Genomic DNA, 72,089 nt, shown 5'->3' with positions numbered 1-72,089 from the left:
ACAGTGGCATTTGAATCATCTATTTAAATGTCAGTAGTGAAATTGTTATGGACTTTGTCATTTTAGGTAGTCTATAATTTCCCAGTATAAAATTTCTGATATATATAAAGATATTTCTTCATCAGAGGCATACTTGTCCTTGGAATTATATTAAATGTTTGATTTATTTAAAAATAATACATATTATTAATTTTTATCACATATGAATTTTAGAGATAATGGTAGATGCTTAGTTGAAAGATGCAATTTCAGTTTTAACTTGTTTCTTTGGACACTGACTGTATTTAGATACGCATTATTATTAATGCAATTTTATTGTTTCCAACTTACGACTGATAACCTTTTAACCTTTTAAATTATTTGATGTTGCATTTTCTAAAATATTATAAGTGTAATTAAATTATAGCTATTTAAGAAAACAATAAGAAACTCAGTTTGTAAATGGCAGACATTCTATAAAAACAGATATTCATGCTAATTTAGCTTATTTCTTCTCTTTCAAGAGGAGATGTTTTAACCTTGCGAAAACAGAACACATGTTAGTAATAGGGAATTAAAGATAATGATTTTTGAGATTAAACAAAGTTTCTACTTATTCAAATTAAGTCAACTTTCTATCCTTCTAGGGAACTCAGAGAAAGTCTCAAGTAACTGAATAATAAATGACTGTTAAGTTTAGAAATGTTAACTAATGTTATGCCTTAAGAACCATATTTCAGAAAACTATTGATTAAGTAAAATTATTTTATATTTAAAAATGAATCAAAAGGTATTAGTTTATTTTGAATTTTTTGGAAAATATAAGTTTGTGAAATTTTTTTTTCTAAGGAAATTTCTAAGGTTGAGCATCAGACATGAATGAAATCCCATGAAACCCAGATAGTGCAGAACCTTATGAACTTGAACTCTGGGTTCAAGGGGACCCTGGAGCAGAGATCATTGCCTACTTCCCCCAGTCTCCTGTGACCCAGGGTTCACACCCAGAAACTACTCCCTGCTGGCACCAGATAATCTCCTCATCAGCCACCCTTCAGAACTCACAGTTGCTTCTCCCATAAGAGAGCATAAAATGAAGTTCGTATAGCCATGCCACCGGACTTCAGGCCAGGCTGTTTTAACTCAGGGCACCCCAGAGGTAGGGTGGATGAGAGACCTCTCCACTTCAAGGGACCCAGTTCTGGCAGCCGACCTCCACTACCCAAACACCACCAAGCTCCAGGCTGCTTTCCGGACACATCATAAGACATTCCTACCCATTTTCCATAATTACCACACCACGTTTGATGGGGTTCAGAGTGTAGGTAACAAATCATGGAGAGAAATTTTAGCCATATAATGGTCTAACACCATTCCTACCACCATTATTAGCATCACTTAGTCAATGTGTTAAAACTTCGTCCTATAACCCAGGTCTCCATCTTGGAACTCAGTTTCATAGTTTTATCTGCAGATTTAAGTTTATTGATTATTATTCTCTTCTCTGAAGAGCATGGCAAGCTACTAAGAGTATCCTGCCCACACAACAGAGCCTGGAAAGCTACCTGCAGCATATTCCATATGCAAAAAACAGTAACTATAACAGGTCTCATTCCCCTGACCCTGAAAGAGCCTCCAATTGTTGGGAAAGGTGAGTAAGGAGGAGAGGCTGCTAAAATCTCAGGGCTGGAACAAATAATGATGTTATTGGTGCCCAATAGAGTAAATGGATGAAGAACGGGATGACAGTGATACAGTGATACAGTGAAGGAAAATAAATAAGCCTTTAATGTTCTATTTAAGGTAAACTATAAATCAAAATAATAATCACTGAAAACCATCAAGAAGTTGCCAAGAACCAGCAGAATTTGTTTTTGTTTGGGAAAAATTTGTTCAAATAGAATTCAGAAGATCATTTATATTAAATATTTATATTATATACTATTTTGCCATAAGTATTTTGTATAATATTTATCATACTATTATTTTTTAAGATTGTTCTTAAATTCACTTTTGATTTTGCTTAAATAACACTATTTAAGAGTAATCTGCTGATAAAAGGGTTTGGAAATTATTTGTGCTAAAGGAAGAAAGAAAGCATTTGGGGTCTGCAATGAAAGTACAGGGATAGGATTAAGATGCTTGTCTTGGGCAATGACAACAATGGTTTGACCCCTGGCACTGCATATGCACCCTAACCATTACCAGGAGTATAAACCCTAGAATCCAGAACTTTAGAGGACAGACCCAATAGGAAAACCCTTAACTTTACTTTTTAGAAAAATTGATAGTACACAGTTAACTTGCATTCAGAATGATAGCAGAAATCGCACTTGTGAGTTTAGCAGAGATCACGCCCTCTAAGGGGCACGTTGAATGAATGTTGGAAAAACTAAAATTCAAAAGGAAAACAGAAGATGTCCTTTGAGAGGAATGATGCCCCAGGAAGTAGCTAACTTCCTTAGACAGGATGACTAATGTGAAGTCATTAGAAACGAAAGGCTTGTTAGAGGCACCCTGGGTTTAGGCTCCAGGGCTTTGAGGAGGTAATGACATAAGAGAGGTGCTGAGAGCTCAGAAACATGAAAAGGGGATGTGAGGACTAGCACAAAGCCCTCTATGGCAGAAATATGATCTGGTACAGACCCTTCAAAAAGGACACAATGGGGCAGTTTCTGGAAGTGTGGAAGCTTGCAGTCCCAATGGGAGCCAAGCGCAGCTCAAATCAATAACTACTGTCCTCGGAAAAGTCACTTGCTGGGATGACACAGAACAGGAACAAATGGAAGCAGCTAAGCTCTTGCTCATTTCCTCCTGACTCCTGACTTCCCTCAGATTTTTTTTTAACTGAAAAACCCAAATAGTACATTTGTTCAGCATGCCAGCTGGCAAAGGAGATAGACAATTTTCGGAACCTTAGATTTCAATCTCTCTCTCTCTCCTCTTTTATCTCTCTCTCCCTTCCTCCTCTTTTTCTGTCTCTGCCCTTCTCTCTTCCTCTCTGTCACTGTTTCTCCATCCCTCTCTTCTCTCCCCCCCTCCCACACACACACTATACTCCCACACACCGTGATAAACTCTCATAGATGGCTCTTCTTTCTCTCATAGTTGTCACTTACATAATGTTGATACCCCTTTAAAGTTTTGCTCACACATCCACAAACACATAACCTTCAAGTGCACCATGAAACTCATAAGCGACAGAACTAGATACAAAACAGGGAATTAGGTACGAACTTCAGTCTTTCCTGATTCACCAAGGTGGGAGGAACACGGTGGTGAGAGAGGAGCTAGAGCGCTGAGGAGGGCTCAGACATGTGGCTGTGGGGATGAACTGTGGAGATGTAGCATATTCCTGCAACACTAACATGAGAAGTGTGGTAAGTCACTGTGCCTAGATGTAAAAAGAGGAATACAAATAAAAGTGAGAGAGTGACAAAAGAAAAACTAAGATATCTCCAGATCCTAACTCTGTTTTATATTTCTGGGTTGATTTAGCTTAGTATTCTGTTGAAAACTACTTGTCATACTTTTCTTCTTCCTCTTGTTCCTCTTCTAACTCTTTAAAAATCCACTCTAGTGATTTAATTTCACCATCAAGACTAAACCCGAGAGACCCTAGAACCCCCAACTCTAATATTCTAGCACTGTCTGTCCTCCCATTGTTCATCGATATTTGCTCGAGCAGGCCCAGTAACGTCTCTATTGGATACTTTGTTGTTACTGTGTTTGGCATATCGAATACGTCATGGGGAGCTCGCCAGGCTCTGCTGTGCGGGCGAGATACTCTCGGTAGCTTGCCGGGCTCTCCGAGAGGGGCGGAGGAATCGAACTCGGGTTGGCCATGTTGGCCACTTGCAAGGCAAACGCCCTACCCATTGTGCTCTTGCACCAGCCATAATTCTAATATTCTAATTCTAACAAAAGCAGAACTATGGCACAACCATAAATATTATCTATTTTTCTCTCTCTTCTCCCTCTAAGTATCTGTGCCCCAAGTGTACTGTAAAATTTCTAGGTCTTGGTTCGAGAGTAATAGTAAAGTGGGTAGGGTGTTTGCCTTGCACGTGGCCAACCGGGGTTTGATTCTCAACATCCCAAATAGTCCCCTGAGTTCTGCCAGGAGTAATTCCTGAGTGAGAGCCAGGAGTAACCCCTGTGATTCACCAGGTGTGAATCAAAGAACAACAACAAAAAAAATTCTAGGTCTTTAAGAAATAGTTTCCTAATGAGACTTGCAACCATATTCTTAGCACAAACGTGGATTTTTCTGAGAATTGTACAAAAGATTTACATATAAAAATTCACAATATTGAAGGTTAATTCATTGTTTGGGTAAAGTAGGTAAGTCCAGGTCCCTCTCCAGATGTCCAGGCCTCTCCTTTGCCTCTGAATGACGTCACTGTTTCTGTCCTTGGCACTGCCTGCTCCTGTGAAGGACTTCCCTGTCTGCTGCTAAGCAGTTACTCCTTTGGTCATGGCTATGTGCACAAAGGTGACATTCTTGTGTTCTGTGCCTGTCTCTGGGCCTCCCAACTCTATTCCAGCAGTTCCGGCCATCCTGTCCTGGCTTTCCGAGTCCTCAGTCACGGTTACGTACTCCTGGGTGAGATTCCTGTGCTCAGCACCTTGTCACTACCTGTGCATCCGAGCCCTGCCCGAACCTGAGCTTTTCTGGGCATCTGAGCCTTGCCTTGATTCTGCCCCTGTGTGGGCATAAAAGACCTGCCTGGCATGGACCATGCCATCGGGTGACAGCCCTAACTGAGAGAGGAGAAAGTGAGTCCAGAGAATGCAGTTCAGAGAGTGAGCAATGAATCAGTTCCTGATATTATTTCGTCACTCTGATGATAACCATGAACTCATGCTGTCAGACCCTGATAGCTCTGCTGTTCTCTTTTGTTTCTTTGTTTTTTTTTTTGGGAGGGGGGTCACACCTGGCAACCCTAAGGGTTACTCCAGATTTTGAACTCAGGTTCCTTGGCTAACCACATGGAAACCACATGGAAAGTTGGGGATTAAATTCATGTCTGTTGTGTGTGAGACAAGCTCCTTATCCACTCTATAAGTGATAATCCACTATTATCACTCCAGCCCCTGACCCTGATTTTTTGGTTAGTTTTTTTTGCATTTGTTTTTGGGACACACCCTGGGGTGGCCAGAGATCACTTTTAGAGTGACTTGGGATAACATATGTCATGCCAGGGTTTGGAACCCAGACTGGTTGTGTTTAAGGAAAGCATCCTGCTGATATTCTATTATTTCTCCAGTCCCTGGGTCTGTTTTGGATATATTAAAGTATTGCAATGATCAAATAAAACAATCTAGAGTGCACTCAGCGGTCACCGTAAATGACCTAAGTTTGACTTAGCCAGTTTTAGCAAAAGGGACAGACAATTTAGGGAATTCCAAATTTCCAGTGAAACTTCTTAGCTATAATATATTAAGATGGTGCCTGGGTCAGAGGCTTGAAGCTGGTCAGTCTATTAAAAATGTTTATCCTCACTACCCTGCTCTCCTTCCCTCATATATACCATTTACTCTCTACCTCCCTAATATTAAAAATGTATTTTTCAATTGTTTTCTTGGAATTTTAGTTCTAAGCCTTTTCTTCTTCAAATGTTTCATAGAACATTTGAATGACAACATAATAACAGTTTATGACTTAGAAATGAATTTTTCTGTTACAAAAGCTTTCTTGGAAAAACTATGAAAATTTTACTTTGACTGTGGAAGCACTTAGTTAATACCCATACAATTTTTTATCCTTTTTGAAGCCCTCCTGGTATATTGGTTGACTAGTAACAACTGACCCCTGGACCTTGGTTAAGCATTCTTTTAATATATAAACATTATATTATTTTCTTAAGGATTGCATTTAGCTCAGACTCAAAATACTTCCTACATTAGATCCCCAAAGTATCAATATGGTCTTTAATCAGACAGAACATTGGCACTTTCCTGAAATCCACTAAAAGATAAATACTTTCATAAAAACTTTCATTGACAATATCAATTATTGGTTATGATACAGGTTATCTGGCATTATTATTGACAGCTGTTGGGAATAAATAAATGACCTGGTGTCTTTGGAAAAAAATATGTTTGACACTTTCTTATGAAGTTAAATAGATACTTAACCATATGCCCTAGCAATCTCATGCCTATCTATTTATCTAAGTGAAACTATTTCTTCATGCGAAAAACCTTTAACTGAAAATTTTGTAGCCTTTTTATAATACATAATTGTCCCATGCTTGAAATAAACCAGATATTATTCTCCTACTAAATGTCGAAACAAATTGTACTATTTCCGTGTAATGGAGTATGATCAACAGTAAAATGTATTTAATTACTAATACACAAACCACATAAATGGATCTCAGCTGTTTTTGTTGAATGACAAAGCCCATTCTTAAAGATCACTTATCTTATGATGCTTTTTAAATGACATTATAGAATATGAAAAATTATCATGGCTATCAGCTTGCCAGGAATTGAGTATAAGGGCATTGATTGAGTATAAAGAAATAGCCTGAAAAGTCATTTGGGGAGTTAATCAAATGGTCCTGCATCATCTTTGTGATAGTGGTTACACAACTTAGCATTTGTCAAATTTCACAGGAAAAAACACAAAGAGAGAAGCTTAGTTAATATAAACAAAAATATAAATGTAAAAATCAAAGAAATACATGGACTATAAGAACTGGAATCAAGACATAGTTTATATCCTTTTCAACTCCTCACTACAATCCAATCCTTCCATACAGTCATACTCCATATAGAAATGAATGTCTGACTTTATTATTTTGGCATCTCAATTCAAAACATTGCTTTTCAAGGGCAGATCTCTGTTCAGATGATTTATGCCAATAAAAAATAAACTATTTTGTATTCTGTTTAAGTCAAGGCTTTTCCCCACCTTCCAGGCCATTTGAAATGTCTTCTCCATCAGGTTCCAGCACACTAGAAGCATCTCTCCTGTTCTGTTCACTTTAATGTGAGAGGGGATTGTTTGCTTTTGAGAATATTCAGCAAACTCAGTTCACTGAGAGCCAGTGCTTTACACATTGTCTACATGAGAAAATGCATTTGTGAAAAAGATTCTAAATAAACAACAATGAGTAATTAGCATCATGTTATGATATAGGCATTGACAGAAATTTTTTCTATTTTGATCTCATTTTTCAAAAAAAAATTAGGTAGTATATACACATTTTATATCAGAACACTTTCTAATTCTAGGGCCTTACATTTTGAAACATATTTTCTTATATTTTTTTTCCTTTAAAGGCAGAGATCAGAAGAGTATATTATCTACTCTGAGATAAACAGATTATTTTTGTGGCTTTGGAATGTCTAATTCAGAGATATACTTCTAAATCCAATCTGAACTCTAACTCAATGAAATACTTTTTAGTTTTCTTTTTCTTTTTTGAGTTTTACCACATAATAAGGCTAGCACACAAATAACACTCCTGCAACTTTAAATTACTTTATATGTTATTGAAAAAACTTGGCAGGTTTCATAGATAAATTTTCAATCTTCATTTTTTATATATCTCACAATGTTCCAAACTACAGAATTTCAGCAGAAGATATTGGGTCTCCACATAACTTGGTCAAAAGTCATGTTTCTTAATCTCTCCTGTTTTTAAAAACACTGATGTTGGGTAACTTAAATTTTAACCCATAGTCAACATTAGAAAAATAGTAGAATGCTATTCCTCTCCATATAATATGACTGAAAATTGACTCATCATAGGCAAGGTTGAACTTAATGGTCAACAATTATTACTTCCCTTTGTGCCTATTTAATTGCTTTAGAGAAGCAGAACTGAAAATTACTTTAGTTATTTGTTGTTATCATGATTTTCTGTTTTATCTATTTAAAATGTTATTAAGTAGTAGCTCCTAACACAGGTTGTGTGTCTGTATGCTTATGTGTGTGTGTGTGTGTGTGTGCACATTTGAGTTATACTGAGGAAAGGGAAATGAACATAGCTATAACAATTAAGCTTATTTAACTTCAAAGAACATGAGAAAATAAAAGACCTTAATTTTACTGTCATAAAACACTGAGGATAAGAGAATTAGAATAGTGGGCAGGGCATTTGCCTTGCAAGAGGCTGAGCTGACTTGATCCTCAGTATCTGTTATGGTCCCCTAGTAACTCCTTAGTACAGAGCCAGAAATAACCCATTAGTATTGCCAGGTGTGATCTTAAAACCAAAAATGCAAACTAATAACTGAAAATGTGTTTAGCATGCCAAATATAGTAGAGATCCAATTGGCTTCATTGCAATAATAATTTACTCTTTAGTTTAAAAAGCAGGAATTAGAAACCCTTTTTAATTGAATTTCACTTCCCGTACCTCTAGTTTTATTTTGTCATTGCCCTTTGGTAATATTTTCCTTGATATAATTTCTGTGACTCTAAAGTCTTATTCTCACTATATCAGGTCTGTTCTTCAATAAACATGATACTTGCAATATATGGCCAGGAATAAAACATGTGAAAGACAAATAGTGGGGAAATAAGAGTAGACAAAAGAAGCCTTCAGGCCACAGTGAAGAAGTGTTGTCTTTGAGTATTAAGAAGAAAAGGGAATTTAATATTTCTTATGTAGTTTTAAGAAAGATTAGGCATGTCCATGAGAAGTCTCTAATAAAAATCTGTCTCTTTTGAGGAATCCTGCATCAGGTAAGAGCAGACCATCTCTGGTACCCTGGCTTGAGCTCACTGGAAAGGAGATAACTGAGGTGTCCCCTCTTAGCATAAACTCTGCGGTGATTTAAAGGAGCCACAACTGATAGAATTTGCCAGTCCATTATGTTCTCCTAGAATTTTTTTGAAGAAGAGCAGAATGGCATATTTTCATGGCCACCAAAGTTCAGGCTTTGTTCTATATATATCATTTTCTCCACCCATATGTAGGAACATCTACTTATTATATCATGACTAGGGAAATTTATAATGGATAGTAAGGCTAATGAAGTCACTTTCATTTGTTATTGGAAAAATACTTGCTACTTAGTCTCTAGTTATACTTTAAAATGCTCTCTATATCACAGTTCTTACTCTTAGCTATCACCCTAGTGGGTTAGGATTATGATATTGTAGGTAAACTGTTATTCTTCCTTGACGATGAAGCGCATTCCAGATCAAATGCTATCCTATGTGGATCTTATGCCAGTAGATTATATGTGCTGTATATGGTTGACTGGATGAGTTTGAGTGAAAAAAAAGTAAATCTTGATGTTAACTACTCACTTACATCATGTGAAAAATATTCCATTACCTTGCATCTGACAAAGAACTAATATGATAAGTAAATGGCACAAAAAACAACAATAATGAAGAATCCCAACTAAAAAATGTGAGAGGTGATGAACAGACACTTTCTTAAGGACGACATATAAATGGCCATAGATAAGTGAAAAATGCTCTTCTCATTCAGCACTAGGAAAAGAGAAATCAAAACAAGGAGCTATCACCTCACAAAAGTGAGATTGGAATAGATCAAAAGCATAGAAAGAATTCATGCTGCAGGTGAATGTGGGGAAAAGGAGCTTACACATTTTTGGTGGGAATGTGGTCTGATTCAGCCAGTTTGGAAAACGATATAAAGACTTCTCAAAAAATTACAAATCAAAACTCCATAGGGATAAGCAATTCTACCCTTTGGGATACACCCCCATGAGTCCCAAAATGCTATTTCAAAGATATTTATATTCTATGCTTGTAGTAATCCTGTTCATAGTAACCAAAATTTGAATATAAACTAAAAGCCCAGGAAAAGATGAATAACAGAAGTATAAATATAACGCTACTCAGCTATAAGAAAACATGATGTCATGTAATTTGCTACTCTGTAGATACAATTAGAGGGTATCATGTTGAATAAAGTTAGTCAGAGGAAAATAGGGCAATATAGAACGATGTTTCTTATATGTGGAATATGTAGTATTGTCCTTCTGTTGTTCATCAGTTTGCTTGAGCGGGCCCAGTAACACCTCCATTGTGAGACTTGCTGTTACTGTGTTTGGCATCTTGAATATGTCACGAGTAGCTTGCCAGGCTTTGCCATGTGTGCGAAATACTCTCGGTAGCTTGCCGGGTTGTCCGAGAGGGGTGGAGGAATCAAACATGGGTCGGCCCCGCCGGCCACGTGCAAGGAAGGCAAACACCCTACCACTGTGCTATCGCTCCAGCCCAAATGTTTACATATGTATATGTAAACATGTTAAGGGGATAATCACTGTATCGCTGTCATCCGTTGTTCATCGATTTACTCAAGTGGGTGCCAGTAACACCTCCATTCGTCCCAGTCCTGATATTTTAGCAGTCTATTCTTACTCGTCTTTCCCAATGTTGCCGTATTGGAGGCTCTTTCAGGGTCAGGGGAATGAGACCTGTTATTGCTACTGTTTTTTGCATATGGAATATGCCACAGGTAGTTTGCCAGGCTCTGTTGTGTGGGCAGGATACTCTTGGTAGCTTGTCATGCTCTCTGAGAGGTGTGTGTGTGTGTGTGTGTGTGTGTGTGTGTATGCACATATATATTTCCCTCTTCTTCAGAGAAGAGAGAAGAGAATAATAATGAATAAAAATGAATCTTCAGATAAAACTATGAAACTGAGTTGCCAAAATGGAGACCTGGGTTATAGGAGGAAGTTTTAACACACTGATTAAGTGATGCTAATAATGGTGGTAGGAATGGTGTTGGACCATTGTATGGCTAAAATTCTATTATTAACAGATTATAGATCACAATAACTAAATCAAAAACTAAAAAGAAAGTACTCACTGAGCTATAAGGATGAATTATTGGCTCTTCTAAGATGAGCGGCCAAATTATAATCTATTGTTACCAAAGGAACCTCTTTGAGACATATGTAGTATAAGAAAACTGGACTAATTACTCATAAACCTGATTTCAACATTCTCGTCCAATTCAAGCTAAATTGCTCTGGGGATAGCATGGGTTACATTATGTTCACCTAATATGCTGTTCTAAGCACTCATTACTTGTCAAGTTATCTAATTTTGAAGTACTACCTATGCGGATGTTATGAAGTTAATATGTTATCAGAGTGAGGGCAAATTCAATATGACTGGTGATCTTATAAGGAAAATTATGCAACATTGGATTATCCTCAAGCCTATCATGCAATTTTACCCCAGTTCTAGAATATGTTCTTTGAATAGCTTGCTGAGCAATGTCATTATTATAAGTTCTTTGAGTCATAGAGTGGAGCCAAGGTTGACAGAAAGTCATTTAAAAGTCACTAGGACTATTGATTCATACAAAATCTAAAAGCGAGCCAGAGAGATAATATAGTGGGTAGGACACTTGCTTTGCACATGGCCAAACTGAGTTCAGTCCCTGGCATCCCATATGGTCCCCTTAACCCACCAAATGTGATCCCTGGGCACAGAGCCTGAAGCCCTGAGCTTATTAGATGTAGACTAAGGTCCCTGTCCCCAAATAGCACTGTTCACTGTAGCACTGTCCTCCCATTGTTCATGGATTTGCTCAAGAAGGCACCAGTAACACCTCTATTGTGAGACTTCTTGTTACTGCTTTTGGCATATCCAATATGCCAAGGGGTAATAGCCAGGCTAGGCCTTGCGGGCAGGAGACTCTCGGTAGCTTGCCAGGCTCTCCGAGACAGAAGAATCAAAACTGGGTCAGCCGCATGCAAGACAAATGCCCTACTAGCTGTGCTATTGCTCAGGCCCATTCCCCAAAATAAAGAAATAAAAAATAATATTATATAGGCTAATTGAAAATATTAGTGTCATGAACATTTAACATAGAGGACAAAGAGTGATGGTGTCTACTGATTCCTATTCAGTTGTCTTTCTTTCCTTGCTAAGAAGGCACTTCAACTTAAAATATGGAAATAGTTTATATACATATTTAATATATATATTTTTTCTACTGCTGCGATAGCACAGCGGTAGAGTGTTTGCCTTGCACGCAGCCAACATGGCCGACCCGAGTTCGATTCCTCCGCCCCTCTCGGAGAGCCTGGCAAGCTACCGAGAGTATCTCGCCCGCATGGCAGAGCCTGGCAAGCCACCCGTGATGTATTCGATATGCCAAACACAGCAACAACAAAATCTCCAATGGAGACGTTATTGGGCCCGCTCGAGCAAATCGATGAACAACGGGAGGACCTTTACCTTTACCTTTTTATTCACTAACAAATTTTCCCAAACATTTAAAGAGGAACTATTACCAGTTCTCATCAAGCTTTTTCAGGAAATTGAAGAAACAGAAACTCTACCAGTTTCTAAGAAGCCCATATCTCTCTAATACCAAAAGGAGATAAAAACACCACAAGAAATGAAAACTACAGGTCGATACCCTGTTTCCAGGAATCTTTTGATTTTGTCCTTGATTTCCTTCTTGACCCACTCATTTTTCAACATTAAGTTGCTTAATTTCCAGGTGTTTGATTTGGTTCTCCGTGTCTGTGTGTGATTCACTTCTATTCTCAGTTCATCGTGGTCTGAAAAGATGGTTGATACTATTTCTATCTCCTGATTCTATTGAGCTATGTTTTGTGGCCTAACACGGAACTATTTTGGAAATTGTTCCGTGTGGAACGGAGAAGAATGTTTATCCTTTTTTGGGGTGTAAAGCTCTGTATAGGTCTATATGCCCTCTCTCTTCTATTTCTTCTCTCAATGCCAATGTTTCCTTGCTGAGCTTTGGTCTTTTTGATCTATACAAAGGTGATAAGGCGATGTTGAAGTCTCTACTATTGTGTTTCTACTAATGTCCTCCTGAAAATCTGTTAGCAGTTGTTTTAAATATTTAGCTGTTCGCTCATTGGATTAAAAGTATGATTTCTTCCTGTTGTATGTATACCTTGATGAAGAGAAAATGGCCTTTGCTGTCCTTTCTAATCTTTTTCAACCTGAAATTCATGTTGTCAGATACTAGTTTAGCCACCCCAGCTTTTTTGAGGGAGCTGTTGGCGTGCAGGATTGTTTTCCATCCTTTACCTTTGAGTCTGTTTTTGCTCTGATTGTTCAGATGAGTTTCTTGTAGGCAGTACAATGTTGGGTTCTGTCTCTCAGTCCATTTTGTCACTCTGTGTCTCTTAATTGGTAAAATTGGTAAATTTAGACCATTAACGTTGAGAGAGATTATTATTATGGGGTTTTGTGTCATTTTTCTGTAAGCGTCTGCTTCGCTTGTAGGGTTTGTCTAGTCTTATAGTAGCCCCTTTAGCCCTTCTTTTAGGTTTGGTTTTGAGTCTATGAAATGCCTAAGCTGCTGTTTATCCAGAAAATAGTGTACTTTTTCTTCAAGTTTCAGTGAGAGTTTAGCCAGATAGAGTATTCTTGGTTAAGTCTTCATTTCAGTGAGTTTTTTCCGCTATATCCCCACCATTGCTTTTGGGCTTGGAGGGTTTCCTCTGATAGGTCTCCTGTGAATCTAAGGGGTGCTACTTTTTTATGTGATTTGACCTTGCTGCTTGCAGTATTATTTCTCTATCCGTGGCATCCAACATTCTATCTATGATATGTCTTGGAGTGTTTTTTGTTAGGGTCTCTTTTAACTGGCATCCTTCTGGTTCCTTGAATCTAAATGGCTGCATTGTCCAGCTCTGGGAACTTTTCAGCAGTGATTTGTTTAACCCTGGCTTTTTCATTGGGATTGTTTCCCTGACCTTCTGGTACTCCAATGATTCTAATGTTGATCCTCTTTGAATCATCTCCAAGGACTCTGATTCACGCTAGACCTATTATGAGGTGTCTTGCCATTGTTTGTTGTTGCCTGTAGGCTTGGTACAGCTGATCTTCCAGCTCACTGACTCTGCCTCAGCTGTGACCACTCTACTGAGTTTTTTATTTCATCTACCGAATCTTTTATTCCTGACATTTCTGTGCATATCTTTCCAATTTCTGCTCTCATTTCTGCCTGTATTTTCTCGATTATTTCTCTCATGTCCTCCTTCAATTTACTGGATATCTGTCTCACTGTTTCATCGAGTTTATTGACCATCTTCATTACTTCATATCTGAATTCTTTCTCAGAGAGGTGCCTTAAGTGAGTAGTATGTAATGAGGCTTCTGGATTCTTTCCTCTCCTCCTCATGGGGATTTGCATTGTTTCTTCATGTTGGTGTGGAGGTATGGAGACTGAGGTGTAATAGGGGATTGCTGGGTATGAGTAAATTACCTGCAGCTGCATGAGCATCCGCTGGCCCAAAATTAGGCCACACCCACTTCTACAGCAGATACGCCCGCTTCTGAAGAGGCCACACACCCTACCCCTACCCGCTACCCGTCCCTGATGTGTGTGGGGGTACAACCTGGGGGAGGAAGAAGACTGAGCACAGCATTGGGGATGAACAGGAAGAGGCTCAGGGAGGGTGAGCATCCCAGGGTCCTAGAGGACACCTGGCCCCATACCCAGGGAAAGCCAGGTCCCAGGTTCAAGTAATGACTCTGTTTTAAATTTTCCTTTATTTGGTTATATTTTATTTACTTTAAATATTCTTATGGATTGTCAGTAATAAATATAAAAGAAGTGATAAAATTAAAATATTTGCCTCAAATGTTATCTTAGGATGTTTTAAGTTTCCCACCATTACGGTAGATGTTGGTTCTTTTTATGCATATATATGTAAAGCTTTTTATTTGTGTCTGTGTGTGTCTTTATAAAATTGAGTAAATTTTCCTCCACTTAAAGATTACTGAATTTTTTTAAATCATGAATAGAGATTGAATCTTACCAAATGCTTTTTCTTTCTGAAAATATTGACAGGATCATGTGATGCATCTTTGAGGCTATTAATGTTATAAATTCCATTAAATATTTTTCTAATATTGAATCAAATTACATAGATAAGAAAATGTGTGACTGCTACCTATTTTTATTTCAAATGTACTTATAAAATAAATAGGTTGTCATATTGTAATTTTTATCTGACATGCACATAGTGGTAGTTATTGAATATAATACATGAAATTCAACATTAGATTAATAATTTTAGGATAAATATTGCATGAAATTCACCTAAATTTTAAATTCTTTGTTGATTTGGGGGCACACGCAGCAGTGCTCAGGGTTTACTATTGGTTTTGCAATTAGGGCTTTGGGACCACATGGGGGGATGGCGTTGAACTCGAGCTGACAGTGTGCAATAAAAGCAGTCTTCTTGCTGTGCTATCTCTCCAGCCTCAAATTCATCATTGAGTTTTAGAACAGTAAAAGAGTGGTTTCTCAATATTGCAATATCTTAATTTCCATCCAGCCAAATTTTATTAGCTCCATCGATGCCTCTTACTGAAGCCTCCGATCATCTCTCACTTGTGCTTTTGCAATGACCTTCTGTGCTCTCTGCCTTCACTCTTTATGTCCCTCAGGATAACTTTAATAGGGAAGCTAGAATTCAACCTGTAATAATACATGCCAATGATGTCAGTTTCATACTCAAAATCTCCACTGATAACCTATCTCATTCTTAGCAAATGATCTTTATCTAAATAGTGATTCTGAAAACTGTTGTGATCTATATTTTATGTCTCTGAGTCTTTCTCATATTTCTCATTGTCACTGATATTCTATAGTTTCTTTATGCTCTTGGAAAACATGGGCTGGTTGTGCTCCAAAGTCTTTGATTTTATTGTACCTTGTCCATGTATGTCCTCCTAGATGTAGTAATTGTAGTTTTTTAGATTTCATCAAGCATCATGCTATGTGATATTTGGTGGTGGTCATATTCAAATATGCACCTATCTATGATGAGTCTAATTTTTTCAATGTGTTTTCTCCTTGATTATTTTTTAAATTACTTTTTATTAAGGCACCGTTTTGTATAAAGTTCTCCCAACACCAATCATACTACCGGTGTCAACTTCCCTCCACTAATATCTCTAGGCTCCTTCCCACCCCCTAGCCTTCCTCCTTGACAGGTTCATTTTTTAATTGAGTTGCTGTGGTTTACATCTCATGGTTTCAGTCTTGCTATCTCTGTAATTTAGATGTACACATTTACCACACTTCCAATGTGCCATGAACCCAGGCACCAATCTCTAATATTTTCTTCTGCCTCTTCTTACTTCTCCTCTTGATTTATTTCCTTCCCTGTCCTCATTTCTTTAAGATCACAGTGATCTAAGTATTCCCTTGTTGATAACTTACATCTCCTAATCCCATTATTCTATATACTATAGAAAACTGAGATTATATGATATTTTTCTTTTTTTCTGATTTACTTCATTTAACATGATATCCTCCAGTCCCATACAAGTTACATCAAACTACAGTTTCAACAAACTTTTCAGTGGCATAATATTCCACTGTGCCTATATATCACATCTTATTATCCTGTCATTTGTCATTGGACACCTAAGATGTTTGATTATTTTCAACAACACATTTTCTTGACATTATAGTTAGGTAAGTGGATAAATAGCATGGACAATTTTACAAGTCAACTTAATGCAGTCAAACACTATTCTGTGTTTCTTTGTGGATATTTGCAGATGGAGGTAACCATTTAAATTGTTAACATGAAAAAAAATTAAAAATGTGTCTTCCCTAAAGTGGGTGGCATTCATTCCAAAAGAATCTTTTTATGTCAGAGACAAATTCTCAGCATGATTATTCGAAGTTGGGATATTTGCCATTGTCTGTCTTTGACCTTAAACTTTAATAATATCTCTTTGAATTTGAACCTGTTGGCCTACAGACTATTAGCCACCAGCATTGCTGGGTTTTTAGGTTGCCAACTTGTCTAGCCGATTGTGGGACTTTCCAGATTCCATACACATATATGTCAATTCCCTACAATAGTTAACTATATATTCTATTGAGTCTATTTTTCTGGTTAACTGTGAATAGTACTGATAAATGATAAATAGAGATAATAGCATACATAGGGCAATAAATATATAAGCAGTATATAGTTCAAATGTATGTTTATACATTTTCTGATTCACATTTCTATTAAGTGTAAATTTCATGAGTATGAATTTTTGCCTTCTCTATCCAGATTATTGTATAGTATATATTAATAAATTAATATAGATGGTAGATTGAAAGCAGGAGTAATAGCATCCATATGTTTTTAGTATTACACACAGTGAATATATACACATTGTTGAAACAAATTTTTAAACAGGCTATAATTTTCACTGAGTTCTGCTAAACCAGACCTTATGTGAAGGTAAAGGAATGAAGTTTCATGTGCTATGGAAAATTCTAGATATACTTGCTTCAGTAATGTTTATCATCTTTGACACTAATAAACCAAACAACATGACTTATGTAATTAATTGCCTCAAAATTAGTTAAAAGCAATTATGTAATTGCTAAGGAGAAACTGTCATAAGTAATCCTAATAGATCACATGGTACTGATCAAAGGGAAAGAGTGCAGAAATAGTTGTTTATGCTTGATTATGTAAAGAGTCAATAATTAAGACCTAGATTGTTAATAACATCAACATTTGTCATAATCCATTATGGATCGACCTAATTGGGTAGAACTACTGCAAACCATTATATCAATATTATTCTTCAATATTTCTCTCTTGCCTCAACAATTAGATTAGATATTTCTTAGAGCTTTGGTTTTCAACTTGAAACTTTTATTATTTTACTTATTGTAAACTTTTGTTTGGGCCCTTACAAAAATGTGTTCAGGGCTTATTTCAGACTTTGTGCTCAGACATCATGCCAGATAGTGCTTGAAGGACCACATGCAGTGTAGGATATCTAACTCCAGGTGACTCCATGAAAGGTAACTTAGTGCACTCTGCTCCCTCAATTTTTTGCATCTGTGGATATAGAAACCATTGCCAATTAAGCAGAAATAACTTTTTTTTTCACAGATTGGCAGGAAATCTCTGCGGATTAGCATTGGTCCCCAGACTGACAATTGGAAATACTAATAGAGAAGGAATGGACTGTTTGTATCATTTTACACAAAATAGACATTCAAGAAGTTTAAATTAAAAAAACTAATATGCTTGTATGATGAATCTAAGCCCCATACAAGTAAGCAAGTCACTCCCACAGACTGACAATTTAGCTGAAATATTCCCAGTCTTTCCTACCAAAGAGTATAAAACATTGAACCTACAGACACAATCTCCTTCAGCTCCATTCTATGAATATTTTTTATGACTATCATCAGACAAGGTCAGACAAGGTCAGACCTGAACACCTGAAGTACCTGCCGTCAGTACTCATCAATATACTGGCCCGGCACTTCACTTGCTATCTGTCTGAATGCAAGGTTCCGTCCCAATGGAAAACCAGCAGGACCGTACTACTGTTCAAGAAGGGAGACATCCATTACATTGGCAACTATCGCCCTATCTGCCTATTGTCTGTCATCTACAAGTTGTTCATTAGAGTCATCCTAAATAGAATTGGCAGAACACTAGATGAAGGACAACCATGCGAGCAAGCCGGATTCCGCAAAGGATTCAGCACCATCGACCATATCCACACCATAACCAGGCTCATGGAGTTTTCTCGGGAGTTCAAGATGCCGCTCTGTCTAACGTCCATTGATTTAAAGGCCTTTGATTCTGTTGAGACAGAAGCTGTCATTGAAGCCCTAGCCAATCAGGGCATTCAAGCTCAATACATCAAGATCCTCCATGAACTGTATTGCGGATTCACTACCAGGATCTTACCATTCTACAAAGAAGTAATCATCGATGTCAAGAGAGGGGTTCTGCAGGGTGATACCATTTCACCGAAACTCTTCAGTGCCACCCTCGAGAACATCATGCGACAACTGGAATGGGATGGAATGGGAGTGAAGATAGATGGTCGGCAACTACACCACCTCCACTTTGCTGATGACATTGTTTTAATAACACCAAACATCAGCCAAGCGACACAAATGCTGGCCAACTTTGACCATGAGTGTGGAAAGGTAGGACTACAGCTGAATCTTACGAAGACAATGTTTATGAGAAACAGCCTCGTTCCTGACGCCCCATTTGCTCTCAATGGAACAACCATCTCTGAATGCAACAGCTATGTATACCTAGGTCGAGAAGTCAACATGACAAATGACCTGGCACCCGAGTTGCGCCGGAGGAAGAGAGTGGCTTGGAACGCCTTCAAGAGCATCGAAAAAATAGCTAAGAGGATGAAGAACCTTCGGCTCCAGGCACATCTCTTTGACTCCACTGTTCTTCCTGCATTATCATATGCCTCAGAGACCTGGGCCCTACACATACAGGATGAGAACGCTATTTGGGTCTCCCAAAGAGGAATTGAAAGAGCTATGCTTGGAATATCAGGTTTCACTCAAATGAGAGAAAGAATCCAGAGTTCCGACATCCGTTGACGATCAAGAATCAGGGATGCTGTCTCATTTGCCAAGGTGTCAAAAATCAAATGGGCTGGTCACGTAATGAGATTTAAAGATGACCGCTGGACTAGAGCTGTTACTGACTGGATTCCACAGGATGTCAAAAGACCGTGTGGCCGCCCCCCTACCAGATGGTCATACTTCTTCATCAAGATCATGAACGATTGGTTTGAGGTTCTTCATGTTCCTAGAGCAAACAGATGCCATTGGGCTACACTAACACACGACAGGGACAAATGGAGATGTTACTGGCGCATTCTCGAGCAAATCGACAATTAACGGGAAGTCAAATGATCAAGTGATCGTCACCGTGCCTTTATTTTTTAATGCACCAAACTGATAAATGTTTCTTATTTCCAGACTATAACCACATTTTTATGGGTATGCAGACTAATCTCAACAATCTCTTACTGTACAAAAATAAACAAAAAAAGGGGAAAAAAAACAAAAACCTTTTTTCCCCTGCTACTCTACTGAAACACACTGAAATAATTTTCCAATTATATAAAGTTATATTGAAAGATATGTCCTCAAACTTTCTGAACTTTCCAATAGCAGTATATAACTTTCTCGAAGAATCCAAATAGCTTGGACCATACCTAAAAATAATTTTCTTAGAAATATCAGAAATTGCCACTTAATTAAGATGTCATGTTCTTTAATATTGAATCAACATTTTAATAGTTTAAAATCAAATTAGTGCCCATAGCTATCTGTGGAATTGAAACTGAAATGCCCATAGTTATCAGAAGACATGATTAAAAATTTTCCAAAGAATTTAAATTAAAAAAATCATTTTTCTCAGCTCTACTTAAAGTTTTTGCACTTCTTTATCAGAGATCCACAAAGAAAATATTTATTAGCATGTCAATACTAAATAAGAGTCTAGGCAGAAACTTGATGTTCTAATTTAACCCTTTAAATTTTTCATCCTAACAAGGACTTTTAATACTGTTACAACATATACCATAAACTACTAACATACTCATGCTTCTATGCGTCATACAAGCTAACAGATGCTAAGCAATTTAATTTATTCCTTATTCCATCTCAAACATCTGGCATAGTGCATAGCATATATTTTTACTGAGGTAAAAATCCATGGGGCAAAGGAAAATGACACTTACTTGGAATGAGACCAATATGTCATAAACTTTCTTTCCTAAACTCTCATTTGTATCATTTGGCATGGATATTAATATGATCCCTCATGTTATTGAATTTTAAAAATTATTTCTTAAGGGTTTTTGTTTGTTTGTTTGTTTCTATTTCTAACACATTGATTAAAAATATCATCATAGATAGAATGGTAGCAGTAGAAAGAGCAACCCAGAGAGGTGCAATAAATTAACTTTAATTTTAGTCTAAGGAACAATAGCCCTTAAGTTCTTGCTGAAGGAATATTAACTGCTAGTTTAGGGTATAGGGTGGAACATATTATCTCCTGAGACAAAAATCTACTTTCAACAACTCTCTATAATGGGTCGATTTAAGTTAGTCAATATTAAGCTGGTCATATATTAAGTATGCAAAATTGAAGTATTTAACACAAATATCAGTAGAAAAATCTCTGATTTAAAAATGTCTAGATTGACCGGAGCAATAGCATAGCAGGGAGGGCATTTGCCTTTCACCAGGCTGAGCTGGGTTCAATGGCATTCCATATGGTCCCCCTAGCATTGCCAGGGGTAATTCCTGAGTGCAGAGCCAAGAGTAACCCCTGAGCATTGCTGGATGTGACCCCAAAACAAAAATTAAATAAAAATAAAAATGTCTAGATAATAAAAAAATATTCAATGAATACCATCCTATGAGTTTCTTGAAAAGGTAGCACTGGTTAATGAAAGGGAGAAATCATAAATTTTACCAGAAACATTTTATTTATTTATTTATTTTTTAAATTTTTATTAGTGAGACACCATGAGGTACAGTTGTAGTTGTAGACATCCAAATTTTGTGTTTGAGTTTTAATTATACAATGATCAAATACCCATCCCTCCACCAGTGTCCATTTCCCAACGCCACGGATCCCAGTATCCCTCCCACCCACTATACCCCCCATCGCACCCTACCTCTGTGGCAAAGGCATTCCCTTCTGTTTTCTCTCTCCATTTGGGTCTTGTGGTTTGCAAAAGAGGCATTGAGTGGTAATCATGTTTGGTCTATAGTCTACTTTCAGCATGCTTCTCCCATCCTGGTAGGATCTTCCCAGCACCCTTTATTTGGTGCTCCCTTTTCTATCTGAGCTGTCTTTTCCCCTAGCATGTGTGGCTGGCCTCCAAGCCATGGAGCAAAATTCCTGGTACTAATCGCGGCCATTCTTAGGTTTAGTTTCCTATTTTGTTACTTTATGTTCCCCAGATGAATGCAATCTTTCTATGTCTAACCCTCTCTTTTTGACTCATTTCGCTTAACATGATACTTTCCATGTAGTAACACTTGTATGTAAATTTCATGACTTCATCTTTTCTAACAGCTATATAGTACTCCATTGTGTAAATGTACCAAAGTTTCTTTAACCAATCATCTGTTCTCGGGCACTCAGGTTTTTTCCAGATTCTAGCTATTGTAAACAGTGCTGCAATGAACACACAAGTGCAGATGTCACTTCGACTATACTTTTTTGCCTTTCCGGGGTATATTCCCAGAAGTGGTATTGCTGGGTCAAATGGGAGCTCTACTTCTAATTTTTTGAGAATCGGCCATACTGTTTTCCAAAAGGGCTGGACCAGTCGGCATTCCCACCAGCAGTGAAGGAGGGGCCCCTTTCTCACCACATCCACGCCAACACCAGTTGCTTTTATTCTTGTGGATATTGGCCAGTCTCTGTACCACAAACATTTTAGCTATTTTAATATAATTTTTATTTTAGTTTTGTGTGTGTGGCTCATCATGCTATTGCTACCTTATTAATTTGACAAAATTATTCATCTATTGGTATAAAATATTGAAAAAATTAACACTATGATAACATCCTCAAATCCCTTGAATACTGTGGTTAAGCAAAACACCAAGCATATTCTTAAAATGTTATGCTTTATGAATTCCCATAAGAGAACTGCATTTAATTTAATGGAAATCTTCGTTAAAACTATGCTCTCTACATGAAAGCAGTATTTGACACATTAGTGTATGTATAGTCCATTATCAAACCTAAATACTTCCATTAGATAAAAGACCTAAAATGATTATGAAAAATGTTCTCTTTCTTCCAGAGTATTCTAAATCAAACACTCAGTAGTACAATATGTTTTGGGTTAATTAGTTTAATCCAGTTTTAATTAAGTTCATGTTTCCATGCCAACAAATGGTTTCTAAATTGTTGAAATCTTGATGTTTCCGAATATGACTAAAATTAATTACCTAAGAGCATTTGACTCCATTTTTTGGAAACATGTAGGACAACTTTAGCATCACTAAAGCAATGATTTTAATATTTGCAACAAATCATGATAAAGAATTGCAAGGAAAACTAAATTACTTTCATATTCCAAATTATGTGCTTATACATTATCTAATGTACAACTACTCAGAATGTATGTGTTACAAAAAATTAAGAATACAGTGAAATACTAACATAGGCATATGTGCTCCAACTAGATATCAATCCCAAATGATCCTCAGTTTTGGACAAAATGTCTTTTCTTGATTCAATTATATTATGGCTATACATTCAGATTGAATAGTTAGTTAAACCAACAATCAAATGGTGGCATAACCTTAATCATAAGTTTCAATTATTTCACAGATATTCTTGGAAAAGAGAATGACAAATAGGCTTATACATGTTTAGACATAGCAACATTTAAGAAGTTTATATACATTAAAATTCCTATTTTCATATCTGTAGTTCCTTTCTTGTACTATCAACCATAACCCTGACCATGACCAGGGAAATGAAGGCCATGGCATTAGTAAGGAGGGTTGGCATGTGCCTTTCATGCAGTATATTAAAGTTAGATCTCTGGTGCCTCATATAATCCTTGGAGCACCGCCAGAAGTGATCCCTGAGTTAGAGACAGAAGTAAGCCCTGAGCACTGACAAGAGTAGCCCCCCTCCCCCCCCCCCCCCCCACACACACAAGCACACCACAGGAAGGGAAATCAGTCATGCATAGGGTGAAATTTGTAAAACCAAAAGCTCAGAAACAGGAAACCCAGCCAGCAGAGATTTAGAACTTTGATTCAGGCTTTTATCTGAGTGTTGCTAGTTTACTGAGAGATGGAAATTGACTGGTTCTGAAAGTGCACGGACTGCTGATACTTTAACAAGTGGCTGTTTCTGCCAAGAAAAGCCTAAAACTAAGAGAGGACAGCCCTTACTTCCTGCTGCTTTTCTTTCAGTCTCCTCTATTCCTCTGTTTGGCAGAATCTAGTAAGATGCTATTCAACAAAGTACTGCAATGCGTGTAGTGTCACAGACCCTCACATTGATGGCAGATATTTAAAAAAAAAAAAGGAAGGGTAAATTTGAAAATAGAATAGGTAAATAATTAGTCTGCCATAGCATAGCGGGTAGGGCGTTTGCCTTGCATGCATCTGACCCGGGTTCGATTCCTCCGCCCTTCTCGGAGAGCCCGGCAAGCTAATGAGAGTATGTCACCCACTCAGCAAAGCCTGGCAAGGTATCTGTGACATATTCAATATGCCAAAAACAGTAACAACAAGTCTCACAATGGAGACATTACTGGGCCTGCCCGAGCAAATTCATGAACAACAGGAGGACAGTGACAGTGACCATTATATTTTATCTTTTCAGATTCTCCTGTTCTCTTTGATTTCAAAAAGTTTTTTTTAAATTCTTCCTAGAGTTTTCTCCATTATTTTAAAGCTATAAGTTCCTGTTAAATTTTCACTTTACAGCAAAGTACCAGATCATTGTGAACAAATCATTATTAAGTGAATCACTTCTCAGTGTCATCAGATGATCTTATATATATTTGTGTTTAAGTTTTATTCCATCTTGGGACCACTGGCATTGTAATATTATCAAATACTGCTAGAAGAATACTTTATGCCTTGCTCTTCTAATTAACCGAGTGTAGAGAAAGATGGTTCATAGAGTATACAATAATTAAATATCAACTTTTCAGAAATCTTATATAATAAAACTGTTGAATGATAACTATAGATAAGACTATAGTTTTTCTCACTGATTTAACTGAGCATGTGATGGTGATAAATTGTGTGTATTCATTTTTTTTTTCAGTTGGAATAACTGCTTAATTCATGGACTGCTATTACTTCAGAGCTGTAACTGCATAATTCATGGATTGCTATTCCTGAGAAGAAAGAAAAGATATAACAATTCTGTAACACATTAAGAAGACAGATACACGTAGAGTTCTGTAGTTAGGGAGAGGGACTACATAAAACCTTAATGATCATTCATTGAAGCAACTGACCGAGAGTTACTTAACTGAGGGGAGAGGGAGTGTGCTGGGGAAGATGAAGGTTTCTGGTAAAACTTGGCCAAGCAGGACAGGTGATTCAATTCCCTGGGCACAGTAATCAGATGTTGCTGAGCTCAGTATTGGGGACCCCCAGGATGATTACTGTTGGTACTCTGATCCGTGATGCTGGTGGAGATGAAGGTCACATTGAGAGATTGAACCAAGGTTGTATGCTCTATTCTTTTGTGCTGTCTCCTGACCCTAGCTGAATTTCAATTTAGGACTCTTTTACTGTCTTATTTAGTGTTTAAAATAACTTTGATATGTGGCCTGTTTTATCAGTACAAAGCCATAGACTCGCTGTATCTCTTTCACTCTAGATGGCTGCTGGAGATAGAGCCCAGCAAAATAAATTGTGAACACAATGCAATGCAAGAATCTACCTATCTTGGTTTATTACAAGCAACACATAGGAATAAGCATGTTGATGTAGGAATAACCCTTCAATTTTATTGTAGATGATTCTTTTTTAAAATAGAAATTTGACACTACTGGGTTCTTGAAGAATTAAGTGATATATATATATGTATATATATATCAGAAAGAAAGAAAATAATGAACTTCAAAATAGTGTCTTTCCTGGATATTTCTTTATATACAGTATAAATAAGATGTTCTGAAAGGAAAAAATCTTGACACTGTTTTCTTGTAAGCTTAATAAAGAATATATGAGTTGTTTGGGGAGAAAAATAAACTTTAATATTATATATCTCATGCACATATCTGTAAATCATGTGCTGTAGCAGTGATATTAGCTTGTATAGTATGATGATGAATTTTTAGGAAAAAGGAGGATTTTTCTTTTTTTTTTTTTGTCCCTGGGGGGAGCATATTGCTTCTGCAATGCAACTTTTAAACCCTAGAATGGAGTAAGTCACAGTTTGGCACTTACCTTGGATCACTAATAAAGCGTGTTCATAAGAAAAGCTAAGATTAATGTGCTTACTTAAGAGAAGCTTCTCAGCTGCAGCAAACTTGAATATTAATAAAGCTTCTTCTTTGCTCTCTTCACTAGAATATGTTTCTCGAATACTTTATTCCAATGGAAATGTAAATCACATCCTGATTGGTTGAGACAACTAGAAAGCAAAGGGCCATTGATTTCAATGGAAGTGTTGCCATAAAGTCCACAAAAATAGGACACTGAACTTTGAGAGGAACTTATATGTGACCACCTTAGGAATAAGCTGACACATGCTTACAGTAGCATTCATAGTCAAAAATAGAGTCAGATCAGCATTAAACTAAGCAAAATCACTTCAGTGAAAAAAGAATAAATAACACTGTCTTTAAAGCACGATGACCTTTGGGAATCATGGGTTTAGTGAATTGCTTCAGATCACAGACACTTTGAAATAATGAATTATGAAATTTAATTTAAAAATACCAGTATCTGCAGAATTAGGAAAAAGGAAAAACTCATACATAGTGTACTGCGATTTCCTTTTATGGATTGTGTCAAAATATTTGAATTTAATTGCTGACAAAAGGAAGTTATATTTAAATTTAGCAACTGACTTGTTATTATCATATAAAAAAACTCAACAAACGGTGGCATCTATTTACTGAGAAAAATATTTTAAAGAATTTATTGAACATGACACTTTAATTGAGGAAAAGTTTCTTTCTAGTTCTCCATAAAGTAGGCAAGAGATAACAATTACAAGGATTTTATATATCTGCAAGAGGTAAAGACATTGACTTAATAATAAAAACATAATGGTGAAAATGACCGTAAAATAAATTATCCATCTTTGATTTAAACCAGCTTTTGCCAAAATGTTCTCCAAAGATTACCAGTCCTTAAAACTATGCATAGCATTCACACACATGCTTACACAAGTTTTAAGGTTTGTTTTACAGCTCTCTTCCTTCCATCCTCTTCTTTCCTTACTCCTTTGTATTTTTATTGTCTTCTTTATGTTAAACACTAATATTTTTAGAAGGACTCTGATTTTCACTTTCACATTCACACCAGCATTGAGTTATGTAGTTTCCACAAATGTTGACTTTTTTTTCTAGTTAAAATATTGGTAATTCTATTGTGTGGTGGTACCTAATTGTGTTAACTTTTATTTTACTAATTGCTCTTGATGTTCAGTATATCTTTTAGTGCGTACTTAATTTGTGTATATTAACTTCATGCCATTTATAGATTTTGTTTAGATTTTTTGATGCTTACTGTTAAGATTAGAAGATTCTTTATATTTTCTATATATTTTCTATATATTGTGAAAAACATGGAGTCTAAAAATATTTCCTTTTTACAAAAAAATTCTTTTCAGCATCTGCCAGAGAATATTTTGAAATTTCATAGGAACCAATTTATGAGTATTTTAAATTTTTATGGGTTATACATTAGGTATTAAACCAAACTACCTTAGGACTGACTCTAGATACTAAATAGTATTTCTTATGCTATTTTATGAAGTTTCATAACTTTGTATTTTACATTTAGAAACTTTAACTTTTAGTTGATTCTAATACTAAGTGTGATATTAAAGATAATTCCTTTTTAAATATTCAAGTTTAATTAATCAGATATCACATTATGAAAGAACTATTCCTCCTTTTAATTGATTTTGCATCTCAGTCAAAAATCAGATGTATTGAAAATATCAGATATACTGGATCCAATAAAAATATATATATATTTTTGTAGGTTCGTTGCTCTGTTTCTTTCTGTTAATTAGCACATTGATTTCTTTTTCAATATTGTATTCTGAAAATTATTGTAGCTCTCTTGTAAATCTTAAAATTGATTAGATTCGAACTTTTGACTTATTCTTCACTAGATAGTTTTTTGTATTTTAATATTTTGCATTTCCATGCAAACTTTATATTGTTTTTCCTGTGTCTACAAATAATCTCCCTAGTTACAAACAAAATTATTTTAAAGCACAGATACATTTTTAGAAAATTGACATTTCATCTTTTTTTTTTCCTGACTCTGGACTCAAGAGCTACTCCTGGAGCTGCTTAGGGAACCATATGGGGGCCTAGGGATCAAACATGGGTACACTGCATTGAAAGCAAATGTACTCTCTTAGGCTCTGAAAATTGACATTTGTTATGTTGGATTTTCCCTTTTATGACAATGGTCATGGTCGCAGTCCTCCCATTGTTCATTGATTTGCTCGAGCGGGCCCAGTAACATCTCCATTGTGAGACTTGTTGTTACTGTGTTTGGCATATTTAAATATGTCACGGGTAGCTTGCCAGACTTTGGCGTGCAGGCGAGATACTCTCGGTAGTTTGCTGGGCTCTCCGAGAGGGGCGGAGAAATTGAACCCAGCTTGGCCGGGCCGGCTGCACACAAGGCAAACTCCTTACCGCTGTGCTATTGTTCCAGCCCTATGACAACACTATATCTCTTTATTTACATTTTCTTTGATTTTGTTTTGTGGATTATTTTAATCTTTAAACTACTAATCTCTACCCTTTTTGTCAAGCACATACCTATATATTTCATTTTCTTTAGAATGATTGTAAATGTTTCTGTTTTAATTTTACTTTTTTTATGCCTGAGGTTACTAATTTGAATTTATTTAGTATACTGTAAATTTTCTAAGTTCATTTACTACTTTTTGGTTTTCTGTTTTAGATTAATTTGAATATGTACACATATGTCATCTGTAAACAGAGACAGGTCAGTCATTTCTAATTTGAGTTTCTTGTGCTTCCTTTGCTTGCCTTAATGTAGTGGCTAGAACTTCCAGTACCATATGTCTTAAAAAAAAAAAAAAAAACAAAGAAAGAGAGAGAAGAAAAAAAAGAAAAAGAGAAAAGAAGAAAGAGGTACACAAAAATCCAGCACATATGTAGTATGTTTGCTATTTATGCTATTTTGCTAAATAGCATATTTTCTAAAAACTGTTAGCATTTTTGAGTGATGCAAATAAAAGATAAATGTATTCTGCATTCAATAAATCTGTTACTGTCACTGTCACTGTCCTCCCATTGTTCATCAATTTACTCAAGTGGGCCCAGTAACGTCTCCATTGTGAGACTTGTTGTTACTGTGTTTGGCATACTGAATATGTCAAGGGTAGCTTGCCAGGCTTTGCCATGTGGGCGTGATACTCTCAGTAGCTTGCCGGGCTCTCCAAGAGGGGCAAAGGAATCAAACTTGGATTGGCCATGCTGGCTGCTTGCATGGCAAATGCCCTACCTGCTGCGCTATTGCTCCAGCCCTCAATAAATCTAAGTTCTTTAAACCTGCAAATCAAGCTTAGTAATTATTTAAACATGTTTTTAATTGTGTGTGTATGTGTGTACACACAAAATCCTAAAAGTCGGATAAAACTTTCATATCTAAGCAAAAAATGGAAGGCAGAGAGTTCAGTTGGATATTTCCCTCTGGTTCGACATTTCACCATTCTTTTCTAGTCTTCGTTCCTAAACTGTGATGGGTTTTGCAAGTGTCTATGTAAATACTCCAAACGACATGTCAAGTTCAGTTACAACCCCACATAAACCACTTTTTAGGCACTATTAGTCATCTAGCTACTGGTTGAATCATAGCAGCTTGACAGATAGACTTGGGGATACTGTTCAAGATGCTTGGGCCCACATGACTACTTGGATTAGTATGCGCGATCAGGGATACGCTGGGTAGCCATGCAAGGTCCTGAGTATCTGGGACAAGAAATGGAGACACAAAGATGCTGAGTAGGCATGATCTTTAGATTCTTTGTGTGCTAACTTTGTGGAGTGGGGGTAGATGATTAGAATAGGGCCTAAGTGAGACTACATCTAGTAATATGGAACTTTCTTCTTCCTGTCTATATCAAAGTACCCCTCTACCTTCCTAAGGAATGTATTTCATCAGTGAGTAGACTCTTGATTTTGATATACTAAAGAGTTCTAAATGAAGCCAGAACATAGAGTTTAATTTATTTAAGAAGTTATATTTGTCACTATCTTCTTTGGTGGAATGTGGGCAAGTTTTGTCGCTGTTTCCAGTGGGAATAGTACAGATCCGTTGAGTTCTCTAAACCACCTGGAGTGTAGTGTTACAGTGACATTTACTTTTTTCTAATTTGCTCTTAGTGTGCCACTCAACTTTTTCTGTTCTCAAAGGACATCCCTGCCTTTCAAATTGGCTGTTTTCTTGATCCATTATCAAAGACTAACATTAGACAACACAGAAAATGATATGATGTTGCATTTCAAAGCAACAGCTGTACTGTCTTCAATAGTACATTATTAAAAGTCTTTTGGTTGTGTAGCACATTTTGATTTTTAGGGAATGACACCAATTTTTCCCCAATTCCAATATTTTTAATAAGCAGTTCTGTTCATTCTCTAATGTCTTTGTCAGAGGGGACAGAGATACAGTATTTTTTTTAAGTTTCTGTTTGTTTCAATTAAGGAGGTGATCATTATTTTGGGTAGTCTAACATTTTTAATAAATCGGATTAGGGAAAAACTTGACTCAGAAAGAAGCTTACTTGGTAATCATTTTGAAAGGGATTGATAATTACACCATATTGATAAACCTCATCTGTTGCAACAACAGATGCATTTTTACAAGAAAATCCAGACCATAAATTAACTTCACTTCCCTTTTGTACTTTTTATCCCATCATCTTGTGTATTTCAGAATGTGTAGAGATAAATAATCTTCTTCAAACAAAGGAAAGAACAGTAGATTCTAATCTGATGCTTGTCATCCAACCCACTCAGATTGGACAAGTAACTTGAAACCACACAATTCATTCTTCTGAATCCATCATCACGTCTGTGCTGTTTTCTCAATGGGAAAGATGAGTTGATTTCTATTTCCTGATGCCTTTTAAACTTGATTGTCAGTGCACAAAACAAATTAGTTTTAATGAGGATGTTCATGTGAGCACACAGAAATAGAATGACAGGAGCAGTATATGGAGGTTTTTCAATAAGTGTATTGATAGAGTTTCGCCAAAGGAATATTCAGATAATTAGGGTGATTAAACAATGATGAGCATTCCACTTATTACTTTATTCTATTTCAGCATGTCTAATGAGTGTATTAATGAAAAGCGTAGTGTCTTTAAAATAATGAGGCCCTTTCTTCATCAGTGCTGAATTTTATGCTGATGAAAGTGAAAGCTAGTCACCTTTGAAAAGATGATAAAATGTAGACCTCACATATATTGGAAATATGTTCCTTAGTGGAAATCTCTTAAATGAGTTATACTTCACTGAAATAGGTAACATTTTTAGCAAGCTTATTATTCTAGTATATATTTTGAACCAAATAGCAATGAATGACATTTGTAAAGATAATTATTATATTTTGAGAGTTTTGATGAAATTTTATGAGTACTTCGCTATTTTATTTTGAAAACTAATTTATTTTTTTATTATTGGGCTTTGGCCCACACCTGGGCTAAGGCTTAATCTGTGTTAAGAGATCACTCCTGGGGGTCTGGAGGGGTGCCACGTTCAAACTCTGCTAATTTTATGCAAAGCAAGTATCCTGCCTGCTACTATTTCTTCAAACCCAGACTTTTCAAATTTTATACATATTCTAAGTGAAAGTACAAAATAAATTGCCAAATAAGACTAATTGATTATTAGTTGAATCACAATGAGATATGGTTACAAATTTATTCATGATTGGATTTCAACCATATAATGTTCCAAGACCCATCCCAGTGTACAATTCCCACCACCAAAGTCCCCAATTTCCCTCTTGCCTCCCCTCCCTCTCTCTCTCTCTCTCTCTCTCTCTCTCTCTCTCTCTCTCTCTCTCTCTTTCTCTCTCTCTTTCTCTCCTTTTATTTTTAGGCATTGTGGTTTGCAATACATGTACTGAAAGGTTACAAAGTGTATTTCATTACATACTTTCAACATTCAGTTCCTGTCCAAAGTGATCATTTCCAACTATTATTGTCATTCTTGTCCCTTCTCTTTCCTAACTACCCTTTGCACCTCACACACTGTGACGAGTTTCCAGCCATTAGCCCCTGGTTTCCCTGGTCTTGGATATTAATTCATTCTATTTTTATATCCCACAAATAAATACAGTCATTCGATATCTGTTTTCTTCTTCTGACTCATTTCACTCAGCATGATACTCTCCATGTCCAACCATTTACAAGTAAATTTCATACTTTCATTTTTCCTAACAGATGGGAAGTATTCCATGAGAAGATATGCCATAGTTTCTTTAACCAGTCATCTGTATTCTGACATTTGGTTTGTTTCCAGGTTCTGACTATTGTGAACAACAAAGATAGACACACGGATGGGAGTGGTGCTGTGTGTTTTCGGGCCCCCAGGGTATAATCCCAGAAGAGGTATTGCTGGGTCAAATAGAACCTCAACTTCTAGTTTTTTCGAGAATGTCTTATTGTTTTCCAAAAATGGCTGCATCAGTGAGCATTCCCATCTGTAATGAATGAGAATCCTTTTCTTCCTGCACCCGTGCTAGCATTGGTTGTTCTTGTTCTTTGATGTGTGCCAGTCACTATAGTATGAAATGATATCTCATTTTTTGTTTTGATATGTAACTCCCTGGTGATTAGTAATTTCGAGCAGTTTTCATATGCCTTTTGGCCGTTTTTAGTTTCTTCTTCAAGAAAGTTTCTGTTCTTCTTCTCCCAATTTTTTGATGTCATTGGACTTGTTTTCTTGTAAAGTTCTACCAGTGCCTTGTATACCTTTGATTATAACATGGTATTGGGTAAATAGTTTTTCCCATTCCACACACTGGCTTTGTATCTTGGATACCATTTCTTTTTAGATGCAGAAGCTTAGATTAATTTAGTACCATTTGTTTATCTTTGCTTCTTCTTGCTTGGTCAGTGGTGTTTCATCCTTGAAGATGCTTTTATCTTCAATATCATGGAGAATTTTGCCTATATTTTCTTGCTATAAATGCTATTTTAAAAATAACCTTTATATTGGTTTGTCCCTGAGGCCAGGACAGTAAGCCATTAGGGCATCTGCCTTACACATGTCTTATTCAGGCTCAATTCCCATCACCTCATATTAAATTATTACCTGCCAAAAATAATTGTGCCAAAACATATTGTCTCCCATAAATGGTCATGATGAGATTGCCTGAGATTAAATCAATTATGCATCTAAGCTATAAATATCATTTTCTGGAATCTTTTCATTAGACATTTAATTTATATATTTTGATTATTTGAAAATTGGTTATTGTTAGGCAAAAATACAGAAATGGGGTACAAAATTTGGATATTTTTCCATAAAATGTTACTAAACTGTATTTTAAATATTTTTATTTAGTGTGAAATAAGCATGTGGCTGACCTGGCCGACCCAGGTTAGATTCCTCTGACCCTCTGGGAGAGCCTGGCAAGCTACTGAGAGTATTCCTCCCGCACGGCAAAGCCTGGCAAGCTCCCCGTGATATATTTCATATGCCAAACACAGTAACAACAAGTCTCACAATGGAGATGTTACTGGGACCACTCGAGCACATTGACGAACAATGGGAGGACAGTGCTACAGTGCTACAGTGGAATAAGCATATAAATATATAATATAAAAATAAACTGTAAATTATAATAGAAAGAATTCAGTTAAGTGACAAATGCCCATCAATGAATGTTTTAGATTATTTTTCAGTATAAGTTGGGATAAGAGATATCTTAATTTTCTGAAAAAGAATTTCTAACGCTACTAGCAATAACAAATCTTTTGGTGAAAGTCCTAGAGGGTGACGTGGGGTAAGAGACTTTACTGAATGTGCTATGCCTGTCTAAATTTCAGCAGGCAAAGTAATGCAACAAGTGATTATTTTTGCATCCAGATGGTGCCACCTAGAATGGAGAATATTAAAATGACTCTTGGAAAATGTAGTAGTTGATTGCAGAACTCTAACATGGACAGTAACATGGATATCATCTTCCTATTTCAGTTATTTATGTATTCTCTCTTCTGAGATAAAAAGTGAACTAATACTATTGAGATCCTAGGGGAGTAAATGTTATTTCAAGCTATCACTAAATAAGAGATAAGAAAATGTATTTTGCCTTTTTACCAGAATGATTTAATTTTAGAGAAAAGTAATTTTAACAACTCTGTGTCATTCTAAATGCTGCTTGAGTCTCTTGTAGGTAAAAATCTTCATGTTTCATTCCTTCGATATGATGGCAGAGGGAAGAAAAAGTAAAATAGCATACTGACCTCTACCACTTTACCATTGCCCTGTAATTGCCCTCAGTCTATTTTTCCTCTGGGAAAAATCTTCCAGTAATACACAATCCCTTTGTTCAATTCTAAGTAGTGATTTATTCTTGGAGTCACTGCAACTTGCTCACAATTCTTTATGGTTCTTAGCTAATATACTTAGCAAAACTCAAAATGTTTTACTAAAATGTTTTCAGGTTAATTATTATTTTTGACTCAATCTTTTGTTGATCCAAGTCCAATGTATAGAAGTATGAGGGTCACAATATTAAAATGTAAATGAAACATCAAAAATGATAAAACTGCTTCAATCTTCAATAGGAAAACACACTATTTTGTCTTAGATGAGAACAAAAATTTTTTCATTTAATAAATATTATTTTTCCATATAGTGTTGGCTTAATCTCCCCCATCTATTATTTTAATGAAACAGAATTTACTAACAAGACTTTTTCCTGGTCCTTTGTAAAATATTGTAGATATGGAGCAAATTTAAACTTAAAATACTAGGTTCTATTTGTTTTTCATTTTTCTAAATTTTATTTTATTTTTAAAAAGCTGTTCACAATAGTTCATTACAGATAATATTCAAAGAGCAATCTCACCTTTGTGCACCTCCCACCACCATAAGAGGAAAGTGTGTGAAAATTGTGGTATTTCCTCCTGGAGCCATTTAAACCCTTGTGTAAGAGATTACAGCATGTATGTTAAACCCAAACAAATTTGTGCCTCTTTTGGTACATCAGTGGGCTAGAGTATGCGGCCGCATTTTCAAGCACTCCAGGATGTTCTGTGTCACTCTCCCAGAAGCTTTATTTCAGAGTCTCTGGATCTTGACTGTTTATGAGATGATATGGCGTGGCAGGGGCAGTTTGTGGGCATGACTGCCAAGCTATTGGAAAACTGGGGATCTGGGGGAAGAAGACCCAGTCGAGTTGTGAGCCAGCTTGGGAATCTCGGTCATGGATCTCGCATACCTGAGTTTTTCTGCAAGTTCCCCATAGGTGAGGCTCATTCGAACCTGTGGAGACCAACCCTGAGCATGTCTGCAGTTGGGTTCTGGAGGTTTTTGGCTGTTGGGGTTCTGCTAGGGAGGGGAGGGAGACTCAATCTATCCTCTTCTGAGTTGCTCTAGTGAAGGCAGCCTGGCTCGGGGTCAGGATGTTCTGTCTAGGTTCTATGAAAATGCGGAAATAAATTTATGGCAAATTTAAAGATAAAATAAAAAGGAGAGTTAGGATTAAGAGAGTTATTATCTGGAGTAATGTGGAAAACTTTCCTAAATTAATCCTAACATATATTAGATAGTAGGATAAAGTTGGTTTGCCCTTCCTCCCTGGCCACTGGGAGCTTGTGTTTGTTGATTGCTCCCCAACCTGTCAATTACCTTTGTCTGCTGATCAGACTTTGACTTGTAATTATTGTCTTTCTCTTCACCTTACTGTCCTTTGCATGGTTAGCTATTTCAGAACAATTTATTTTTGTATGGATACTGGAAGACTTTTAAAAAGACATGCCTGTGGTTGGGAGTTGATCGACTCCAGATATTACCTCCTGGACATCTGATCTCTCAGCTTAAGACTTAGTTGCCCTTATTTCTTAGATCTCCAAAGCAGGGTCCTGATGAGGGACTGGATGGACCTAGGGCAAGTGGTGAGCTAGCTACCCTGGCGTCAAAATGGGACTGGCCAAAGTGCCATAATGTTTAACTATAAGTTAAGAGCATGGTCCTAGGCAAATTCTGTCATGATACAAAAAGTAATAACTAGATTTGGACTCTGCTGGGGTTAGGAATGATTAATCCTGACTGAGCACTGTAGTCTATGTCAGTAGCAAGATGTCCTTAGGAGAGTCACCCTACGAGACTAAAAGTGTCTTTAATGTGTCCATAACACTGTAGCACTGTCCTCCCATTGTTCATCGATTTGCTAGAGGGGGCACCAGTAATGTCTCCATTGAGCGACTTGTTACTGTTTTTGGCATGTCAAATATGCCTCAGGGAGCTTTCCAGGCTCTGCTGTGTGGGTAGAATCCTCTTGATAGCTTGCCAGGCTCTCGGAGATGGATGGAGAAATCGAACCCAGGTCAGCCACGTGCAAGGCAAATGCCCTACCCATTGTGCTATCGCTCCAGCCCACTGTGTCCATACAGAATGGTAAATATTAGGAATAAGAATTAAAGATGTTAATCAAGTTGTAGATCTAAGGAGCGGAGAAACACACCTTAAGGACTATTTTGCCCTTGTGGACTGTAGGTGGTTGGGAAGACTGGAAAAATATTTTGATTGCATTTCCTGTTGGAAATTTTGAAAATGATTTGGCCTGATTTGGGGGGGGGAGGGCGTGGTGAGAGAGAAGGGAAGGAGTGCTGCAGGGAGAAAGGGGGGGAGACAGCAGAGACAGAGACAGAGGAGATGGATACTGTGGGAAGAAAGGATTGCAGAGTTACAGAGAGACAGACAGATGGTTACAGAGAGACAGAGATGGAGAGAGAGACACACAGAGAGACAGAAGGAGGAGAAGATTGAGTGAGACAGAGAGTTCGAGGAAGATTGAGGGAGAGACAGAGGCAGAGAGAAGAAGAGGCACAGAGTTACCAAAGAAGGTTGTGAGTAAGAGAGAAGGCTGAGAAGAGAGTAAGAGTTGCTGGGGAAATTGGAGAGGTGTCACAGAGAGCATTGTAGAGCAAGATAGAGAGAGTTGGAGAGAGCTGGGAGAAGCGAGAGAATGAATAAACAACACCTAATCAACAACCAGCTTGGCCCTTGTTCTTCCTTGATCCATCCAAGGCAACAGTCTTCCCAGATGAGAAGCGGCTGGAGAGCACCAAACATACGTGGCAGGAAAGAGCTGCCAGAAGAGCCCAAAAACATCCTTTAATATATAATACCTGCGTGAGAGGGGTTTTCACAGTCCAATAGTAGGGATTTTCCACATTAGATAAAATGTTCCCTGCATTAGAGGGGTAGATTGAGGGGATCATTCTAGTAGAGAGTGTGATATTGGAACAAGGTATACATGAATACCCTTTCACTGTATTCCATTTCACTGTATACCATTTCACCGAAACTCTTCAGTGCCACCCTTGAGAACATCATGCGACAACTAGAATGGGAAGGAATGGGAGTGAGGATAGATGGTCGGCAACTACACCACCTCCGCTTTGCTGATGACATTGTTTTAATAACACCAAACATCAGCCAAGCGGCACAAATGCTGGCCAACTTTGACTGTGAGTGTGGAAAGGCAGGATTACAGCTGAATCTTACAAAGACAATGTTCATGAGAAACAGCCTTGTTTCTGATGCCCCATTCGCTCTCAACAGAACGACCATCTCCGAATGCAACAGCTATGTGTACCTAGGTCGAGAGGTCAACATGACAAATGACCTGGCACCCGAGCTGCGCACGAGGAAGAGAGCGGCTTGGAACGCCTTCAAAAACGTCAAAGAAATAGCTAAGAGGACGAAGAACCTCCAGCTCTGGGCAAATCTCTTTGATTCCACTGTTCTTCCTGCATTAACATATGCCTCAGAGACCTGGGCCCTACACATACAGGATGAGAATGCTATTCAGGTCTCCCAAAGAGGAATTGAAAGAGCTATGCTTGTAATATTATCTTTCACTCAAATGAGAGAAAGAATCCAGAGTTCCGACATCCGTTGACGATCAAGAATCAGGGACGCTGTCTCGTTTGCCAAGGTGTCAAAAATCAGATGGGCTGGTCACGTAATGAGATTTAAAGACGACCACTGGACTAGAGCTGTTACCGACTGGATTCCACGGGATGTCAAAAGACCGCATGGCCGCCCACCTACCAGATGGTAAGACTTCTTCGTGAAGATCATGAACGATCGGTTTGAGGCTCTTCATGTTCCCAGAGCGAACAGATGCCATTGGGCTACACTAGCACGGGACAGGGAAAAATGGAGACGTTACTGGCGCCTGCTCGAGCAAATCGACGACTAACGGGAAGTTAAGTGATTAAGTGATTAAGTATACATGAAACGTAACTTTAATAGTATTGTGATTCCAAGTGATTCAAATAATAAAATTTAAACAAAACAAATTTCTCCATTTTAAAGTTGCTTATAATATAGTTAGAAACATATACTTATATTTATATGTGTATATGTATATATGTGCACATAAATAAATACACATATGGATATTATATGTAGGTATCAACATAAAGCTGACTATATTAATATATTATAGATACACACACTATTCATATAAATGTTGACAATATACTTTATGTCTTGAGGCACATAAAATTTTATTTTGTGCTTAGTAATTACAATCATGTAATTTCTTAAGAAATAAATTCAACTGTTCCCTCATTGAAAAAGCATTTTTGTCACAATTTTCTCAAAGTTAATATGATAGACTTTCAAAATTAAAAAAAGAAGGAAGATATTGGTATCTCACCAACCATGACTCAATCCAACCAAATAAAATCCTTTTTGCAAATACAACAAAAACCAAAATGCAATACTTGAGAGAAAAATCAAAATGCCTAAGTGAAATTAAAATTTAAGCATTTTTCTTTTATAAATCTAAAGACAGCCTACTTTTATAGAAATGAAGTCACGATCACGATCATGACCAACCTGTTATTCGTCGATTGCCTCGAGCAGGCCCCAATAACGTCTCCTTCATCCTAGCCCTGAGATTTTTAACAAAGTGCCATATTCAAGGCTCTTTCAGAGTTAGGAGAATGAGACCCATCATTGTTACTGGTATTTGGCATATTGGGTACACCACGGGGAGTTTGCCAGACTCTGCCGTGTGGGCAGGTTACATTCGGTAGCCTGCCAGTTTGTCCAAAGTAGGAATGAGATAATAAGATGTCACACAGCCGCAAATGAAGTCATTAGAAGAAAATAAGAAACCATATACTTTGTGAAATTAAAAAACTGTAAAACTGAAAATAATTATTAATACTGTATACAGCAGCTGAGGGCTGGAGCGATAGCACAGAGGGTGGAGTGTTTGCCTTGCACGTGGCTGACCTGGCAGACCCGAGTTTGATTCATCCTTCCCTTTTGGAGAGCCCGGCAAGCTACCGAGAGTACCTTGCCCACATGGCAAAGCCTGGCAAGATATCCGTGACATATTCGATTTGCCAAACACAGTATCAAGTCTCACAATGTTACTGGGCCTGCTTGAGCAAATGGATGAACAACAGGAGGACAGTGACAGACAGAGACAGTGACTGCAGCTGAGTCAAATTTTTCTCATCAAATTTGAAAAGTATTAGTAACATTTAGAGAAGCTTAAGATAAACAAATTATCAGCTTATATACCACCAGGCAGAGATAAGATTTGAAAGACATTATGGGGTTCAGAAAAATATTCAAAGACCTCAAAATACATTTTCATGACCAGCAAAGCAATGTTGGGTGATCACTAAGGAGCTGTAGCAGATAATAGTGAAAACAGGAAGAGGGTAGCCAGAGTTGAGTGTTTAAAAAATCAAGAAAAACAGAATCTGAAATTCTGTCATAGATATTTTTAGTGATAGATATTGAGGTTGGGCTGGAGTGATAGCAGAGCGGATAGGGCCTTTGCCTTGCACGCGGCCGACCTGGCCCACCTGGGTTCGATTCCTCCGGCCCTCTCGGAGACCGCGGCAAGCTACTGAGAGTATCACACCCTCATGGTAAACCCTGGCAAGCTATCTGTGATGTATTTGATATGCCAAACACAGTAACAAGTCCACAATGGAGATGTTATTGGGCCCACTTGAGCAAATTGATGAACAATGGGAGGACAGTGCTACAGTGCAGTGCAGATACTGAGGTTGAGGTGGTTGCATTGCAAGTGCCAACCTGCTAGCTTAAAAACTTATATCTTAGATATAACAGTATAATAGTAATCGGTCAGCATAACAGTACAAAGGCTAGTGTCTTTGCCTTCCTTGCCTTCATTGTACTTGTCAAAGCCACTTTGCTCCTGTACCACATATATACTTCCCAGCACTGTCAGAAAAAAGCTGAGCACAGAAGCAGGAGTAAGTCAGATGTGGCCTAAACACCAAAAGAAAATCACCAAAATTTATATGTTAGACTGAATTACCATGAAAACTTCTAATAAGATTTCTTCTAATATTTTCTTCTAATATATTTCTTCTAATAATTTTCTTCTAATATTCTTGGAGAGCCCTGCAAGCTCCCGAGATTATCCCATCTGCATTGCAGAGCCTGGCAAGCTCCCCATGGCATATTTTATATGCCAAAAACAGTAGCAATAATGGGTCTCATTCCCCTGAACCTGAAAGAGCCTCCAATGTGGCACTGTTGGGAAGGACAGTCAAGGAGCGCCTTGACTAATGGAGATGTTACTGGTGCCCACCCAAGCAAATCAATGATCAACGGGATGACAGTGATACAGTGGTTCAGTGAAGATTTAATATTGGGTTTTCTTGGCCAATTTTAAATGTCAACTCATATGTTTGACCTCTGCCCTCATTTTGATGATCATATGATTATCATTTCATATTGCCAGACAACTGTAATGAATATAAAATGATTATACAAGCTAGTTAATGGATGTCAGCATTCTTAGAAGTGACAGAAAGTTGCAGAGTGATTGGAAAATAGGAGTGAGGCATGGCTGGGAAGAAGAAAACTAGTATCGATAATGGAAAAATGAGAACAGATGCTGAAATTGAACAGGATTATCCTAGATACACCCTGTGTCCTCTCAGGACTCAGGTCAAATAGAATTGAAATATAGCTACCAATTTGAATATTTATGCCTTAGAAGCCACAAATGTCAATAAAGAGAAGAAAAACTTTTGTTTCTTGAAATGTTAAAGACTTGGGCTTAAGTAAAAAGTGTCTGATGATACAGGCTTTAAGAGATTTTCCCCAAACTTCCTCTCTTTGAAAGCACAAATGCTCTTGGTTTTAAAGTAGTCCTAAGATCTTTCCTTCTAGCTTGAAAGGAGGGAAGGATCTGAGGGTATTTAGGGCAAGCCAGAACTTTCGCTATGTAATAGCTCCTATTTTTAAACAACTGAACACCATTAATAAGATTTTAAGAGGCCATTTACACTAGCTTCTGTATAGAAACTTTACGTACATTTTTATATTGTCTTAATAAAGAATGTCAGATCTAACTAATCATTTTATTTAGTCCAGTTGGCAACACAGTTATGAGGTGTCCTCATAAATTTAAAGATAAGAGAAATAAAGAGTTCCTGAGAGAACTAAACCAATAAAGCTCATATATAATGTGATCAGACCATTTCTAATAGAAACTTAAGAATTTATCTTCATTTCTCAATGCCAACATAAATATCCTCTCTCCTAAAAGCATTTCTCTGTTTTTCTAATAATACCAGTAACTTTTCTAATCATACTTTCCTGTGTGCTTTACACTTTAAAGTGTCTTTTTTTATGTTTTCCTTTAGGGATTTTGAAAGTAAAGAATCCTTTTCTATATAGAGAGCTAACATACTTCTAGGTAATGCAGTTATGTTCACATAATAAATGATTAATAAATATTTATTGTACAAAAAATGTTAAAAATATGGTCAGCAGTTGCACAGCCAAATAGCTACAAAACAAGATTTTTAACGTCACAGAATTCCAGCCAGAGCAACTCAGAAATAATCTAAGTGTGGAGAAAATAGACAGTATGATAAATGGGTCAGCAATCAGAGGCATCTTATTAGGAGAAAGTTTCTGTAGACAGGAAGCAGCAATCGGGCTGGGAATGTAGGTGGGGTTTACTCCAAATGCCAATGGAGGAAGAGGTTAGCTGACTTATGACACTGTTTGTTGGGAAGCCTCAGTATCTGCTTACCAAAGGGAACTGTTAGCTGTAAGACTACATTAGTCTATTTGGATTCAGAATTTTGACATTTGAAACACAAAACATCTTTTCTGGTCAGGATTCTGAGCATATGAATAAACCCTCTGATAATCTGAAATACCAAATATTTTTTTGCACAAGAAAATAAAATAAATATACTGGGAAAAATTTCCAGTTCATTTAACATTTTAATTCTTTCTCTAACTTTATAAATTATTATTTCTTAGTTTTAAACCTCTGAGTTTTCTTATGATGAGTTATCTCTGAAAGATACATGTCAACAAACCTTGGTTTTTAAACTTACAAAGTTAAGATTTTGAGTAGTAATCACCAGATGGGTTTACCCAGTGTAACTAGAGCAAACACACTGGCAAGAAAGAGCATGACTGACTCTTAAACCTAGTAAAATTATTATGGATAAGTAGGGGAGGTATGGGGAGAGAATGAGGACCTGGCTGCTCTTAGTGTTGGGTTGGGCATCAGACAGACTTTTGGTTGTAGGAGTGATAACAGTCCAGTGCTTACAGAGGTGTGAAACTGCACCCTTGAAATTTCACAATATTGGAAACCAACAAGAAATCAATAAGATTTAAGTTAAAAAAAAGAATCCGAGTTCAGCTTACAAATTGTGCACGTTACATTATCCGTTAGGTCTCCAGCTCCCAGATGCAGAATTATTTTGATTCACAGAAACCCAAATAAGATACTAGACTTTAGAACAAATAAAGCCAAATTAACATTGGGCTATTTAGTTTTGTATATAACCCCTTTTAATCCAAAGGGTAATACGTGAGCGATAGCACAGCGGGTAGGGCGTTCGCCTTACAAAGCGGCCAACATGGCCGACCTGAGTTTGATTCCTCTGACCCTCTCGGAGAGCCCGGCAAGCTACCGAGAGTATTCGATATGCCAAACACAGTAACAACAAAGTCTCCAATGGAGACATTACTGGGCCCGCTCGAGCAAATCGACAATCAACGGGAGGGCCTATAATTTCTGAATTATGTGATAGAGGGTTCTAATCTCTTAATTTATTTTTGTCGGTTGCTTTTTTTAGTGTTTTTATTTGACTTTGCATTGATAATGGTAACTAATTTCTAAAAGAGGATCTGTAAGAATAATACCAATTGCTACCTTTATCATCATTTCTGTTCTTCTACAAATCAAAGGCAAGTTATAATTTATTCTCATTAAAAAGACTTAACCTTGTATATTTTATGGGATGTTTCTATCAGTAAAACTTTATGTCCTGTGTTATCTGTGTAATACTGCTGATTCTTTTTATTTTTCATATTGAATAGCACTTGAAATCTCAGATACTGCTTGCTGTTTGTTAAGCATTGTCATTGCTGAATGTTGACCTTTCAAATAGGGATTATTTACCTAGTACCTGCATGACTGCAAAGCAGATAAAAAAAGAAAAGGCAATAAAATGGAACCAAATTTTAAATGGTGTGTCCTATTTCCAAAGCCATGAGATTTATGGGTCAGTAAACAATAAATGGTAAAGTGGATAATTCAGGAAGCAAATTACATGTTTGGAGTAATAAATGGACTAATATTTCTACCAAAAGAACTGGTTACCCAAAACACATGGTGCTCCATAATTCAAAATTTCACAATTGAGTAATGCTTAGGAGTTTTTGTATCTGGTGTAATGGCACGAGACTAGTAAAATGCATTTTAGTACCCTTGCATGGGAAATTGTCAAAAATCTCTTGTGTTGTATTGTCATGATTTGCTAAGGATGAGCCAAGTCATTGGGTAGCTACTTCCCATCCACAGCGGGCCATATAGTGTCCTCTTATCATGCAACAGTTGCTCATTTATAGTACTAATTAGTAGGATATTATCTAAATTCTTTTAACCTATGGTGATAGTCAGGACAAATATTTTTGCTACAAAACTCCAAGCCATATAGTTTTGGTTTTAATAGTTGTAAAATAAGAAAAGTCATCCATAAAATTTTGGAAAGGACCTACAGTATTAAGTTTTGAAAGGGATAATAAGACAGCAGACATAGCATTCTGAAAAGAGTGTCTTATGCAGTACATTCTTAGTATATACAAGAGCCAAAATAAATTTTAAAAAGTAGAGAGGAAAAAATGACATAGTTTTTATGACCTTTAAATGTTCATGTGACTGATGGTTTTTAATAATCTAAAGCACCACTACCCTATTTCAATGTTAGGATTTATTATTTTAAGCCCTTGCTAATATATATATGTATATATATAGAGAGAGAGCTCATTTTTGTTAATGTTTTCAGCATATCGAATACGCCACAGGTAGCTTGCCAGACTCTGCCATGCGGGTGCTTCACTCTTTGCTGTTTGGCACCATTGCCATGCCCTCGCCATGATGAAGTGGTGAACCATCCAGAGGGACCTCTGGACTAGGGCCGTTACTGACTGGATTCCACAGGACATCAAAAGAGCGCCTGGCCTCCCACCTACAAGATAGCCAGACTTCTTCCTCAAGACCCTGGACAAACAGTTTGAGGCTCTTCATGTTCCTGGAGCGAGCAGACACCACTGAGCTACACTAGCACATGGCAGGGACAAATAGAGACATTACTGGAACTCGCTCAAGCAAATCAATGAGTAACAGGATGACAAGTGATACAAGTGATGTATATGTGTATATATATATATATATATGTATATATATATATATATAGTCTTCAAGTTGGTAGGCAAAAGGAGTCAAATTTACATAGCTCTTCTGACTATTTGGAATGACAATGTAATTGCTGGTTTAGGAAAATTTTTGTGAAGAAAAAATATAGGACAAAAAAATTCCCTGCTGAATAATTAAAATAAACATGGGCACTGATTCACAAAAGAATTTATTCATTAGTCTGACAATTATTTGTTGGGAACAGAGTTGCATTCATGGAAGTTAGTTCTAGTGGTACAATAATGACAAGCCACTAGAAATGCACACATATTACTTATGGAGATAAATGGTGGAGAACAAAGCAGGGCATAAAAGTTAGACAAGAAGATTTGTCCTCTTCTTTTGGATCTTAAGGAACGATTCACTGCAGAAGCTGGATGAGCAGATAATTGGATGAAGTAGGAGATGAGTCACAGAGGTGTCTGGAAGTGCATTCAGATAGAGGCAACATCAAATTCAAAATTTTGGAACATATAAGATGTGAGTACACTTCATGGTGCTTTAAAAATAATGGTAATATACACAGGGAAAGCTCAGAGAACAAGTTTTGAAGCAATGGTAGATGGGGAGCAACTTGCAAAAAATTTGCTGATGGGAAATTGGAAATTGGGTGAAGGGACAAAGTTGTCTACTATTTTTATTTATGTATTCTTGGTTATACTTGGTGCCAGATTATTTATGTATTCTTGGTTATAGTTGGTGCCAGAGGTCAAACACGGGGTTTCCCACCCCTTGAGCCATATACTTCATCCTGACACTAGATTTTTATAGGAGAACTCTGGTTCTGTGTTAAAATTTGGCTGTTAGAGAGAAGAGTAAGACTCAGGTAGGGCATCCCTTTAGATGCTTGTGGAACAAAAGTAAAAGCTGCTTTTTTAATTTAATTTATTTCTGTATTCTGTAGGTAGGGAGGAGTTTTATTTAACTGAATTCTGAAAGTATTTAAAAATCAGTACTAAAATATTGTTTATAAATTAAATATTATAAGGAAATATGTATTAAGTGTTTGGAGGTAAATGAATTTAGGAGCTTGCAAGTGTCTTTGGGGACATTCATTGAAGAGAAAATTTGGCAATGGTGGAAGTTGGGTTTGGAAAAATAATAGTAAAAAATAGTGTGAAAGAGAAAACTTTTATCCATTGCTTCTGGTAATTTCCTCTGGTCTAACCCTTCTGAAAAACAGTATTGACACTTCTCCGAAAAACAAAAATTGAACTTCCATATGACCTAGAAATTCCACTTCTTGGCATCTATGTTAAAATCTCTACTCTGAAAAGACATCTGCTTCAGAATCCTCAAATTATTCCCTCAGGACATTATAATTTTGCCATTTTTGGCAGAAAATTTTTCTTTTTCTCTTTGCTTCTGATAATCACCAATGAACCTAAAGTAACATCAGAGTAGTATCTGAGGTTTAAAAGGCAATTCCAAATAACAGGCCAGAAAGACTCTCATCCATCTGTGACAATCAGACTAATGACCTTCATTCTAAAAACATTTTTCTCAGGCATATGATTTATTGCATTATTTTATTACTTAAGATTATTTTTCTGGTGATGATCATGTTTTTAGGAATTTGCACAATCTCATAGTTCAAAGTGGTATAATATATGCATTGATTCAAAATTCAACATTTTAGAGACCTCATGAGAAATTAATTTTTGTTCAGAAATATTTTAAGTCTGGGCTTAGAAATACTTTTATGTGTCTAATTGAAGTTCATATCATTAAATGGGAGAATAAAGTGTTAACTGTATTGGAACACAAAAATAAATAAATGCACATTTAGAGTTGGAATTTATAGTTAGCAGGGTGGTAAAAAAAAGTGCTATAGAATGAAAATCCAGAAGTCCTGATATTTCAAATTTCATGTGATGTTTGTTTCATTTGATTTTATCTCCTCTATTCCCTCTGTGGGCTGGAGCAATAGCACAACAGGTAGGGTGTTTGCCTTGCACAAGGCCGACCTAGGTTCAATTCTTCTGCCACTCTTGGAGAGCCTGGCAAGCTACCGAGAGTATCTCGCTCACATGGCAAAGCCTGGCAAGCTACCCATGGCATATTCGATTTGCCAAAAACAATAACAACAAGTCTCACAATGGCGATGTTACTGGTGCCCGCTTGAGCAAATCAAACAACGGGAGTACAGTGCTACAGTGCTACAGTGCTATTCACTCTGTAGCACGCACACAACTTAAACTCACTCTTCCTTACACCTGTCTATACTAAAAGCACCATGTAGACTTTGGTGTCTTCTTGGGGCTTGGGGTTTACTTCTGATTGTATCTCATGGTGATTCATTAAAATAAAATAAAAAAATCAGCACCATGGCTAACACACTTCCCCCCTTTAATCAATGAAATTACATTTCATAAAATTATCATGGCATATTATGATTTTATAAATACACCCATTACTTGGAGTTGTTTTGTAAACCTCAATTTTTAAAATGGCATTTCCTTGTGTTTTTTTGGTGACAACTAGGAGCAAAAATAAATCTTATATTAAAAATGGTATATTTTGGGCTGGAGTGATAGCACAGTGGGTAGGGCGTTTGCCTTGCATGCAGCCGACCCAGGTTCAATTCCCAGCATCCCATATAGCCCCCTGAGCACCACCAGGAGTAACTCCTGAGTGCAGAGCCAGCACTAACCCCTGTGCATAGACGGGTGTGACCCAAAGAGGAAAAAAATGGTAGATTTAAATTGATAATGCTCTGAGCGAATACTTTGAAAATTCTGCGGCTCAAAGAGATTCTTAAGTTATCTTATTTGTTAAGATTCAACATACAGGACATGGTGGATGGAGATGTTTATTCAAGTTACCTATACATGATTTTATCATGTTGTTAGCGTCATCATCATTATCATCAGCACCACCATCTCTAAATATTATTGCATACTTATTTAATAGAGTTGCAGATGATTTATATTTTTGTTATATCCTCAGGTAGATAGCACAGTCGTAGGGCGTTTGCCTTGCACGCAGCCAATATGGCCAACCTGAGTTCGATTCTCCGCCCCTCTCGGAGAGTCCAACAAGCTACCGAGAATATCTCGCCCACACGGCAGAGCCTGGCAAGCTACCCGTGACATATTCGATATGCCAAATACAGTAACAACAAGTCTCACAATGGAGGCGTTACTGGGCCCACTCTAGCAAATAGATGAACAACAAGAGGACAGTGCTACGGTGCTACCTAAAAAATTGCTTGTTATAAAGTACATACTAAAAAAAATGGAGTTCAAATTCAACAATTCAGCATGCAAAAAGCTAGTTGGGAGGGTTATATAGAAAGTTTATAAGGAATATTAAGTCTCTGACATAAAAGTGGATAGATAAATATCACGGACACATTCACACAAACACACATATGTACACGTATCACATATATATGTAATATGCATATTAGTTTTTGTTTCACATCTCACATTTTACCGACTCCTGTTTTACAAGCCCATTATAGTCAGACTATTACCTATATTTATAATAAAAAATGCCAAAACTGTTATGAACAACTTTTTTAACTTCATCAAAGAGTTAACTTCACTTTATATCTATGTGGACTGGAGTGATATCACAGCAGGTAGGGCATTTGCCTTGCACATGGCCAACCCAAGTTCAGTTCAATTCCTCCGTCCCTCTCGGAGAGCCCAGCAAGCTACCGAGAGTATCCTGTCCGCAAGGTAGAGCCTGGCAACTCATGTGGCATACTCGATATGCCAAAAATAGTAACAAGTCTCGCAATGGAGATGTTACTGGTGCCCGTTCAAACAAATTGATGAGCAACGGGATGACAGTGCTACAGTGCTTTATCTATGTAAGTTTTAGATATTTGTTTCATTAATTCCTTCTTAGATCTTTTCATGTATGTCATTTAATTTTGCTGAAAAGATCAACTTCATCTCACAGAAGAAAAGTGAAAAGAATGTTCCCAAAATTTACAGTGCTATGAAAAAGGTATACGTCTCCATGTGCATTTTGGGAATGTTTGCTCTATTTCAGTGAAAAATGTCATTGGGATTTACTTTGGATAAAGTGGTCATTTGAACAACATTAATACTTCTGATTCAGAACCAGAAGTGAGAGATGTCTTTCCATTTTCTTTGCATCATCTTCCATTTTTTTAAATTTTTATTTATTTTTAAGTTTTTAAAATTTAATTGCTTAATTGCACTTTTGAGAATTGAATTACTGTGGTTAACAAAGTTACAAAGATAATTGTGATTGAATTTCAGGTATACATTGTTCTAACACCAATACTTTCACTAGTGTTCACTACCAATGTCTGAAGTTTCCTCCTACACCCCAGCCTAGTTGGCCTCTGTAACAGGCACTTTTAACCTCCCCAAATGTCCTGGTGTTCCCTAATTCATTCCTCACAAGCTTACTACTGAAGAACAGTTCTCTTGCTATTCATTTCTGTTGCCTTTGGGTATTTGATACTTTCTTATGAAGTTATATATATGTGTGTATCACATATGAGAGTATATATATATATATATCACATATGAGAGAGATCAGTCTGAGTCTGTTCCTTCCCCACTTATTTCACTCATCATGATGTCTTCATATTTTTCATAGACAATTAGTTCAACTCCTTAGTTTAGTTTTATGTACTTAATTAGTTTATGATAATATAAATTATAACTTTTTTAAAGTTTATAAAAGTTTTTTAAAGGCAAAGTACCACATTTTTTTTTGATGTTTCTTTTCTTTTTTTTTTTTTAAATTTTTATTAGTGAAACACCATGAGGTACAGTTGTAGACTTACAAAATTTTGTGCTTGGGTTTAAATTATACAATGATCAAATACCCATCCCTCCACCAGAGCCCATTTTCCACCACCATGTGTCCCAGTATTTCTTTAGTTTCAACCTGTTGATTTTTTCTTGCATGTTTGCCTCCAGAGAGAAAGACTGAAAAATAAGTCAATCAGTCACAAGGTCTTGTGAGGCTTTACACAGACTTGAATTTTGATATTGACATTAGAGACTAAAATGGTTTATTATAAGTTATTCTCATAAACTGAATATAGAAAATAATTTAGCTTATCCCTAAAAGCATATGATCTAGTGCTCACTAATCAGAGCGTTCTGAAATTCAGAAACAAATAATGAATTCTTAAAGAAATCTGATCTTATTTCCCACCTCAGACTTTAACTTTTGTTTTTGACTCATGGTTTTCTTTTTGTTGTCTGTTTTATTTGATTTGGGGCCACTCCAGTGGTGCTGAAGGCACATTCCTATCTCTCTGTTCATGCATCATTCCTGGCATTGTTTGGGGGACCATACAGAGTGCCAGGGACTGAACCCTGCCTGAGGTACTAGCTCTCTGAACCTACAAGCTTTTATTTTCTCTAGTTCACATTATCTCTTTCTGCCAACCCTGCACCCTGTAGTCAAGAGTCTCTTTTCTTTCATATCTAACGTTAATTTCAAAAAATATTTCTCCATTTCCTTGGTTTGTAAGTTCAATTCTATCTTCAATCTCTCTCATGAAAATGGCCACAGATATAATTGTTTTATTTCATTTACTTTTTATCATATTGTCTGAAGAACCAGAAATATTATATGTAGTTTTCCCTATACAATACCAGCAGAGTGGCGATTCTAGATACATCCATCATAATGGATATTTATTTAGGGTTCTTTTGATACCACATCCAGAAGTGCGCAGAGCTTATTCCTGGCTCTGTGCTCAGGGAGCACACCTGGCAGTTCTTAGGGCTCATATGCTATTACAGGGTGCAACTTAGTGGGACAAAGTAAACACTTTTCCTTGCACTATCACTTGGGCAACATCATAGGCGTTTAATGAGCCAATTAAGGCAGCAGTGGATAAAGAGCCAGCTAGAATGACAGTGAAGTAGCTTTTTCTCTAAATAACAATTCATACTTCTATTTGTTATTTCTTTTGTTTTTCATAGTGGTAATTATACTATACTACTACAGATAATCATTTTCTGTTCTCATTAAATGAAAAAGCAATAATTAGAGGAACTTAAAATAATTTTCTCATAAAATATAACTAAGTAAAAGTGGAATAAAATTGACATGTAAGTAGGTCATAGAGTTTAATTTATTAATCTCTTTAGAATATTATTTAAGTTAAAAGACAGTAAAAAAAACTTTTAGAGAAGGCACTTTATGGGCCTGGAGTGATAGTACAGTGGGGAGGGTGTTTGCCTGGCACACCCTCCCACCCTCGATTCTCAGCATCCCATATGGTCCCCCAAGCAACAGAAGGAGTGATTGGTGAGTTCAGAGTCAGGAATAACACTTGAGCATTGATGGGTGTGACCTAAAAAGAGAAAAGAAAAAAAAAAAGAAAAGGCATTTCATTTTTAACACGTTGTAATTCAGTCATTAACTCTGTGATTTGGGTCAAGCTTCTTAATCTATTATCAACTCTTCTCATAAGATACAGAAAAGAAGTTAGATCATGCAGGTTTTTTAAGCAGATCAAAATTTAATTCATATATGAAAAGTAATTATTACATTATTATTGTGTTAAAATTGCTAAACAGTATATCAGGTGCTGGGTTCAGTCACAGTATTTTAGTAATTACCTCTTTAATTTCTTCAGCATGACACTTGTGCATTCATTTTGTCATTTCACTTCTATTTGATTTAAGTATATATTAACAAATTAGTATTTCGTTTCTAATAATAAATCTGCTCATGGTAGTTACAATATTATGAATACTAAGCTTATTCTATTTGAAATAGAGGAAGGCTTAAAACTCAACAATGATTCTGTTTTGCTTTTGGAACACAACTGGCTGTGCTCAAGGCTTACTCCTAGTAGGGCTAGGGGGACCTAGGTTGTCTGGAACACAAGAAAAGAACCTTATCCCTGCACTATCTTTCTGACCTCCCCCAAACAAAGAGGTTTTAACCTTTACTACACTGAAGAAAAATTATAAGAAATATTCTCAGTGGCTTAATTGTGGAGTGCTGAACTTATCTCCGGAATGCAGAATGAACATGAATCTACATAGTGGGAATAATTTAGGCCTTCAATGAACTTAAACAATTGCATTTCGTGGAAAATTTCTTCCAACAAGCAATGATGAAGTATCCTGGCAATAGCTAATCCTGGAATGTTTTTAATACTGAAAGCCCAGAAGAGCAATGCAGTTTAAAAAATTGAGTGGGACCTGGTATCAGTCAGAGCAGCAGCTGCTGAATCTGATTCTCAAGGTGGAGGAAAATAAACATAACCACAGTTAAGACTAACTTTGCACACACGTATACCAACTCACTCTCACTCCTCATTCTTCTTACCTTTTTTCTTAATTCTTAAGTTTTGTAATTACATCAATTGGTTAAATCAAAACTGAAGATGGAGGAAATGGAGAATTAGCATGTGGAATAATATCCTAATGGAAGTCAATCCTTTGCAGCCGAGGTTATTCAGGGAAATCTGAAAGAGGCATCTTAAGGGCAAAAGAGATTAGCCATTCTAAGTATTTTCTAGATATTTCTATAACCTTAAGGCACTCCTTTCCTAGATAAGTGAATTCATTTTTTTCTGTTGCAATTAAATTTTATGACCAATTAAATCCAATAGAATAAATTTGTATTAAATGTATTTGTTAATTAATATTTTTCCTTGTATGTGACTATACACACCCAACTATGAATATATTTGGTCATTTAAGAACCGTTGAGGGATCTCTTAGAGTCCTGAGGTGTTGGAAAGTTAGTGGTAAGCAGGCAAAATCTCAATACTTGAGATATAAGTAAGTAAACAAACAACTGCTAAACTATTGTGAAGCTTAGCAGGTGCTACATTCATGCTTAAAAGACGAGACAAAGACTTATAATTGACTGCTGCCTTGACAGAAAACTATTGGAATGTTTTAAGTGGAAAGGTAACATGATTTACTTTACCACTTCAAAATATTATTGTGCAAATAATGAATTTTTCAAAGTATATATTGGATGCACAGGAGCCACGAAAATATCAAGGTATTTAGAACTAAGGTGGTAATAAGAGAAACAAGAAAATAGTTCACAAAGTTTGGGAACAGTGTGATATCTGTGTGATAAACTTACTTTTATGTTACTTTTTAAGTTTTTTAAAATCTTATTTTCATAAAGTTGTTCGCAATAATGGACTACAATCAATATTTAGACACCAGTCCCATTAGAGCTTGCCACCACCGTTATTTTGAATTTTCCCACCACCACTGAAACCTGCCCAACAGGTAGATGTTAGATAATTTATTCTGTATGGCTTGTTATGAATAGCATGAGATGTTGTGTAGTCACAAAAGTAGTCGTGCACTCTTGGAATTAAAAAATTTAAGGTAACTGGGGATCTGGAGAAATATCTTCAGCGAGCTGCTCAGTTCAGAGATTCTTCTGTGTCTCTGGATCATGGTTGTGAATGTGCCTACCTAGCAGCCGGAGGCAGTTGTGGGCATGATATCCAGGGTCCCATAGAGGTGGGGAGATGGGAAGGACCAGCCCATCCCCTATGCCTTGAGGCCTGGAGTTTGCATTCACTGGTGCTGCATACCTGGGCTTTTCATGGTTATGGTTTCAGATTTGTTTTTGGTTTCTGGAATTTTCCTTTTACTTAACTCTGTAACACTGGAAAATGCTTGGGTCAAATATCTGATGAAGAAATTTAAATGCATATAAAATTGAATAGAACTAGAATTGGCTCAATTTATTTGACAATTACAAAGGCTGAAGATGAGACAGGGTGCGTTCAGTTATTGAAATCATGGAGTTGGCAGCAACATGAATGGGACCAGAAGACATCACGGTAAGTGAAATATGCCAGAAGAAGGATAAGCACAGAATGAAGTCACTTAAAGAAAGTGTTCAAAATCACTTTACAAGGGAATGCAAAGTTTTAAAGGGAGATGGCCCAGATCATCCTTGGCCCCAGGGCATAGGGCAGAGAAGAAAAGAAAGTGGAAGGGAAGAGGGAAGAGACACACAAGAAGCAGTGGGGGCCAAGTCCTGGAAATTTAGGTACAAAGATGACATTAAGGAATGATAAAGCCAAATATCCAAAACACAGAGTCAGCAGCTTTGAAATTAAGAGATTCAAACTTAAACAATGAAAATTAGGAATGTGCTTGTCAAGGGGGCAGGCTGGAGGGGTGAGGGTGGGTTGGCAGGAGGATATGGGTGGGACCTAGAAACATTTGTGAAGGGAAGGTGACAGTGGAGATGGTAACTGTGTTGCAGTATTGTCTGACTAAAACACAACAATGAGTAATGTTGTAAATAATGGTGCTTTAAGGGAATTTTTTTAAAAAGAAAAAATAAATAAAAGGCTGAAGAAAACAAAGTTTTCTTTACAAGGAAAATACCTTGATTCTTTAAAGAAAATCTCAGTTATTCTAGATCTTAAGAGGAACACATTTTGTGTTGACACAAATGTTCCTTTGATTATACATTACTGAAAAAACAGGTGATGGAAATTAAAAAATAATAATAATCAATGGTTAATAAAAATACTCCTACATGAAAATGGGATCAGGCACTAATTGAAAATGCAGATACTATGAATACATATTTAATAAATTTATAAGTCATTTTGCTAGAGAATTTGAAGTTATTTTCTTTCTATTTGAATTATTGAATTTAAATGAACAAAGTTAAAGTTTAAAATAGCTAATATGATCACCACCAAAATAGCTAATATGATCTAAACCAAACCAAAATTAGATATTTATAAATCTCAGAAGAGTTTAATTGAATGAGAACAATCAAAGGTGCTAATGTAGCAATGGTGAACAAAATTTGCACGAAAACCCTTTTTTAAAAATCATTTTTCAGTCAAGAAATCTTCAAGGAGGGGCTGGAGCAATAGCATGGCGGATAGGGCATTTGCCTTGCACGCGGCCAACCCGAGTTAGATTCCCAGCATCCCATATGGTCCCCTGAACACGGCCAGGGGTAATTCCTGAGTGCAGAGCCAGGACTAACCCCTGTGCATCGCCGGGTATGACCCGAAAAGCAAAAAGCAAAAAAAGAAAAAAAGAAAAAGAAAGAAAGAATTCTGCAAGGAAATGCTCACAAAGCTTTCAAAAAACTAGACTAGTGACTATATTAATTTAAATTTATCCCTTTTTTGGTACAGAGAAATGATTATTCTAGTCTTAAATCACCAGGGGACAAAGCTATTTTTGAAGTTATAAATGTTGAGAGCTGGTTAAATCTAGAAGTACAAGTTTACATTGATACACAGCATAAATGAATTATTAGCAGACCCTGGCAATTGAGGATGCAATAATTATCACATAATGAGATAATGAAGCCACTCTGTCAGGCGTTTTCGGGCAGAGAGGCTTGAGGATACAAATATTTGAAAACAGAGAATATCAATTAGTTTTCATGCTGCCCTATTAGTAGGATGGAAAGTTACATTGTGTCAATTCCATTGTGAAACGAAGACAGGAGGAAAACAAAATGCAGTTCACATAATGGTGCTCTTGTTGAGAAAGTCATGGCTATTGATGCCAGGAACAACAGAGTAATTAAAAATCATATTTCTTTCCAGCAAAGCCACCTCTGCATTATTTTGACACGAGTGAGGCATAGGACCATGTGGCTGCCCAATTCCTCTATTATTTCTATTTGTTTGGAATTAGAATCCCTAATGTGGTGTTTATCAGAACTTATGTAAAAACCAAAACCAAAAACAAAACCTAGCATCAATTTAGGTTAAATACCATTATGTTTATGTTCTAGCTGTTTGATCTCTACTGGGCCTGGAAGGTTCGATTAAACTATATTCAAATTTATTCTGCTTCGTAGGTGTCCAGTAAAATGAACATTGTAAGTGGCTGTGCACTTAGGTTAATTTGTTCTGTAAAATTACCCATGTATCTCCTGAGTATTCATTAGTGGAATTAAAGAGGGGACTGTTCTAAATGCTCAAGGATTATCGTTATTGCTATATGGATATCGCTGAAAAAAAATCCATCTGGGATTACGTCTGAGGGTCTGAATGAACCAAGTGGAATAGGACAAGTCCCAGCTCTCACATGGGTCTTGATAAAAGTTCAGATGAAATGGCTGAGAGTTGAAAGCCAATCAAAACATTAGGAAGCTCCTTGCAGCAGTAAATTATTGAAGAGTTTTCAATGACATTTTGATGCTCAACAGATAACTCTAGCAAATGTTATTAAAATATAAATTAAGCCTAAACTTCCACTATAACAATCAATACATTTCAAAATGTCAATGAATTTTCAGCATCTTTGGCCCTTGGAGATGGAAAACAATAACAATTGATAGTTCTTAGGGTAACATGCATACATGTATTAAAGTATTTTCTTTTAGACGTGTACCCAGATACACAAAATGAAATTTTCTTTAGTAGCTATTACTTTTTAGAAATAGAACCAAAAATCTAACTGCAATTTTCTATTTTAGAAACTGTACTTTTAGGGGCTGGAGAGATAGCACAGTGGGGTAGGGCGTTTGCCTTGCATGCAGCCAACCCAGGTTCAATTCCCAACATCCCATATGGTCCCCTAAGCACCGCCAGGAGTAACTCCTGGGTGCAGGGCCAGGAGTAACCCCTGTGCATCGCCAGGTGTGACCCAAAAAGCAAAAAAAAACCCTGTACTTTTATTAGTTATAAAATATTTTAGTTAATATATGTGGGCTGGAGCGACAGCACAACAGGTAGGGTGTTTTCCTTGCATGCGTCCGACCCGGGTTTGATTCCTCTGTCCCTCTCGAATAGCTGAGCAAGCTACCGAGAGTATCCCACCAAGATGGCAAAGCTTGGCAATCTCTCCCTGATGTATTTGATATGCCAAAAACAGTAACAACAAGTCTCGCAATGGAGATGTTACTGTTGCCTGCAAGAGCAAATCGATGAACAATGGGAGGACAGTGCTACCATACTATTAATATATGTACAAAGTAAAACACAGAACACTCAACTCTTCTATTTTACAAATAAATAAGTTGCAGTTTGCTTTGAAAATGGCCACTTTTTGTTCTATTTATACTCTGTCTTACATGATACATTAGCTATATAAATATATATCATATCATTTATTTTATTCTTTAATATTCAAATTGGATAAGCCATGATTTTTCCTGAAATATGATTTTTATCTTAAAATTTTTATTTGGAGGAGTTCTAAAAGATAATAGTAAATTTACAGCATGGTAGAAAAAGGCTAGGTAGCACCTCCGGGAAGGTCTTTGGTCAGTATGAAGCTGAAATTTGTCAATCATTCAATGCAATGCCATTTATATAGGGAACCCTTTAATTTTCATTGCTCTACAAATTATTAAAAAGTAAACATTATGCTGAATTAGTATTTATAAATGCTTTTAGACAGCATGTGTCTACCATTTCTCTATATACTTGCACTCTAATTTTCAAGGTTTCATGATGCTCCATTGTGAATTTAATTATTGCATAATTCTATCTTTAACTTGTAAATTTATTTGTACCAAAAATAAGTAATACTGTCATTGATATTATTAAGCACAAATCTTGCTACCCTATTAGTTCAGTTTCTTAGCATAGATTTCTCTAAAATTTAAAACTATATTCATTTTGAAATCAATTGCAGCTTTTCTACTCAATGGTGATTTAAAAATTTTTTTTTCTCTATCGTGTCAAAATTATGGTAAGAGTGATTGTGTTTTCTTAGAAAAATAAAAGTAAAAAGATCTCAATTGTTTAATCTTAAACATTCCAGCTGGCAATACTTTTATGATCACTGTTCAGTTGCTACTGTAGAGTCTCTCTTATGGCTATCAAACCGTTTTATATCCAATGATCTATTCTGACCCTGTGTAGACTTGTAAATATATTTTCTTTAGAAATTCAGTTTATTTAGCATTCTTAGCACCTATTCAGCTATATTTTAAGAATAAATTTTTTTCTATCATCATTATTATGTGAAAACTGAAGTAGCTAAGGTTGACAATGTTGAAAATTTGATTGCACTCCCTATAAGAAAAGTGTATGTGTGTGTGAGTGTGTGTGTGTGTGTGTATCATCCATCTCTCCACACCAAATCCCTTAACTATTTATCTTTTTTGTTTATAATATTCTTTAAAATTTCATAGATTTACCTCATCATAAGATGAGATGACTCACAGAAGTGAAGAAATAGGTGAATAAATAGAGCTGAGTAAATAATTTTGGGAAATTTTGTTGATTTCTTAAGGCAATTTTCATTAATGCAATTCTATTCTATAATGCCAGGCTTTTGAAACCTCCCACTTCAATTTTCACATGTTTCAAAACCAGTAGTCAGTAAGGCTCACTGAAATCAAGGTAGAACAAAAATTTTAAAGCTCATCTGGACATTTATTTATTTGGGTAGGGCAGAAAAGTCATCATGAGTATAACACAACACAGTTTGCACTGTAGGTATAATGTAGTTTCCAAGAATTTTATTAGGGTTTTGTTTTGTTTGTTTTTAAATCTGTCATTGATGTAACTAGACTTGGTGATGACCTTAGGGAAATAGTTGGATCTATGTCTTGAAAGATTATGGCATATCAGTCTTCTCTAGATTGTAAGTTTCCCAGTGATGGTCTTAGATGCTAGGAAGTTTGGTCAAATAAAAGATAAATCTTTCAATTTAAAGATATTTGTTTTTCTCTGTGAATTCTAGTCTTGAATTTTTTTTTGGGTGACACTTGGCAATGCACAGGGGTTCCTCCTGGCTCTGCACTCAGTAATTACCCCAGCGATGCTCAGGGGATCATATGGGATGCTGGGAATCGAACCCGGATCGGCCGCGTGCAAGGCAAACGTCCTACCCACTGTGCTATTGCTCCAGCTTCTAGTCTTGACTTTTTAATGATCTCAGTTATTCATTTATCATTGACGCACTTACAAATCAATCCAAATCAAAATAAAAATATAATACAGAGCAATCTTTTATTACAGCAAATAAAAATTTATGTATAATTGTACCTGCTGTTAAATTCCAGATTCTATGTAATAATATATAGTTTCATTTGATAAACTATTGCCCTATTGAAATTTAAAATATGCCCAGATAGCCGAAAAGTTTTAGTTGTGAATATTTATTTTCTGTCCTTTTTCAGATAATTTTATATATCAATGCCATTGTTCTGCTAAAGCATTTAAATTTCCCTGCAATTTATTATAATATTTCCTGACTCCCTAAATGTAGATTGTTCATCTTAAGTGCTGCTAGTCATTCATCCACAACTTATATAAATAAGATTTATATAAATTGTGATTCATAAAAATAATCTTAAAAAAGTCTTATTTTACTGCATTTAAGTGATGATTTTATTCTAAAAATTTAAGTTTATATTTAAGTATGTATTTTTATAAGAAGATAATAATTTTATGTAAATCATATATTCCATATAAGCACATCTACATTTATAAACATAGGCACTTAAATGTATATATGTTATTCTTCAAGATATATAAAAAGTACATTCTCAAAAAGTGATTAATCATTTCTAGCAAAGAAAAACCAAAGGGAAGCTCAAATAACTTTAACAATAAAGAGAATAGTATTTTCCTATCTAGCCTCATAAGTATCTTAAATCAAAAATAATCTTTAAGTATGTAAGGCCAACCCATTTTGCATCAAAATTATCATGAAATTATTTTGTGCATAAACAATAAAACAAAAAGATAACTTAAGGACTATAATATAAGGAGGAGAATGTAGGGAAAGAAGGGGAAATATGGATTAGACAAATTGAAAACAAAGGATGTTGGGTTTGGAATGCAGCTCAGTGGTCGGAACTACTCTTGTCTGTATGAAATCTTGACTTTTAATTATGGTATAGGAAAGAAAAAGCAAAGACAAAAAGATATAACTGGAAGTTGAAATCATGAGTTATTAGGAACATTATCAAGAAAGAATGTCCAGTGACGATATTGTAAATAATTTATGAAAAAAATGAGGAAGTGCTGGCTGAAAGATAATACAGAAGATAAGACATTTGCCTTGCAATGCAGCTGATCTGGGTTTAATTCTGGAAACCCATGTGGTTTCCTGAGCCTGCCAGGAGAGGTCCCTGAACAAAGAGCTATTCCTATTGGTATTTTATTGAATCATTTGTCTAATTTTTTATTCAAGCATAAGCATTGAGGTTTATGGCTTATCCAGCTCTGAAGATATGATTACCAAAATTATTGGTAACTACTGAAGTGTTTTCTGTTGGAAACGTGACTTGAATTCATAATGTAAAGGATACTTGTTATTTCATAAATTTTTAATTTTTATAGTTCTGAGACCATCATGAAGTCTGTATCTATAACTAAGTTCCAAACATATGTGAAAATATTTTTGAAAATCTAATCTTTGAACCTTAAAAGAAGTATTTTGAATTTATGTCCAAATTTCAATGTAGCATAGGATTTATTGAGCAAGCAATGGGCATTTATAAATATTTTAGAAGAATAGATTAGACTTATTGTGATATTGTAGAGTAGTAATAGTATATAATTATAAATCTGCTTTGTGAAAAATATTCTGGCAATATTATTATTAATTTTTCTTTTTTGGGTCAAACCCAGCAATGGTCAGGAGTTACTCCTGGCTTTGCACTCAGGAATTACTCCTGGCAGTGCTTGGGGGACCATATGGGATGCCAAGGATTAAATCCAGGTCGGCCACATGCAAGGCAAATGCCCTACCCACTGTACTATTGCTCCAGACCCAATGATATTAAAATTTTAAGTTATATTTAATTTTTATGGAATTATTTAGCATCTTTCCAGAAAATTTGAAAGCTCTCTGTGATTTGTAGATCACATGCATGTATTTGGCAAGCTTCTCTGAAATTTGCCTTATACATATAATATTTGTGTTTTAAAACAAAAAGAAAAAGTGGAATGTTTCAGGTGATAACTGCATATATATTTTTGAAATGAGAAAATTCAAAGTCTAGAGATAAAAGTTAAATAATGAAATTTTGTATTTCAATAACTAAGTTTATTGTAGATTAGATAAGCACTGGGTTAAGTATGATGTGAAAAAGCACAATCATAATTTTTAAAAAAAGTTTTAGGTGAGAGAAGGGGAGGGTTGAGGCACATAAAGCTTCATTATTTCGGAGAAGTGGATTAATGATGATGGAGACCTAGAAGTTTTACACTCTATGGTGTATAGCTGGAGGTCAGGGAAAGTGTCGTAGCACTAGTTTTACATCGAAAGCCTAAAAGTCAAGGATGCTAAAACTAATCCCCAATCCCAACACAAGACTGCAGCTCACTTCAAACAATCAGATAGAAAGTAGGTTCACACTTCAGTTTTGTTATTCTACTGAGACTCTGACAACTGGCCATCCACTTTGAGGGACATAATCTGCATATCCCAGTCTGGTGATTCAAATCCAGTTCTCTTTCTGAAAGGACCTGATACAAAACTTGCAAACAAAGTGCTTAACTAGGAATTCAACATCCCAAAAAGATTCACTATAAAATTAGCCATTGTAATTCTTACCCAAAAGAAACTTTAATACATTTTGGTAGGGACTGCAAGTCTCTTTGGGGCCACATCGGGCAGTGTTCAGGGCTTACTCCTGGCTCAGCATTCAGTGATCACTCCTGGAAATGTTTAGGGATTGAACTTGGGTCCAGACACATGCAAGGCAAATGCCCTACTAGCTGTACTATTTCTCTGGTCTCAAGACTATGATTCTTTCTGGTGTGTGGCCTGTATTGTTTGAGTATTTATTTCATATCTTTAAAGGTGCTATCACTCCAGCCCAAAGTGATAGCACAGCGGTAGGGCATTTGCCTTGCACGCAGCCAGCATGGCCGACCCAAGTTCAATTCCTCCGCCCCTCTTGGAGGGCCTGACAAGCTACCAAGAGTATATTGCCCGCACAGCAGAGCCTGGCAAGCTACCCATGATGTATTCGATATGCCAAACACAGTAACAACAAAGTCTCCAATGGAGACATTACTGGGCCTGCTGGAGCAAATCGATGAACAACGGGAGGACAGTGATACAGTGATACAGGATCTTTAAAGGTATAATTTTAGGTCTGGGCAGATAACTCAGTGGGCTTGAACATTTATTTTTGTATGAGGGAGCCCTGGGTATTTAATTCCCAGCACCATTTTTTCCTCCAACACTTTGAGATAATGATTTTCAAGCACCACACTGTGTGGTCCCCAAAACAAATACATATATAATTAAGTTTTCTTATACTTATACTTTCCTATAGGGAGAAAGTTAACATGAGACTTTGAACAATAGCTGTAAAATGTGTTGCTTGAAAAAATATTATGCATGTTTGCAACATGTACTGAATGTATATGTTTTATATTTCTGTTAGAATGAACATTACTAGTATTTGGAAAAGGATGTTGACATACAAAAAGAATCTTAACTATACCCACTTGAAATGATAACTCTACAGTTCTCTTAAAAACACCATTTGAGACTGAAAGACTGTAAAGTGTCTGTGACGATTGTGAAGATGCTCATCTTAATAAGCCAACCTGTTTTTATCCATAAAATGACATATGTACTCCAGATACTACTAGGAGTGATCCCAGCTGTGGTCCAATAAACCAAAATGCAATAATTATAAGATAGCAATAGTTTTAGTAAATAAAATATAGTCTCTTGATTGATTTTAGGTCTCTATTAAAAAGTATGTTGAACATAAGACGCTATATTTTATTAATCATGCCTAATTATACTTGTATACTTACATTTTAATAAAATATTATAAAGTATTTAATGTGATTTTGAAAGATGGTAGAATAATTTGAAATAGCTTACTTATCTGATTTTAGAAAGATGCATATAAAATTGCAAAGGTACTATCATCACAGATTTACAACTGATGCAAAAGATCAAGAGACAAAAATTTTAATGAAACAAACAATGAATTTATTTTATACTATCAATGAAGTAGATGATTTTCCTTTTCTGCGTTATAGTTTTACACTGAGCATTTGTTATTCCTTTGTGCAAAAATGTATTTCAAACTCAAATCTTTCTAGATGAAATACAGTCTTAAAAATGCATTGTTAAAAAAATGCATTGTTAGACATTTTGATAAATGAATAAGAATCAAGACTTTGATGTGAGGTGTAGATTTGACCTTAACGTCTCACCTCAAAAGCTTTGAGATTTTGGTCAATTATTTTGCTTACAAATATTAGTCTCATCTAAAATGCTCTTTGTAATAATGTCTAATATATAGGATTACTGAAAAGAATAAATGAGCTCAGTGTATGTAATTCACAGAGTACATTATAAAGTTGGCTCAAAACAAAAACTTTGCAAGAAAGTAGTCAATAAGTCAGTGATGTTAATAAATGATTATAATCTTGTTTCCAGTGGAATGAACATATAAATTTCCTGAATTGAATACTTTACTTATAGAAAAACAAATACATAGCTTTTTGCATTTTAGACCAAATAAAAAGTGAGTAAGCAGAAAAGCCAAATGTTTCTATAAAACCTATTATCCAAGCTAGTTAAAAACATGAATAAATATAATGTTAAATAATTATTAGTTCACTGCTTCTTATCAGATAAACAATGATAACATAACCACCGTTTAAAAAATGTACAGCTTAGAAAAATGTGCATTTTACCCATGAATTTCTGATGCTCTACCAACTGAGCTATCTGGACTCACTGGAGCGATAGCACAACGGTAGGGCATTTGCCTTGCATGCAGCCAACATGGCAGATCCGAGTTCGATTCCTCCACCCCTCTGGGAGAGCCTGGCAAGCTATCGAGAGTATCTTGCCCGCACGGCAGAGCCTGGCAAGCTACCCGTGATGGATTCGATATGCCAAACACAGTAACAACAAAGTCTCCAATGGAGACATTACTGGGCCCGCTCGAGCAAACCGATGAACAACGGGAGGACAGTGACAGTGACAGTGACCCATGAATTTCTAATCTGTGCATACTAGTAAGGAAAATTATGGTTTATGTATTCTAGGTAGGGGTTAATAGAGAAATTCTGGTTCTTTGAACTTTATGGTTAAAGTTGTAACTTTATATTGAGTCATTTAACATTTATGAATTGTAAAGAACCCTTTGATCTGGTCAAGCACCCATGGATAAGCTTTTGAAACTATTGAACTTGGTTCATATCTCTTACTATAATGTTCAGAAAGGAACTAAAGAGAAGGGTATCGATAGGAATTGTGTATGGGAAAATGGCAAGTGAAGTGGATAGAAAGACAGACAAAGCAACCCACAGAGCAACCTGGTTACATTTGTAGAAATTGACCTTTCTAGTCAGAATTTCTCTGGAAGAAATATTTTGTTTTGTTTTGTCCTTAATTTTTCTGTCTCATCCAGTAGTGCTCAGGGTTTACTCCAGGATCTGTGCTCAGGGATTGCTCAAGGGGGTTGGGGGAATCATGTGTATTTCTGGGGATCAAACCCAGTCAACCACATGCAAGGCAAGCATCCTACCCACTGTACTATCACTCTAGTCCCTGATGAAATGATCTTATATCAAAATTCCTTTAGGGACACTCAATTTCTAGTTTTTAAAGAAGTGTTTGTAATAACTTCCCCAAAGTCTGAACCAGTATATATTACCTTCAGACGTTAATGAAGCGTACTTTCATGCCCCACATCCAAGCCAATACTGTTTGCTTTGATTCTTTGTGATGTGTGTCAGTCTCACATGTGTGAGATGATATCTTATAGATGGTTTGGTTTACATTTCCTTGATGATAAGAGATGCAAGTTTTATTTTTTTCAAGTACCTTTTGGTCATCTGTATGTATTATTTGAGGAAGTTTCTGTTCTTCAACCCTTCAGTACCCTACTGTTTGTTAAGATTGGGCATCTAACTGAAGGGCCCAATATGTCTACTTGGAAAAGACATTTATACTTCTATGTTGATGACAGCATCATTCACAAAAGCCCAAATCTGGAAACAATGCAAGGGGCCAAGAACACGTGACTAGATAAAGAAACTATATAAAGAAATATATTCCAAAACAGATAATGGAATGCAGGTTGGCTTGAAAGACAAAATCATTAAATTTGCTTCGATGCGAATCATTCTGGAGAGTATCATGATGAGTAAAGCTAGTCAGAAGGTGAGGGGCAGATTTCAGTATGATCTCTCTCATATATGGAATATAAAGGAATAAGTACAGAAATAACATGTTCCCAAAGAAACTAGAAAACAGAAACTAAGAGCTGGTCTTCAGAAGGCAGCTTACCAAAGCAGGTAAAGGCTTAGATGAGGCAGGTGGACACTGAAACAACGATGGAGGGAAAGACTGTGGTGCTGGAATGCTTTATGCATGAAACTCTGTTAAATTTTCTACTTCAGTTAAAATGATAAAGAAAAAGATTTAAAGATTTTTAAATTACTTGAAACCCATTATTTTAAAAATAGTATTAAAGCACTATGATTTACAAAGACAATATTCCATCATCAATCGCACCAGTGTCATCCTTCATCCATCAGAGTTCCCAGGTTCCCTCCCACCCTCAACTCCCAGCTTGCCACCTACTCGACATGCAGCTTTTTAAAGTTTGGTTCCTGAAATTGGACCTTTTGTTTTCAGTTTTGTTGGCTCTGTAGTTTGGATATTTAGCTATTCACTTGTTTCACCACTGATGGACTCAAATCAAGTAAGCCTAATCTCCATTTCTTCCCATGCATCTTTCCTTTCCCTCTTGATTTATTTCCTTCTCTGTCTCTCTACACTCTGGGGTTAGTGGTGATCTAGGTATCCCCCCTTTCAATCATTGAATTACCTTATCCAGTTATTCTCTTTACACAAATAAGTGATATTATTCTGTTTGCCTTTCTTCTTCTGGTCAATTTCATTGAACAAGATCGCTTCCAGTTCCATCATCCTACAATGAATTGCATGATTTCATTCTTCTTTATTGCTGCATATGATTGTGTGTATATACAACATCTTCATGATCAATTTGTCTATTGTTAGACACCGAGGTTGATTGCATATTTTAGCAATTGTACCAAGTGCTGCAGTGAATAATGGTGTATCTTTTATGGATGAACGTTTTTGTGTCCTGGTGTAGTTACTCAGAAGTGGAATTGTGGGCTCATATGGCAGCTTAATATCTTAAACCAATATACCTAAAACCTATACATTGTTTTAAACACTAAAAGTACCTCAAAAATCTACTGCAGGACCAAGGAGAGAACTGAAAGGGCTAGAATGCACAGTTTGCATGCTGAGTTCTGGCCCAGTGCCACAAGGTCTCTTGAGCATGACTAGGTGTGACGAAAAAAGTAAAATATCAAAATGATCTGTAAAGTTCATCAAAAATAGGACAATTGAGGGCTGGAAAGATAGCTCAATCAACTGAGCACTTATAATGCATGCTGGATGCCTAAGTTTGATCCCTAGCATGGCATGATTCTGAATCTCAGAACTACCAAGAATAGAGTTGGACAGAGTCCTTAGAGCAAGGTAGCTACAGACCAAAGCAAAATTTAAAACAAATCAGGATGGCTGGTTGAAGTAATAATCTCTCATCATTGAATTCATCCTAAATGCATGTTCTATCTTTGGGTTTTTGTCATATATATTCAAAAGGTACCTTCCTCAGCATGTTTTAACTTGAGGCAAGGAACAATAACCAAACAATTTCACTCCAATCGGTAATTTAATGGCATGGAATCTTGTTAAGAATACAATACCAGACTATCATTTCCAGTCTTATGTAAATATTTTATTTTTTAAGGAAAAATAGTTTTTTTATTAATTATTTTTTTTTAATAGTGAGACATCATGAGGTACAGTTGCAGACTTACACATTTTTGTGCTTGGGTTTCAATTATACAATGATCAAACACCCATCCCTCCACCAGTGCGCACCTCCCACCCCACGGATCCCAGCATCCCTCCCACCCACCAGCCCCCATCCCACCCTGCCTCTGTGGCAGGGCATTTCCCTCTCTCTCCTTTTGAGTGCTGTGGTCTGCAAAAGAGGTATTGAGTGGCAATCATGTTTGGTCGATAGTCTACTTTTAGCATGCTTCTCCCATCCTGGGCGGATCCTCCCAACACCCTTTTTTTGGTGTTCCCTTCTCTTTCTGAGCTCCCTTTTCCCCTAACATATGTGGTTGTCCTCCGGGTCATTGAGTAAAATTCCTGGTACTAATCTCTGTCATTCTTGGGTGTTAGTTTCCTACCCTGTCACTTTATGTTCCCCAGATGAATGCAATCTTTCTATGTCTATCCCTTTCTTTTTGAGTCATTTCTCTTAACATGATACTTTCCATGTAGTACCACTTGTATGTAAATTTCATGACTTCGTCTTTTCTAACAGCTACATAGTACTCCATTGTGTAAATGTACCAAAGTTTCTTTAACCAGTCATCTGTTCTCGGGCACACAGGTTTTTTCCAGATTCTGGCTATTGTAAAGAGTGCTGCAATAAACAGACAATTGCAGATGTCGCATTGGCTATACTTTTTTTGCCTCTCTGGGATATATTCCCAGGAGTGGTATTGCTGGGTCAAATGGGAGCTCAATTTCTAGTTTTTTGAGAATCATCCATACTGTTTTCCAAAAGGGCTGAACCAGTTGGCATTCCCACCAACAGTGAAGGAGTGTCCCTTTCTCACCACATCCTCGCCAGCACCGGTTGCTTTTGTTCTTGTGGATATGATCCAGACTCTGTGGTGTGAGATGATATCTCATTGTGGTTTTGATCTGCATCTCCCTGATGATTAATGATGTGGAACATTTTCTCATGTGTCTTTTAGCCATTCGGATTTCTTCTTTGTCAAAGTTTCTATTCATTTCATCTCCCCATTTTTTGATGGGGTTGAATGTTTTCTTTTTGTGGAGTTGAACCAGTATTTTGTATATCCTTGAAATTAACCCTTTATCAGATGTGTAGTTGGCGAATATCCTTTCCCATTCTGTAGACTGTCTTTGTATTTTGGTCACTGTTTCTTTTGAGGTGCAGAAGCTTCTTAGTTTAAGATAGTCCCATTGTCTATCTCTGTTTTCACTTGCTTGGCCAGCGGTGTGACATCTTTGAAGACACTATTAGCTTCTATGTCATGAAGGGTTTTCCCAACATTTTCCTCAGTGTATCTTATAGATTCCGGTCTGATGTTGAGGTCTTTAATCCACTTAGATATTACTTTTTTACATGGAGTTAGGCAGAGATCTGAGCCCATTTTTTTGCATGTAGCCGTCCAGTTTTGCCAGCATAATTTGTTAAAGAGGCTTTCCCTGCTCCACTTCACTTTTCTTGCCCCCTTATAGAAGATCAGATGTTCGTATGCTTGGGGGGGGGGGGGCGTCAGTATATTCAACCCTGTTCCATTGGTCTATAGCTCTGCCTTTGTTCCAGTACCATACTGTTTTAATTATTACTGCCTTGTAGTAGAGTTTGAAGTTAGGGCGGTTGATTCCTCCCATTTTCTTTTTCCCAAGAATTGCTTTAGCTATTCGTGGGGGCTTATTGTTCCATATAAATTTCAGGAGTGTTTGCTCCAATTCTTTGAAGAATGTCATGGGTATCCTAATAGGAATTGCATTGAATTTATACAGTGCTTTGGGAAATATTGCCATTTTGACAATGTTAATTCTCCCGATCCATGAAAAGGGGATATTTTTCCATTTCCTCATATCCTCTTTTATTTCCTGAAGTAGAGTTTTGTAGTTTTCTTTGTATAGGTCCTTTACTTCCTTAGTTAAGGTGATTCCTAGGTACTTGATTTTCTGGGGCACAATTGTAAATGGGATTGTTTTCTTCATGTCTTTTTCTTCTCTTTCACTATTTGCATATAGGAAAGCCATGGAATTTTGGGTATTGATTTTATAGCCTGCCACTTTACTATACAAGCCTATTGTTTCTAGAAGTTTCTTGGTAGAGGTTTTAGGGTTTTCTAAGCATAGTATCATATCATCTGCGAATAGTGAGAGCTTGATTTCTTCCTTTCCTACCTGGATGCCCCTAATATCCTTTTCTTGCCTAATCGCTATTGCGAGTACTTCCAGTACTATATTGAATAGCAGTGGAGAGAGTGGACATCCTTGTCTCGTCCCTGATCTTAGAGGGAAGGCTTTCAGTTTTTCGCCATTGAGGACGATGCTTGCTGTAGGCTTGTGGTAGATGGCTTTAACTATATTGAGAAAAGTCCCCTCTATCCCCATTTTGGCTAGGGTTTTCATCATAAATGGGTGCTGAATCTTGTCAAATGCTTTCTCTGCATCTATTGATATGATCATATGAGTTTTATCTTTTCTTTTGTTGATATGGTGGATTATGTTGATTGATTTCTGAGTGTTAAACCAGCTTTGCATCCACAGGATGAATCCTACTTGGTCATGGTGTATGATCTGTTTGATGAGTAGTTGAATCCTATTTGCTACTATTTTGTTGAGAATCTTCGCATCCATGTTCATCAGGAATATTGGCCTGTAGTTTTCTTTTCTCGTGGTATCTTTGTTTCCTTTTGGTATTAGAGAGATATGGGCTTCATAGAAACTCTTTCGGAGAGTTTCCGTTTTTTCAATTTCCTGAAAGAGCTTGAGAAGGACTGGCAGCAGGTCCTCTTTAAATGTTTGGAAAAATTCGCTAGTGAATCCATCTGGGCCCGGGCTTTTGTTTTTGGGAAGACTTTTGATTGCAGTTTCTATTTCGTTGATGTTAATAAGTCTATTCAGGTACTCCAGGTCTTGATTCAGCTTTGGGAGATTATAGGAGTCCAGGAATTTGGCCATTTCTTCTAAGTTCTCTTGTTTCGTGGCATACAGACTTTCAAAGTAGTCTCTGATGATATTTTGGATTTATTTGGTATCTGTTGTGATATCCCCCTTCTCATTTCTGATTCGGTTTATTAGGGTTCTCTCTCTCTGTTTCTTTGTGAGTGTTGCGAGTGGTTTATCTATCTTGTTTATTCTCTCAAAGAACCAGCTCTTGGTTTGATTGATCTTTCGGATTGTTTCTTTGGTTTCCATGTCTTTGATTTCTGCTCTATGTTTTATGATCTCTTTCCTTCTGCCTGATTTAGGCTCTTTCTGTTGGTCCTTTTCTAAGGACTTGAGCTGTAAGGTCAAGTTGTTTATGTGCACCATTTCTACAGACCTAAGATATGCTTGCAGAGCTATAAATTTTCCCCTTAATACAGCTTTCTCTGCATCCCATAGGTTCTGGTAGCTCGTGTCTTCTTTCTCATTTGTTTCCAAGTATCTTTTGATTTCATCCTTGACTTCGTTCCTGACCCACTCGTTGTTCAGCATCGAGTTGTTTAATTTCCAGGTGTTTGATTTGGTTCTCCATGTCTGTGTGTGATTCACTTCTATCCTCAGTGAATCATGGTCTGAAAAGATGTCTGATACTATTTCTATCTTCCTTATTCTGTTGAGGTATGTTTTGTGTCCTAGCACATGGTTTATTTTGGAAAATGTTCCGTGTGCACTAGAGAAGAATGTGTATTCTTTCTTCTTGGGGTGTACAGCCCTGTATAGGTCTCTAAGCCCTCTCTCTTCTATTTCTTCTTTCAACGCCAATGATTCTTTGCTGGGTTTTGTTATTGTTGATCTGTCCAGAGGTGATAGGGCAATGTTGAAGTCTCCAAGTACTATTGTGTTGCTTGCAATGTCCTCCTTAAAATCTGTTAGCAGTTGTTTTAAATATTTAGCTGTTCCCTCATTAGGTGCGTATACATTTAAGAGTGATTTCTTCCTGTTGTACGTATCCCTTGATGAATAGAAAATGGCCTTCACTGTCCCTTCTATTCTTTTTCAAGATGAAATTAATGTTGTCGGATACTAGTATGACCACCCCAGCTTTTTTACAGGAGCTGTTTTCTTGCAGGATTGTTTTCCATTCTTTGACTTTCAGTCTGTGTTTGCTCTGAGTGTTGAGATGAGTTTCCTGTAGGCAGCAGAATGTTGGGTTCTGTCTCTGTATCCATTTTGCCACTCTGTGTCTCTTCAGTGGTGAATTTAGACTGTTGACATTGAGAGAGTGTATGGTTATGGGATTTTGTGTCATGTTTCTGGGCGGATGTGTTGTGGTTGTAGGGTTTGTCTTGTCTTATAGTAGCCCCTTTAGTCCTTGTTTTAGGTTTGGTTTTGAGTCTATGAAGTTCCTGAGTTGCTGTTTATCTAGAAAATAGTGTAGCGTTCCATCTATTTTGAGTGAGAGCTTAGCCGAATAGAGTATTCTTGGTGAAGCATTCATTTTCATGAGTATTTTGACTATATCTCGCCACTGCCTTCAGACTTGTAGTGTTTCCTCTGATAGGTCTGCTGTGCATCTCAGAGGTGCTCCTTTGTATGTGATTTCCTTTTTTGCCCTTGCTGCTTGCAGTATTGTGTCTTTATCGGCAGCATTGATCATTCTAACTATAATATGTCTCGGAGTGTTTCTGTTGGGGTCTCTTTTAGCTGGCACCCTTCGGGCTTCTTGAATCTGAATGGTTGTATTGTGGAGCTCTGGGAATTTTTCAGCGATAATTTTTTTCAGCATGGATTTTTCACTGGGATTGTTTCCCTGAGCTTCTGGTAGTCCAATGATTCTAATGCTGTTTCTTCTGGAATTGTCTCGTAGGACTCTGATTTGCTCTTGAGCTATTTTGAGGTCTCTTGCCATTGTTTGTTGTCTGTTGGCTTGGTGCAGCTGATCTTCCAAGTCACTGATTCTTTCCTCAGCTGTGGTCATTCTATTTTTGAGGGCCGTGAGTGAGGATTTGACTTCATCTATGGAATCCGTGATGCATGCCAGTTCTGTGCGAAGCTTTTCAATTTCGGCTCTCATTTCTTGCTGTATTTTGTCAATTGTGCGATTGATAGTTTCTTTCATGTCCTCTTTCAGTTTAGCGGATATCTGTGTGACTGTTTCATCGAGTTGATTGAACATCTTGATGACTTCATATCTGAATTCCTTGTCAGAGAGGTCCCTAAGGTGGCTAGCACCTACTGAGGCTTCTATACTTATTTCCTCGTGGTCTCCCTGTGGTGGGGATTTGCGTTGTTTTTTCATGTTGTTGTGTATGTGAAGGGGTAATATTTCCTGATTTTAGTGAACTATCTGCGGCCGAAAATTTGGCCACGCCCACTTTTTAAAGCTACGCACACCTCTGAAGTGGCCACGCCCCCACGGATACCTGGTTTCTGTCCAGGAAGTAAAGACTGGGTGGGGGGCAAGGCAGTGGCTCAGCTTGGGCGGCCGAAAGGGGCAGGCAGACAGGCGCAGATCCCCTTTTCCTCCCAGCGTTGGGGGGACGCCTGCAGACACTTGCGCGGTGAAGTCCCAGCCCCCATGTAAATATTTTATAATCATAGCCACACTCAGTGTTTTGTTTAACTCTGAAACTTAAAGTCTACCCTTAATTAATATTAATATTGGGTTAATATTAGCATTAATATTGGGTACTTACATTGACTTCTCACACCTCCAAATTAAGGCTATAAGTAATACTTTGTTAATTTTTTTGAGTTATAAACTTAAACTGAATATGCTTTGGCAATTGGGTTAGTTTCCTTAAATAATTGGTTGTAGCTCGCCTTTCATAAAACTAACTATAGTAAATCTATCTTTTTGTTATTTTCAAATAGTTCTCTTGAAGATAATTTATTGAAAAGCATTAGGATATAAAATACTGGGATTCTTAAATAGATGAAAGTATCCCTAATTGATATATGGATTGATGTACTTGTTCACAAAGCAACACACTTC

This window comes from Sorex fumeus, unplaced genomic scaffold (assembly GCF_029834395.1).
Source record: "Sorex fumeus unplaced genomic scaffold, SorFum_2.1 ptg000055l, whole genome shotgun sequence".
Taxonomy (NCBI): Eukaryota; Metazoa; Chordata; class Mammalia; order Eulipotyphla; family Soricidae; genus Sorex; species Sorex fumeus.
This window is presented reverse-complemented; position numbering follows the sequence as displayed.